The following is a 71,315-nucleotide window of genomic DNA, read 5'->3' as shown; positions in this document are numbered from 1 at the left end:
AATTCCATCCTGAGTGACTAGGGTGTTGAGGCCAAAGCCTCCCAAGCTCCCTCAAACATAAAAGAAGAAAATGTCCCTGTGAGAAGTCCATGACTATAGTTACAGCCATGCACAGACATGTTATAGCACCCACACTTGTAAACAGCGCATCCTTTAAAGGAATAATAAGCTGCTCAAAGGGACAAAGATAGCTGTCCTAGGCCATGGCCAGGAAGCACTTCACTGGAAAATCTCCAAAACCCCATCACTCAGGCCCTGAAGATCACTATCCTGGCAGCTCCTACTTAGGCAGCCCCCAGCACATCCCGTACTTGGCTCTCTGACCCTTGTCATTACAAGTTGCAAGAAAAGAAAGACAGAAAGAAACCCTGGGGGAGTTCCCACTCTCAGAGATAAAAATATCCAATATATGGGGGAAGAAAAGACGTAAGAGAAGATTATAGGTTGCCATCATGACACCACGTGCCTTCTGCAGCCAAGGCACAGTGAGTGCTCCCTCGCATAGTAGGAGAATTCCTAGTATATCTAGTTCATGCTTCCAGGCCATCATGATAGAGAAGAAAAGGAGAAGAAAAAGAAAGAGAAGAAAACATGTTTATCAAGTTTTGGGGAAAAAAATTTGATTTCATTTAATCCCCCCAAACAATACTATCACCTCCATTTTATAGAGGAGAATGCTGGACTGCACCAAGTCTTAGATGTGGTAAGATAGAGCCCCAGTCCTGGAGGACTGGAAAGCCCATTTTCCTTCCACAGAAGTATAGATTTAGGTTTTAATCAGAGAAGGAAAATTTCCAAGTTTACTCATTTACACTGAAGTTTCTGAAGCCAAGTGAGTATTTTCAAAGAATGCTGTATGTCAATATTTTGTCCTCTCTCTCTCTTTAGTCAAGGTACATGTGGTAGGCAGAAGGATGGCCCCCCACTGTGTTCATGCCCTAATCCCTAGAAGCTGTGAATGGTTAGGGTTACATGGAAAAGGGGAGTTAAGGTGACATATGGAGTTAAGGTTACTGGTCAGCTAGCCTTGAGATGAGAAGAATAGCCCAACTTATCCAGGTGGACCCAATGTAATTACCATAGTCCTATGAGTGGCAGGTGGGCAGAGTCAGAGAAAGAGATGAGACAACAGCAGAAGCAGAAAGCAGCTATGCAACTGGGTTGAAGATGGAGGAGGGGACCATGAGACAAGGAATGTGGACAGCCCCTAGAAGCTGAAAAGAACAAAGGAAGTAGATTTCCCTTGGAACCACCAGAAGGTATGCAGCCCAACTGACCCCTTGATTTCAGCTCAGCAAGAGCAACATCCAACTTCCTACCTATAGAACTGTAGGCAAAAAAAAAAAAAAAAGTGTATTGTTTTATGCCACTAAGTTTGTGTTAATTTCTTTTCTAGCAGCAATAGAAAATCAATGTAGCACATGGAAACCAGATTATTATGCAATGAGATGCTAGCTTTCCTGGGAGAGCAGGGGCAAGCCGTGCATCTTAGAAGCAGAGCAGGGCTCAAATTCCTGCCTGGCCATGTCCGCCAAGTCTATTAACTAAAAGTTCCATCTTCATAAGGATGGTTTAGTTGCATGGACCTGTCTTTGCCCACTGAGGCTCACAGAACTAGAAAACTCTGGAGGGGCTCTTGGGTGGCTCAGTCACTTGAGCATCTGCCTTTCGCTCAGGTCACAATCTCAGGTCCTGGGATTGAACCCCACATGGGGAACCCTGCTCACAGGGGAGCCTGCTTATCCTCCTTCTGCCCTTCCCCCTGCTTGTATACTCTCTTGCTCTCAAATAAGTAAATAAAATCTTTAAAAAAAGAAAAATCAGTGGATCTCCTTCTGTCTCTGTCTGTATGCCTCACCTCTCTCCACTCTTCCAGGCATCATATTTATTCTCTTCTTGCAGACACTTCTTTGCTAAATCTCCTGTTTGCATGAGGTTTTAGCATGGCCATCCCAAGAGGGTGGCCTTTGTCCCAGTGACCTTCCAAACTTCCAGCTTGGTGCCCCCTACAGTAGCCAACTGAGCCAATCTCCTCATCCCTGTTCCATATGGTCAGAACAAAAAGTGATAAGCTCGGCTCTAATCTAGGCTTCACTTCTGACTCTATCAGGCATGGTCAGCATAGAGGCGCTGAGAGCAAGCACATTTGCTACAAAGGCTGCCACATCTGGGGCTGCCGATTTGGGCAGCATCTTTTAAGAAGGCATCGGGGAGCAGAGAGAAAATGATTGGCATCTTCAGGACATCTACCCACTCTAGGGATGGCCTTATCGTTGGAAACAGGAATGCGGCACTTCTGCTGGCTGAGTCCCCATTTGCCTGTGTGACAACTTTTTCTGCTCCTCCATTCTGTGATTGACATACTCTTTTTAAATATGTTAATATATTCAGGCAAGTTACTTTCAGATGTTGCTGGTCTGGGAACCGTTCTGTATATTTCTGGTGACTTTGCATACAGCACAGTTTAACTCTCAAAGGCAAAGAATGATTGCCTGAGTCTTGAGGGAAGGGGCCACTTCACTGTGGATCCCAAGATGTGATGATTCTAATAATTAACGATGATGAGGATGTTGATGGTGATGATGATGATAAGTTTTAGAGGTCTGGACATGCACTCCTGACAGTAATATAACATGGTAGAAAAGGTAAGTGGCAACACAGATCGTGAAAATGAGGTTCAAAGATTTGAAATGATTTATGCAAGATCCCATAGCATTATGGAATACTTTGATCTAAAAAAAATATTGTTTTCATTTACTAGAAAGTAATGCCAGCTACTGCATATTCACTATTTCTAGCCCTTCCAGATAGAGTCCCACAGTTATAGGAGCATCAGATTTGAAAGTCGAGATCATCTCCAAGGGTCCCATCCATGTCCTTAAATTCATTTTTTAAAGATTTTATTTTTTATTAGAGAGAGAGAGAGAGTAAGGAGAGGTGCAGAGGAAGAAGGAGAAGCAGGCTCCCCTCTGAGCAGGGAGCCCAACCTGGAGCTCGATCCAAGGACCCTGAGATCATGACCTGAGCCCAAGGCAGATGTTTCACCCATTGAGCCACCCAGGTGCCCCCAAGTCCCTAAATTCCTAAGAAGTGATCACCTTGGATGAGATCCTCCCATCCCATCTTCCAAAGCTCCCCTCAGACACCGGCTCCTGTGCAAAACCTTCCCCGGCCATCCATGCAGACTTCGCTGGTCCTTCTCCAGAGTCCTGCCAGCAATCGATTCATTCACAGACATTGACTGAGGGCCATCCACGTGCCAGACCCCACACTAATGGCAGAACTTATAGCTGGTTGACCATGTGAAGCAGACATGGCTCCTACCCTCAGAGCTGAAGAGTGATAGGGGAGGGAGGTGTAGGGAGTGGAACAAAGAAATTCAGATTGGGCAGAAGCCCAGCCTGGAAGGCCAGGCAGCTGGCTTCTAAGGAGCCAGTATTTATGGTGAGGCCTGAAGGAGGGGCATAGCACTAGTAGGTGGGGAGGGGACCTGGGGCATTCCAGGCAGGAGCATGACAGAGTAGGGACAGAAGAGAAGATGGCATGCCGGGGAACTAGAAGTTTTCTAGGGTGACCGCAGCACAGGGAGCAAAGGGGTATGAAGCCAGAGAAGGCTAGAATGATAGTCCAAACCTTTGGGCTGGTTTAGGAATTAGGGCTGCATCTTAATGTCAAGGGGAGCCTAGGGGGTGGGAGGCATTGACATGACAATGCCACAGTGTTCCATTTCTGATGAGCTAGGGGGGTGGGCAGGTATAGGAAACACAGGATCTCATTATAGAAACATGGCTTCCAGAATATGGGACGGGAGTCTCTGAGAAGGAGAGCCCCAGACCTCAACTGGCAGCTATCATAGACCTACTCAGACCCAAAACTGGTACAGATCCCCTCACCTGTCCTGCAGAGGTGTGACAGTGGTGCTATAGACACCCCAAAGTTATCCCCTCCAGGTAAGAGAAGGTGAGAACTGACTTCAAGGTGGTGGCTGTGGGGCTGGGGAAATGCTCAAGAGACACTGAGGAGGCACCGGCGACTAGTAGGGACCTCAGGTATGAGGGAGAGGATTGCCAGGTGATTGTCAGATTCACGGTTTGACCAACTGGGTGGACAGTAGGAATGTCATTTTCTAAAACACGGGGGACATTGGAACAGAAGCAGGTTGGGGTAGGTGTGGTTCAGAGAACAATGAACTCTGTTTGAGACATGTTGAGTTTGAGACATCCAAGTGGGGATGGCCATGAACTTTTGTATATGCAGGTCCAGAAGAAAGGGCCACCCTTTAGAGACTGGCAGAGAGGCGGTAATTAGAACGTCAGAAGTGAAAGAAATGGTCTGGGAAGAGCACAGAACATGAGGAGAGAAAGATGCTAAGGACAGATGCCAGGGGTCTTCAGCTTCTAGCTGTCTCGGTAGAGGAAAAGAAGCCCACAGAATAGACAAAGAGGGAGCGGACATGAGGGGGAAGCAGTGGGGTTGCACTGAGTGGATGCTTCGGGAAGAATGGAAATGCAAGAGGCCAGGTGAAATGAGCAGAAAGTGTCCATTAAAGCAGCTTGTCAGCTGCATCCTAATTTTGGTCACTGTGTCTCTTTCTCTGCTAGACTGGAAGCTCCTTTCATGAAGAGGCTTCTGTGGCTTTTACTCTAGTAGTTAGCCCAGACACCTGGCACAGGAGTAAATTCTCAATAGCTATTGAATGAATGAATAAGTACGTCCGAGACATTCAAAGATACTTTTTAAAAAGCGCTTCTGGGTGAGAGAGAAAACATATCGTGAGTCTTCAGTAATTCACCCTTAATGAACAGGGTTGCCAACAGGATCTTTGAAAGGAAGGGCAGCCCTTTATGTAGATAAAGAACGGCTTGCGGGGACTCTGGCTATATAATCATAACTGCTTCGATAGTCACCATCTATCTGAAGAGCAACTCGGATGCTCGAAAACAATTTTATTTATCTGCTTTTAGTATTCAAATTGTATTTGTATAATTAAATCTAATTATCTCCAAAGTCAAGGTCATCTTCGGTCTAATCCTTGCTTGAATTATCCAAACTCTGCCATTAATGGGATGTTCTCCTGTTTACGAAGCACAATACAACTGCACGTATCAATCGACACAGCCGGAAATCAGTGCTCGACCCCAGCTGGCTCAAACCACAGAGACAGATGGGCAACTCTGAAAATCGCTTTCCTTTCTGTTTGTTGGAAATGTCACAGCCACTAATTCGTAACATGGGTAACACTCTTCCCTGGGTAGGTGGCTATCGTCAGAAAGCCACAGAGGGCTCTGGGAAAGACCCTGACATGTGCAGTGTCATGTCAGGAGGCCCCTGCAGGACCAGATATTAAACCTTACTGATGCATGATGGGGAGATCCAGGTGAGGGAACCTGCAGCCAGAGCAATCGAGAGGCCATGGGCAAGGGGTGAGGGCAGGAGGGCTTTCGGGGTGGGTTGTAACCATCAGCTGTGCAGAAGCATTCCTGCATTTAATTTTTTTAAAAGATTTTCTTTCTTTCTTTCTTTCTTTCTTTCTTTCTTTCTTTCTTTCTTTCTTTCTTTCTTTCTTAGATGGAGGGTGTTGTGGGGAGGCAGAGGGAGAGGGACACGCAGATCCCGCACTGAGCGGAGAGCCCTGGCGGGGCTCAATCCTACCATCCAGATATGACGATCCGAGCTGAAACCAAGAGTTGGACACTCAATCAATTGAGTCACACATAAGCCCTGCATTCCTGCATTTTATTGAAAGACCGTGATGTCCTCCTTGTCCTTGCTGACTACCAGCTCTGGGCAGCAGCCCAAGGCATACCAGCTCAGCCTTTCAAAGTCCCACCTGTTTCACGGATAAAGAAACTAAGGCTTAATGAGGAAAAGTTTGAATAAATGTTCATAAACCAGTGGTAGGGGGGCCTGGGTTGCTCAGGCCTTCAGCTCAGGGTGTGATCCTGGGGTCCTGGAATCGAGTCCTGCATTGGGCTCCCCACAGGGAGCCTGCTTCTCCTTTTGCCTGTGTCTCTCATAAATAAATAAATAAATAAATAAATAAATAAATAAATAAATAATAAATAATAAATAAACTCTTTTTAAAAAAAGCTGTGGCAGAAGAATAAGAATTAGACTCAAGCCTCCTTATTCTTAAACCCAGCATTTGATTCTTTGTCATCACCCCTAAATTTTCCTCACCACTGTTATGGGTCACAGACACTTGTCACCAATGGGTATACTAAGCCGGACCCGGCAATTGTACCATTATGGCAGCAGCCATATGGCTAGAAAGACATGTTTTCCTCCATGGAAAACTCACATGGACTCTTTTTTTATTATAGAATTATGCATCCTCACGAAGTCCATTCCAGGGATCTCCCGACAGACAAATTCTGACCTATCCTCACAGGGTGAACCCCGCTGTGGGTGATCTGTATGTTTCACTACAAGGAGGACCCACCTCGGTGACTTTTCCACGCACCTAATATTCTAGCTATGAGACATGATAATTAACTGCCTGTTCTTATAAACTGGGTGACAATTAAAGCCAAGGTTGCTAAGCAGTTCTGAGAACACTCACCCTAGAAGATATGGTTTTCATATCTTGTGGCAACCGTCTGAAAAAGAAGCACGTTATGATTCCTTGTGTGGATGGGGCCCCTGTTAGTTGTGTTTTAATTAATAACCCAATTATAAGAGAGGAACAATAGGTGGTAATTTAGTTCCTTCCCTACCAGTTAATTCTTGCTCACTCACCACCACGCCGGGGAGCTCTTCAGGAGCAACGTAAGGAATTTGTTCCAGAATATACCAGCTACAACACAGTCCCACCTCCCTGTGTCCCTAACCTCACGTCTCTGAAATTTTGTAGCAGGAATGGGTTGGAAGGTGGTCAGGAATGCAAGTCCTGGGAAACTGTCATGGTTTGGGTGCCATAGGACGGGCCAGAATTGGTCCGGAGGGTGGGGGACCGGGTGTGACAGTAAGGCTGAGTGTGCCAAGCACAGTGTTCACACAATGACGTTAGCTCATCATTCTCAGTTCCAGAAATGTCGGGGGGATGATGGAAAGGCTGAATAATCTGCTTGGATCAGAGGGGATTTTTCTCGACTGCCCACTTAAGAGATGGGAATGTGGATGGTTTCTGTGGTTCATTTTCTTCCCCTTATTGCCTTTCTAGAGTTTTACATGGTCTTACTCTATTTTGCTCAGAACGATGGTGGAGCTCCTTAACTGATTCTTCTCTGACTTATGAATGCTACACCTAGGGTGGGGAAAACTTCACATGATGATGGAAGGAAAAAAGGGGGATCACAGAGGAGCTGCGACCCAAAGGAAACAGACCATGGGGCTTTTCCCTGGAGCCACGGGGTTGGGAATGTGCTCTGCCTCAAGGGTGTTTTCTGGAGCCACGTGGAAACCCAGCCTGCAAGACTGGACACAGAAGCCAAGATTGGGAGGTAAGATGGAGACACTGTGGCTACTGATGTTATATTTACTACCTTGGTTAAAGTTGGTTTAAAAAAAAAATGGGACGGGCTTGGACATTTGCATTTGTGACTTTTGTAAATATAAATATACACATATGTGTGTTTAGAAAATGCCGATCATTCCTATACCTTTTACTGTTTCATAGTTGTGTTTTCTTCCATTTAGCAGTGTATCACGAACTTCTCTGTACCGATGTTCATTTTGCTGTTTTGCCAATCTGAGCACGCAAGGTCTTGAAATGTGTTCCGTTAATCTTCTATGATGGGACATTTGTGTGGAATTTTTGCTATGGGCTGAACATCTGTCTCCTGTCACTGATCTGATATGCAGTTGCTACCACCTACTACATTTCCATTGATACGTGGGTTTGTTCTAGACTCTGTTCTGTTCCGTTCATCTCTCCAGCTATTTATACATTGATCCCTTATTGTTTTACTTGTCATAACTTTGTTATATTATCTCTACCCCCTCTGAAACCCCTGATTCTTATTTTAAAATTTCTGGGCTGTTCTTGTGCATTTTCCATTCCAGGTGCATCTTTTTCCCCCTCAGTTTGAAAAATTCTGTGAAAAATCCTGGGAGTTCTTATTGAAATGACTCTGTGTTTAAGGATTAATTTTCGTGGAATCAACATATTAACAGGATGGGATTTCCCACCAGAAACATAACATACCCCTCCCTGTTTAGTCATGTCTTCCTTTTTTTTTTTTAAGATTTTATTTATTCATTAGAGACACACAGAGAGAGAGGCAGAGACACAGGCAGAGGGAGAAGCAAGCTCCCTGCAGGGACCCAGATCCAGGGCTTGATCCCAGGACCCCAGGATCACACCCTGAGCCGAAGGCAGACACTCAACCACTGAACCACCCAGGCCCCCCAGTCATGTCTTCCTTTTTGTCCTTCTAGACAATTATATAGCTTTTCTTCATATGGAAAGCCTGACATTTTCTAATTGGTCACTCCTAGTATATAGGAGCACTTTCGAATTTTCAAATGTTGCTTTATTTTTTGTCCTGTCCCCTGCCTCATTGGAGTATTTGTCTTTTTCTTATTGGTTCATATATTAATTAAGCTTTCTCAAGTTTTGAAGAAGTAATCACCTTTGGTGATGGGGTAAGTAGGTAGGAAACACAGAAACAGCCAAAGAGTTAGGTCTTATGGAGGAAAGGAAATTGAAACAGAGAATTCAAACTTCAAGGTAACTCAAATGACTTGAGTCATTTGAACACTCAAAGTGTCCTATCCTCTGCCATAGATTTTGGTCCTTGTGGTCCACGAACACCACAATTATGGTCCAGGCACTCTCTGATACCACCAGCTTTTCTCTGCCTCAAGCATTTGCTAACACAGAGGTAGCAAACCCTCATGGTTTTTCTTCTGTCCTCACTATCATCCGTGAAGCTTCTCTATGTGTTTTGGATCTATGGTCTCAAAGAGAGAGGGCTAAGTGCTTTGTTTAATCAGGAATGTCCATGTCAAGGACATTAGATCCAACACCAAACTGTTATTCAGCCTACAGATCAGCTGCCCCAAAGCAACCAGCTATGACTAGTATAGGGTTCACAGCTTAGAAGAGAATGAAAATGATAGAGCATGCACACATCATCAGGGTATCGTCCTAAAATGCAGATTCTGCTTCAGTCGGTCTGGGATGAGGCCTGAGGTTCTATCATTCTTGTAAGTTCCCAGGCAATGCCTGCAATGCTGGTCCTCAGCCCACACTTTGAATAGCAAGGGCTTAGAGCAGGGCTTCCTGATTTCAGCAATGTTGATTTTGGGGGCCAGCTAATTCTTTGTTCTAGGGGAGCTGTCCTGTGCATTGTAGGATGGCTAGCAGTATCCCTGGCCTCTACCCTCTAGCTGGCAGTAGTGCTTCTACTCCAAGTCATAACAACTAAAATCTCTCCTGAAGTTGCCCAATGCCCTCTGGGGAGCAAACCAGAGGACAATTGGCTGAGAGCATAATGAAGTAGAAGTAAGACACACCATTGAGAAGGGCTTTGAGTGTGACAGATATTCTGAAATGAGAATGAAGTGTCCGGTATGAAACTTACTTGGCCTGTCTGGGGTAATTTATTTATTTATTTATTTATTTATTTATTTATTTATTTATTTTTATAAATTTATTTTTTATTGGTGTTCAATTTGCCAACATATAGAATAACACCCAGTGCTCATCCCATCAAGTGCCCCTCTCAGTGCCTGTCTCCCAGTCACCCCACCACCTGCCCACCTCCCCTTCCACCACCCCTAGTTCGGTTCCCAGAGTTAGGAGTCTCTCATGTTGTGTCTCCCTCCCTGATATTTCCCACTCATTCTTTCTCCTTTCCCCTTTATTCCCTTTCACTATTTTTTATATTCCTGTTTGGGGTAATTTAAGAGAATTCTTTACACATGGAATATTTTAACTCTTGCTTATCATACATATTTCAAATATGCCCCCCTTTTTGATGAGCTACCTTCTGCTTGAACAGTGCATTCATCCAAAGGTTATTTTCCTTCCAAAGGCAAGAATAAAATCTCTATTAATAAGGTTACTTTTTACCTATGGAACAATCAGTGGTTTGGGAATGTCAAGTAGACCAGTGACCTCTAACAAGAAATAACAAGTCTTTGCCATTGTCTTTATTCAAATTACTGAAAACTGTATCCTCTGCAGTAGCCTGATTATAGAACTATTTTGAGGAAATGTGGGGAGGGCCCTGTACGATTTATATTTTACTTTATTTTTTTAAAGATTTTAAAATTTGTTTTAGAGTGGGGAGAGGGGCAGAGGAAGAGAGAGAAACCTAAGCAGACTCTGCGTTGTGTACAAAGCCCAGTGCAAGGCTCGATCCCATGACCCTGAGATCATGACCTGAGCTGAAACCAAGAGTTGGATGCTTAACCAACTGCACCACCCAGGAGTCCCATACAATTCATATTTTAATTCACACAGTGTGATGACCACCTGCTTCACCTACATAGGTGAGCATCTGATATGCTATTTCACTGTCCATAAGATGATACATTTTTCTATTCCTCTCTTAGGAAGAGACAAACAAGCAAGTACCGCCTTAAACTGCATTTTCCAGTGAGGTAGCCACTTGCTTTATATGGCTATTTAAATTTAAATTAAAGTGAAAGAGAATTAAGACTTTAGTTCTTCACCCATTAGCCACCTTTCAAGGACTCCTAACCTCATGTGGCTGGTGGTTGTGTATTGGACAGCTCACATAGAAGACATTTCTGTTCTCATCTAGGAAAACTCTACCAACAGCCCTGTTTTCAAGGATAAAACCTGGTTGTATTATGATTAATAAAAACAAGTTGTATTATGATTGTTGTTACTGGAAGTTGGACTTCTCATACACACAAGGAGAGGCACTCATTTCCCCAGCCACATGCCAACAAGCATCCAAGTATGGGGCTGCATCTACGGCTGTCACGAAAGCAATGAAAACATAATTAAACCCTTGAAAAAATAGAAGCAAGGGTCAAATAATCATGGGCGCACTGCTTTCGGCAAACATCATTGTCTGGACCACAATAGACAGCTTCGTGAACCTTGTAATTACAGTGGCGCAAAAAAAGGGGGAGGGGGGCAAGTCTTATTTTCCTATAGAATGACTAGTTCAGATTAGCCATTTATAAAAAGGCATGTTATCTTCTGGATTCTAATAACCTTTACTTGTGTTCTGCAAGTTTAGGACTCATTATCGTGAGCGGCGGAGAGTGGGGGGTAGCCATAGGATCATGGCAGTAGCTGGTCCCCTGCTCAGAGGTGCCTGGCAGGCTCTGGGGTGATACAATGGAAGGACGGTCATGAATAACACATAGCCACCAAGGACTTAAAACAGCAACTGACAATAACAACAATAGGAACAACATGTGTTATGTGTCAAGGCTCATGCTAAATGCTTTATGTAAGTTCCTGCATTTCCTCTTGCCAAAATACCGACGAAATCTGTGTTTGGCATTATTCCAATTTTACAGATGCAGAGACTAGGCCCAGAGAGCTTAAATTATTTGCCTAAAGTCCCTCGTAGGCAAGTATCAGAGTCAAAGATTGAACATAAGTATGCCTGATTCCAGAGCCCACAGTCCTATTTGCTCATGCCCCTTGTTCCTGGATCAGGATGGTCCCATATGGAGGAAAGAATTCCACTTGTTCCTTTGTAGAAAGAATGTTCGGGCCGTGGTGAGACCCTCTCCTCAGTTTTTCCCAGACTTGGCTCCATCCTAAATTGCAAGAGTTTCACATAGTGTGTGGACACCCCAAACTGTATCTCCAGCTGCCTCTTCTACTCCCCGTGAAAGACCCCATGCAGGCTCTGGAAACCAGCTCAAGGCTGCTTGGATAGGGAATTCTGGGATCCTGAGTACTGACAGTATGGTCAGCATTGTCTAGGAGCAGGGAGCATAGACCCTTGACCCCATAGACTTCTTCCTCATTGGGGAGGGGCACAGCTAGCAGAGGGTCAAGGAAGGGTCCTCCAAAGACTTATTACTCAAAGTGAGGTCCCAGGACCAAAAACACCAACAGCCCCGAGAAGCTGTTAGAAAAGCAAATTCTCAGGCCCCATCCCAGACCAGCTGAATCACAAACTCTGGACAAGGTCACTAGCAACCCGTGTCTTAGCAAGCCCTCCAGTGATCCCGACACTCACTATGGCTTGAGAACCACTGACCTGGGACAGATCTTACCACACAAGTGTGGTCCACAGGCCAACTGCATCAGCAGCACCTAGGAGCTTGTTAGAAATGCAAATTCTGGGCCCTGTTAAAGGCCCGCATCAGACTTGATGAGGGCAGAACCCAGCAATGTGCTTGGACATCCTCTCCACGTGATTCTTACCTGCACAAAAGTTTGAAAAGAACTGCTCTAATGTAGGGCCTCCTTCACCTTTCTCCCCGGCTGTTTTTATCCCAAATGACAGAAACCCAAACATATTGGTTGAAAGGGGGAAAGGGACTGAATTATTAGTTTGTGCAATTGAAAAATTCATCAGTAGATCTGCCACCACTGGTTAGGGTAGCAAATTGGATTTCAGGGACCAAACTCACTACTCACCACCACCCCCACTCTCCCCTCCCCATTTTCAACTTTAATTGGAAACAGCCACACCCATCCATTTCCATGCTGTGTTGCCTACAGCTGCCTGTGCATCACAACAGCAGACCTGAGTGGTTGTGACACCAACATTAAGGCCCCCAAAGCCTAAAATATTTACAGAAAAAGTTTGCTGAGCCCTGCTTTCCAGCATGGAGCACAGGACAGGGACCCCTCTTGCTTAGATTACTGGGAGGATACTGGCGTGCAGGACACCAGCCTGTGGGCTCAGCAGACTCTTAGGCCTTGTTCATTGGAGGGCAATCAAGCCAAGAGTTTTAATAGTTAACTTCATTTCTTGAGCTCCACGCATTTCACACAGACACACACATGCACATGTACATATTTTATATGCAAACATATATATATCTATATAGAAATATAAAATATCCCTTTATGCTCCATTAATAAATCTTTTGGTGCAGATTTATATAGCAGTGTATGAAGCACTTTAGCTATCACCCCTGGAGTGTAGTTTCCTAATTAGGGTGTGTGGCATAATAAGAAATATATTTGGTTTTTGATCACAGTTTCTGGCACACAGCTCCTCCTCAAATTCTTGAAAACTCTGGAGTGGTAATAGTGTCTTTTGCATGTCATTGAGATAGCTAATGGTTAAGGACCCCCAGATAGGGGCACCTGGGTGGTACAGCCAGTTGGGCATCTGCCTTTGTCTCAGGTCATGAACTTAGGGTCCTGGGATTGAGCCCTGCATTGGACTCTCTGCTCAGCAGGGAATCTGCTTCTCCCTCTCCCTCTGTGCTCAGTAGTACTCTCTCTCTCTCTTTTTCTCAAATAAATACATAAAATCTTAAAAGGAGGAGGAGGAGGAGAAGGAGAAAAGGAAGAAGAAGAACTCCCAGATAGCTTCAGGACAGAAGAGGGGCTGGAGGTTGTGTTCCATTACTAATGCCAGATGACTGAATCAATCATATCTATGTAATGGAGGCTCCTTAGGAACCCTGAAACAAAGGTTTGAGTGAGCTTCTGGGTTGGTGAACACACTGAGGTTTGGGGAGGGTAGTACACCCAGGGAGGCCATGGAAGCTCTGTCTGCCCCCAACCCACATGCCCACACCTTGCCCTGTGCATCTCTTCCATCCTGCTCTTCCTAAATTGCAACCTTTATAATGAATCAGTAAACAAAGTGAGCTCTGTGACCCATCTTTACAAATTTCAATCCAGAAGAGGGTGTTGTGGGAACCCACCATTTATAATTGGTTGATCAGGGGTGCCTGGGTGGCTCAGTGATTGAGCATCTGCCTTTGGCTCAGGGCATGATCCCGGGGTCCTGGGATCAAGTCCCACATCAGACTCCCCGCAGAGAACCTGCTTCTCCCTCTGCCTATGTCTTTGCCTCTCTCTGTGTATCTCTCATGAATAAATAAATAAAATCTTTCAAAAACTAACAAGTATGAGGTATGAGAGGCTCCAGACCTGTGACTGTTGTTTGAGGTGGGTACAGTCTAGCAGGATCGAGCTCTCAAATCCATGGAATCTGACCCTAACTCCAGGTACTCAGTGTCAGGATTGGATTGAATTGTTGGACACCCATTTGGGTGTCCAGAAACTTGGAGAACTGGCTATTGGTGTTGGAAAACACCTCAGATGGTGTCAAAAGTTAACTTTAATCTGCATGATTCCAGATGTAAATTATATACTTACCTATACCCCACAGTTAAATTCAGAAGCATTTTGAGCTAAGTTACAGGATGCTATAATAGTAACTAAGGGACCTGGGAGTATGCTCTCAGCATTGCTGTTATGTAATATCTTGCCTTGCTTCTGCAAAGTTATTCTTTAGGTAGAGGATCTGTGGAAACTGACGGGCAAGCTAAATTTGAGAGAATAAGAGAGACCACCTATGAGCAGATCACTAAGCTGCATTAATTCTACTAAAGCAATTCCTGGAGCTGGGGTGGGGTGGGATGGAGGGGAATTTGAGATCATAAACCATGCCCACAGCAGAAACACAGCTGATAGCAGCAATCATAGGGAGGGCTTTGAATTTCTATAGCATTCTAGAATAATCTTACCTGGATTTCAAGAAGTGAGGAGACCCAAGCACATTTTAGGACTTCCAAAGGCACTAGCTGTCTCCATGTTGGACACTCCTGATCTCCTATGATATTAAACTATGCCCGCACCGAACATAATTCATACATAATGATGTAAGTGTCGAGTTGAATTTTACTAGACTCGGTGATTTAATGTTACCTTGGCAAAGAATTAATTAATCTTTTCTTTCTGTGTTATAGAGACATTTAAAAAAATCCAATTATTTCTGTAAGCCCTGGTGAATCTTGCAGGGCCTTGACACTGGGGAAGATCCTGAGCATGCGTCTACAATGCTGAGTCCACCCATCCAGACTGGATGGAAAGAGACAGTGTGCAAAAGTCGCCAGCTTAGCAAATGCAGGGGTCAGGCTCCAAGGTTGTGTCCTCTGTCACATTAGGCGGGGAGAAGCAGCACATCATAGCTGCTTAATTTCATACTTATTCTTAGGACCAGGGTCCAGGATGCTGCAAACACTGACTGGAATTGTGTAATCCATTTTGAGAACCTCACCAGGGAGGACAGCTTGAGTCAAACAGGCCCACAGAGAAATTAGTGCAAAAGGACAAGTGAATGTCAATTAAAATCAGCAATTGACTTCGCAGGACAGGATGGAGGCTTTATGGGCTAAGCAGAAAATGTCCATCCTTTGGGGGTGTGATCCATTGCAAGAGTCCTCCTCAAAGACCTTGGCAAGAGTCTCAGCAAAACAAATGACCTCATTAATTAAATGGGTTAATACTCTCCCCATGCTTTCCTTAATTGCTATTCTGACTTTCAGGAGAGGCACTTTCAAGGCAAATTGAGCACCCGGAGCTTCCCATAATCAATGTTGCAATAAGTACCGTATGTTTTGAAAGCTATTGCAAAGGTAACTGTGTAGGAGGCAGGTGCTTGGCTTGCCTCCACTTCCTGAGGGTCCCTGTGTGAACCCAACTCCTGAATGCCCTGCCCAACTGGCTTTGTCGTCCAGCCCAGCCAGAGATCCAAGAAGTTCCTCCATCATCATCTTCTCCCTCCAGAAGACATTTCCTCTAATTTGCTCTGTTTCCATTTTATTCATTGAGTATGTATTATTTGAACACTTTTGATTCTGTTCTAAGCACAAGAGATAAAGCAGTAAACGTAACAAGTTCATGGCTCTGTGGGGCTTACATTCCATTTGGTGAGTTTCCTCTACAACCTCGTTTGAATGTTGTTGGTTTGTATGAGAAAGAGTCCCCTTTCTGTCATATGCTGGCCACCATTTGTCCCTGTTGAACCAGACGACAGAGACCTTTTTCTTATTCAAATTTATTTTTCCAATGCCCAGGTCAATAGCTAGCACATAGATGTTGCATCAATTAGGAATTGTATCTGGCTCTAGGTAACAGGGTCCACACACACTCCCCAATATTCTGTTTTAAATCAGATAATGCTTCCTTCTGCCTGCCCCATGAATTTAGTCCAGAAAAAGGAGGTGCAGGGGTGTCATAGTAAGTCCACAAATCATAAATGTCTGAGTTACTTTTGTGCCTGTTCTTATCTCTTTGCTGCTCACAACTTCCTTGTTGCCTCCAGATGGCCACCGGAGCACTGACAGTCACACTCATGATCCAGACAGTTAGAAAGATGAAGGTGAAGGTCAAACAAGATAAGTGTGCCCATCCTTGAAGAAGATCTCCTGGAGGCCCTGTGCCATGTCTTCGCCACATCTCATGGCATGAACTAGGTCTCATGGACTCCCCTTTCTTTAAGAGTGTGGTAACTTTAAAATATATCCATGATTTCTTGGATAAACCTCCTTTTGAGAAGTGGAGCCTGATTTTTCACTCTTTGTGTGTACACTATACTTAAGGATTTGTGTCTAATAAGTAGAATGTGGCAGAAATGATGACATGTAATTTTTGAGAGTAGGTCATGAATGACATCATGGCTTCTCTCTGGGATCACTCATTCTCAGAGGATGCAAGCTACCATGGTTTGAGGACATGCAGGGGGTTCCACGGAGGGGTTCACATGCAGGGAAAGTGAGGTCTCCTACCAACAACAGGCATTAACTACCCTTGTCCTTTGGTGCTGGGAATGGAGCCACTTTGGAAGCATATCCTCTAGCCCCAGGCCAGCCTTCAGGTGACTTACTGACACCTGGCCACAACTTAGTATTGCCTTGGCCAACATGCTGACCATGACTTCATGAGTAGCCCTGACCCAGCAACATCCAGCTAAACTGTTGCCAAATTCTTGACTCACAGAATCTTTGGGAGATAATAACTTTTTATCGTGCTATTCTGTTTGGGGATGTTTTGTTACACAGCAATAGATAACTAATACAGAGGAAGACTAAGAAATATAGATTTGGGTCAGCACTGTGGCAGAAATGGCTAGTTTTCCACCAAAATCTATTTACCACTTCTTTGAACACACGGCCAGATGACATACATGTCCCTTCCTCTCTTGTAGTTAGATGTGGCCATGTGACTAAGTGTTATCTGGTGGAATATGAAAAGAGGTTATATATATATATATATATATATATATATATATATATATATATACCACTTCTGGGCATGGCCAACAAACCTACATATGCTCCTTCAATCACTTTCTCCTTCCAAACTGACTAGTCTCCTTCTGCTGGCTCATTGCAGACAATAATGAAATGGGCCTGAGAGATAGCATGGCCTCAAGATGGAAGAAGCCCAGGTCCCCAAGTAACCAAGTAGAAAAAAGCTCCCTTGACAAACTAAGTGCCTGCCAAATATTATTTTGAGAATATGAAATAAGCTTCTATTACATCAAGCCACTGAACTTTGGAAACTTGTTCTCATCCCATACAAGACTATTCTACCAAATACAGAAATATTTCTGCCCAAATGCAACTGTAATTGTTACAAAGGAAGAGGAGTTAGTTGGTAGACCCTAGAAGTGTTTGGTGCAAGAATAGTCTGAAAACAACTCCCCAAATGGATGGATATGTTTGCCATATGTTTGCCAGCCTGTATGCAGACAGAGGCCTGCCTCTGGGGCTGTTTAAGCTACATAGAAGTAGGGAGGGACAGCACGATTGCCTGATGCCAGAGTCCCTAAACCCTCACCCCTGTAATTGGGAACTCTTTGTTGGACAACAACTCCTTGTTGTCCTTCAACAAGCTACCTGGAACCAAACATGTCAAAAATATTGTGGAGCAGTTCTTGACCTCACAGGACTTGGAGTCTTCTCTCACCAGCTCTGTTTGAGGGTTTCCACTGGGTTGGACTTTGAGATCAATATCTTGGGAAAGGAAAGAGGGGAACTGGAGGTTTAGGGGTTCACAATTATGTCATTATCGCTCCCAAAGACACCAAACACTGAAGTAGACTCAGTCTATCTCCACCCCAAGGTGACCCTGACCTGTCGAGAATCCTATAATCTACCCCTTGCCTGAACTTACCTTTTTCCCAGGCTTACCTAGGAATACTTCTCACCATCCCGTCACTAGAGCATTGCCACCACTGTCTTTTTATGCTGAAATCCACACGAGGTTACCTAAGGAAGGCCATCCTTCTGACATTTCCTTCATTCATACATGGAAGCTAGCATTTATTAAGATTCTGTTATGGCTTTATCACAGCCTGCAAGGTCCACAAAGGTCTAACCCTGCTTGCAATTCCAGCCTCATCATGAATCACTCTCCCCTAGTTCTCTGCTCTCCTGCTAACCAGCACTCAAATGAGTCAGGCTCCTCCAGGCTCTGGATCTTGACATATGTTGTCCCCTCAGCCTGCCGATCTCTATTACAATGTTCGACCTTCAAGGGAACTTCCTTGATCCTCTAAACTAGGTCAGGCTCCTCTGTGGCATAAGCTCATGGCTCCTGTACTTCTCCTTCCTAGTCTTTATTACAATGAAGTAATAACTGCCATAATAATCTGTTCAGTGGTTACCACTCTTCTGAATGCTTAGCAGGGGCTACATGTCTTTCTGGTCTACCATGCAGCAGAAACATCTTGGAGCCTGGAGTAGAACAGGTTGTGAGGAAACATCCTTTGAATGAATTCATGTGCTACAGATGGGGAAGTGGGTGCAGAATCACCACCACCTCCTTGAGAGGCTAAACTGACTAGGGGAGAAGGAACACACGTGGAAATTAGTGCAATAAAGTGTTACACTGGAGGAACTACACATTCCTAGATTGGACTTCAAAGGAAAATTGCTTTCTAACTAAGATAATTTAACAACCACATCTTCAGGAAGCCTTTCTTATATGCCACTCGATGGAAGGGAAATGCTCTTATTCATTACAATTATGCATTTTCCCCTTCCCCATCCCAGTACATACTCAGAGATACAGCAGGGGTCTAATGAAGGTGCTTTATTAATTTTTAGGGATAGAACCTGCTTGTACAATTTACCAGCCCTGTTTGTTTCTGGTGGAGAAATCCATAAGAAATCGTGGGGCAGATCCTTGTTTGGGAGAGAATCAGTAAAGAGAGACCTCCACATGGTATTTAGAAAGAAAATCATCGTCCTGAGGGAATGAGTTAATAGAATATTTTAGTAGTGTTGTTGTTTGGTGGCTCACTGAAGCCTGCCCCTGCCACTATACTACACGGCAGGGCTCCAGGACAGGCTGAGCACATTTCTTTCACTGAAAATTACAGAAATGCCCTTTTGAGTGGATTAAACAATAAGGATATGGATAATCTCCTGCAAGAAGTCCACAGGTAAGTTGGCTTGAGGCCAGTAAGATCTGCCACCCACTCCACTCCTCTGCAAGTCTCTGGGCTCTGCTGGATGCTGAGTGTCATTTCTTCCTTGGCCAAGCTTCTTCTGTGGTCCCTGACTGGCCCTCACACCCATGGCACTTTGGAGACTCACCAAGGTCTAATCTCTTTCCATGGCTAACATCCCAGCCCACAGCTTTTTCAAAAGAGCTTAATACTGTTCCCTTTGCAAATATACTGCTGTGTTTATCTCAGAGTAACAAGGATCAAGAGTCACTCTACTGATGTGGCCAATTCCATGTGGTGAGTTCACTGTTGTTTTTGGCTAGAAGCCATCTTGGCTGGTGTTCTTGGGCCCTGCCTACCAAAAAGCCAGGTTGGACTGGTCCACAGACAAGAATAAAAAAGCATGCCACATGAGTGACACAGTCAAGAAAAAAGCCTTGAGAAGAGAAAGGCTTCTCCACCACCCACCACCATGTGCATCACCCCACCATGCCACACTCAACAATGGAAAAGTATTCTGAGTTGAGAGGAAGGAAGAGAAGAAGAAGGTGCATTAGTCTGCTCAATCAGTACCATGACGGCGGGGGAGGGGGTGCTTAAACAACAGATATTTACTTTTCCACAATTCTGAAAGATGGAAGTCCAAGATCAAGGTGTTGGCAGGAATGGTTTCTTCTAGAAGCCTCTCTCCTGACTTGTAGATGGCTGCCTTCTCTTCATGTCCTCACATGGTCTTAACTCTGTGCAAATATGGTTCTGGTGTCTCTTCCTCTTCTTATAAGGACACCAGTCCTATTGGGTTGGGGCCCCACCCTTATGACACCATTTAACCCTACCTTACCCCTTTAAAGGCTCAGCAATCACATTGGAGATTAGGGCTTCAACATATGAACTTGGGGTCTCAGGGGTTGGGAGATGTGATTCAGTCCATAACAGGGGATAAGGGAAGAAAACATATGAAGATATGATTTCCAAAGACAGAGACCTGCACCCACTGTCCAGCCTGAGACCCATACTGGTGAAGACCTCAGCTATATTCAGGAGTAATATAGCAGGGGAAACTAAAATCCAAGCTCCACATGGAACTCCAGAAAAAAAACAGGAAGGTGACAAGATGCTTGAGAGATGACCATTCATTTATCCAGAGAACTATCACCTTGAATGCCTGCTGAGCAATTTTTTTGCCCTTGTCCCCAACCAATGTGGAAGCAAGAGGATTTCAGAGAACCCAAGATTGAAATAGAAGTAAAGGTAAGGTCATCAAATCCAACAAGGCCATGAAGGTAAAACCAGGGAAGGCTTAGCAGTGATCTGCTTAGGAGCAGCATCTGTGGATAACCTGAAGATCAGATGTCCCTTCTTCAGGCTCTGGCACCCCCCAAAATTCAGAACAACCCCCCAAAAATGTGAAATGGAAAACTGAATTGACCAATACTAAGTTTCTGTCACTCAAGCACAATAGTGGCTCAAGAGAGAAGCCAGATTGTCATTTGAAAAGAAATCAAAGGATGCTGATAGTTCTGGTTTCCATGAGTGGACTGAAATCCAAGCCCACACAAGTGGATTAGGTGCAGGACAAAGACAGCCCTCCTGCTGTGCCAAGGAAAGTGCAGATTGGCCGGTGGGTCAAGGGAAAGCATGAGGGGGCCATTATCCATCACCTAAGAACAAAGATTTCCTTGAGAGAAGAAGATTAGCTATACACTGGAAGAAAACATTTGCAAACACAAAAGACTTCTATCCAGAATGTATAAAGAAATCTTAAAACTCAACAATGAGAGGCCAAATTATTCAATTTAAAAATGGGCAAAAGGCAGGGCACCAGCATCTGCCTTTGGTTCAGGTCATGATCCTGTAGTCCCAGGATCGAGCCCTGCATTGGGCTTCTTACTTAGCAGGGAGTCTGCTTCTCCTTCTCCCTCCACTCCTCCCATGGCTCGTTCTCTCCTTCTCTCTCTCTCTCTCTCTCTCTCTCTCTCTCAAATAAATAACATCTTTAAAACTGGGCAAAAGGCATCAGCGGACACTTCCCCAGCAAGGGAATAAGGGTAACAAATAAGCACACAGAAAGATACTCAACATCATTAGTCACGAGGGGACGTGGAATAGAGATAAGATAACACTACACACCTGTTCCATTGGCTAAACGAAAAGGAAAAAAAAAAAAAAAAGAATCCCTAATAATACAGGGCTGATGAGCATGCAGAGCAATGGGAACTCCGCCATACATTGCTATATGGAACCCAAATGGTGTGACTACCCCAGAACACCCATTGGCATTTATAAAGTTAATTATACCCTTACCATATGGACCCCAAAGGCCCACTCCTAGAGCAAGGAAAACTTAAGTGAACCAAAGAAACCTAGAAACAAATGTTTCTAACAGCTCTGCTAGAAAGTGTCAGACATGCGGGAACAACTCAGTTGCCCTTCAGCAGGTGAATAGGTGAGCAAATGGGTGCATCTCTTCAAAGCAATACTCCTTGGTCCTAACAGGCACAAGCTGGTACACTCAATAACTTGGATGAATCCTGAAGTCATGATACAGAATGAAAGAAGCTTGTCTCAGACATTTACAAGGTGTACGATTCCATTTATGTGCCATTGTCGGACAGACAAAGCTCTCAAGACAAAAAAAAAAAAAAACAAAAACACATCAAGGATTACCAGAGGAAAGAGAAGGGCTAAAGGGATAGTTTGAGGGAACACCTTGGATTCTTTATCCTGATTATGGTAGTGGTTACACAAATCTTTACATGAGGTAAAAGTCAGAAACCCATTGTTCAGCAAAAAAAAAAACCACAATTGTATCATATAATCCGTAGATTTCCCTGGGGAGGGTTTAACCGTCTATGTGTCAGCTCAGCTGTGTTCAGTGCAACTGTTCTAAATGAGAAATAATAATAATAATAATTAAGTGGTTCCCTGCCTGGAAATCCTGCGCTCTCTCTCAAATTTAGGGTTAAGTGTCTGTAACACACATGCGCCCTGTAGTGGTGGGAGCTCTGGAGGTGGAGGCCTGAGATGGACCTGACAAAGATAGGCAGAGCCAGACAGCAGCCAAGGGGAAAGGTACACAGAGGACCAGCCAACTCAAGAGCCCCTTTCTCCCCAGTACCCTAGAGCAAGGTGCCTCCTGAAAGAGGAAGGCAAAGGACTAGATCCTCCTGCTGCCTGGGGACAGGCTGTCTCTTAACAGTTGTCTACACCTAGTTACCTGTCTGTTGCCCCCACTGGACTGCCAGGCCCTGGAGGTCAGGGCCGGGATCTCACGTACCTTTGAATCACAAATATGCCCACCCTGGCACATAGCAGCTAGTCACAGTGGTTTGTTGAATCTGAAAGGAAGGAAGGAAGGAAGGAAGGAAGGAAGGAAGGAAGGAAGGAAGGAAGGAAGGAAGGACCTATCCCAATCACCCAAGGCACAGGAAGGTACTGTTATCCTAGCAAGAGAAACTGGGAACACAGTGTAAATATTAACAGAAGAATTGCTTAAATGTATTGAGATATAATTTGGGATCCTTCCAGTTCCGAAGTTCCATCATACCATTATTATAAATCGAGTACGTGGTTCGATAACACTGCAAAATTTCCATTGGATTCCTTGGACCCGCAACCGAATGCTTGGGAATTCTTAAAAAAAAAGGAACTGGAAAGTTTATGCTTCCCATGGTCTGTTCCCTCTGTCTCCTGATCAATGCCAACATCAACCAACTTTGCCTCTTGAACCAAGATCCTCTCCACTTTCACCACCACTACTACCTTCTCCACCTACATCTGTGCACCTCCACCTTCACCTCCACTACCACCTCTACCTCAACCACGTCCACCTCTATCACCATCTCCACTTCCTCTTCCTGCATCTGCACCAGCTCCACCATCACACCTCCACCCTCACCTCCACCTCCACCACCACCTTCATCTCCATTTCCACCACTACCACTTCCATCACATCTCCACCTCCACCACATTCTCCACCACCACCTCCATCTACATCTCCACCACCACCACTTCCAACACACCTCCACCACCACCACTTCCATCACATCTCCACCTCCACCATCACCTCCACCTCTACTGCTATCACCACCTCTACCACACCTTCACCTCCACCTCTACTGCTATCACCACCTCTACCACACCTTTACCTCCACCACCACCTCCACCTCTACCGCTATCACCACCTCCACCACACCTTCACCTCCACCACCACCACCACCACCACCTCCATCTCCACCACCACTTCCACCGCACCTCCACCATCACCACTTCCATCACATCTCCACCTCCACCATCACCTCCACCTCTACTGCTATCACCACCTCTACCACACCTTCACCTCCACCACCACCTCCACCTCTACCGCTATCACCACCTCCACCACACCTTCACCTCCAGCTCCACCACTATCACCACATCCACTTTCACCCCCTCCACCTCCTCCACCAAAACCTACATCTCCCCCAACATTCTTTTTTCTGATTCCTCTATGTCCTTCAAGACTCATCTTAGCCATCACCTCCTTCAAGAAGCCTCTCCCCCCGCCCCCATCTCAGTTACCACTCTAGGCCAATCTGTTTTAAGATGATCTCCCTTTGCATTCTCAAAGCGCAGCACAGACTTTGCTGCATCGAAGAGTTTCTTTCTCCTTCTGGATTGGACTTGTTGGTTTAGTTGTCTTTCTTTTGCCACATCAATTGTACAGTTCATCAAGGTCCTCTCTTTATTTACAGTGCCTAGCCTGAAATGTGCCTGGCGTATAACAGACATACAATAAATATTTGATGAAGTGATGAATACATGAATCTTTTAAATTATTCAAAAACTAGCAAGCCTGAACCCTTTGACATTTTGCAACGATGGTGGCTATTTTTGTGAGATCGCCTCTATCAGCAAACATGAAGTCGACTTCTCCAGCTTGGGTCCTGGGTTAATTACACACCACAGACAGGATTGCTGCTGGCCCAAGGCGGGCCAAGGAGTAATGGAAGTCAACTTCAGACAACAACACTACCTCACATGCGCCACTAGATGGCAACCGCACCCAAGGAGCAGGTGGCTTCTGGCCTCTGACCGCTCCCCACACTCCAGGTCTGGTCCCAGGCTGGTGACCTCTGGTCCCCCAGCCCCGGTGTGGCTCCCCTTCCCGGGACTCAACCTCCAAAGGAGGACAGCAGGTCCTGGTGGTTTCCGATGCTCCTGACCCAACCCCCTGAAGATGTTCCTTCCTCCCTGACTCCACTCCCACTGGTTCCTGTAAACACTTCAGTTTACAGTCCCTTCACCCCTCAGGTCCCCACCCTCCAGCCCCCACCCTACATTATAAATTCCCATTGTGGGGGGCACTCCCAGTTCCCCGACACAGGACCTAGCCCACCTGCTGCATTAATATGTACGACAAAGAAAAGGGCAGTAGTATCTCCTTGGGTGCCCCCCCGCCCCAGGACATGAGGACATGTTAAGAACTGTCACAGACAGGAGAAAGATAGAAAGGTAGAGACAAGGAAAAAGAGTGTGAGAAGAGACAAGAAGAAAGAAAAGCCAAGATGAGGGTGGCTGGAAGGGAAGGCATTAGTCGCAGCCCTAGGCTCCATGTAGACACTAGACCAAGCCAGAGGGACCAGTGGGGAGATGCTTTTACTTAACTGAGTTTCTCAAGGGGCCCACAAGGGGGCGCAGAGAAGGAGAGACTTATAGGATCCTCAAGTTCCGTCTTCTTGGCCCTGGTGCCCCTGATGAGACAGGACAGGAGGTCAAGATTGGCCAGGTGGAAGGAGGTGGCTCTTCTGGGGCTGCCAGATTTGAGTAGTTGCTTTGCATGATTTTCCCCAACCCTGGAAAACGCAAAGGCCTCTGGACTGCCCTAGAAGGAACCATGGGTCCTGTGGAGCATGGGAGCCTCAGCCGATGTCTGTGCCTTCCCTTGGGCAAGGTCTGGGTCAGGAACATCACCAGGTGTAAGCAGGTGTTCCCTCTGAGCATATTCTCCAAATGTGGTGGTGTTTGGATTTTTTTTTCTTTTCTTTTCTTTTCTTTTTTTTTTTTTTTTTTTTTTTTGGTTGTTGGGTTTTCTCAACATAGGAAGCTGTCATAATGGTTATTAAAATCCAGTAAAAAGACACTGGGGCAAACAGTTTGAAAGACGCGGTATCAACACAGATATCCCTTCACTAGACTTGTAGCCCTGCAGCCTAGGGTGAGATCCCTATCTGCTCGCCTCTCTTACTGGCACCAGCCCCAGGATCCCTCCTCATGTTCAGACCTAGCTCCCCCTCTGAAGGGGCATTGGCAGGAGCTGCCCAGGCCCCTGATAATGCCTGCTCAGGGAGGCCTCCTCTGATGAGGACTCAGAGACCTGCAGTCCACCTGAGTGTCCCTATTTGTGAATCCCCATGACTTAATGTGAGAGGCAGGGAGGGGAGGATGGAAATGATCTTGGCACCTGGAGTCTCAGTGACCCATCCCAGCAGTACGACTGAGATACTATACAGAACGCAGACCTAAGGGGACCCTGGGTGGCTCAGTCGGTTAAGCATACAACTTTGGATTCAGTTCAGGTCCTGATTTCATGGCTCGTGAGATCGAACCCCGAGTCAGGTTCCCCACTCAGTGGGAGTCTGCTTGAACATTCTCTCCCTCTGCCCCTTCCCAGATCTCTCTTTCTCTCTCAAATAAATAAATGAATCTTAAAAAAAAAAAAAAATGTGCTTTGCCCATATCTTGGAACTACCATGAGAACCATGGAGGCAAAAGGCCTCTGAAAATTGTAAGGTACCTTGTGAATGTTCCCTTGGCCACTTATTTCCGCACCGACCAGATGCCTCTTCTGAGCCAAGGCAGGGCCCTAGGATCCCAGACCACAGTGAAGTCGAGATGCAGCCTTTGCAGAACAGAGGAAGATGTTAAATGGCACCACTAGGAGACTGCCAGCTGAGTCCAGAATGTGGGAGTTGGCTAAGTCAGACAGCCTGGCATCTTCAGGAACCAAGTGGTGTAAGCAGAGCAGGGAGTGGCTGCCATAGGCACAGTGAAGCTCTGGAGATGGAGCTCCGGTGAGTAAGGGCTGGGCTGGTGCGGGGCAGGATCTTGCTTATGGACACCTGACAGTAAAAAGATGGTTTGAGACACCCAGGGACATATAACTGTGAAATGAGTATTAACATTAAGTCATGTATAAGTTTCCTGTATGATTAGGATAGGATGGTGGTTGTTATTTGTAAAAAATAAATAAATAAATAAAAAGGAAGGAAGGAAGGAAGTCCTCATCTGTTAGAGATACACATCTCTACTTGCAGGGATCAACTAAAGAAGAAGAGTCTGGATTCACTTTAATCATACTAAAATAAAAAAATGTAGGAGGGAGTCAAATGAAACACAACGAGCATTGATAACTGCTGAGGCTGGACTGTGGATACCCAAGGGCTTGTTAGATCATTGTTTTTTTCCACTTGTGTATGTTAAACTTTCAATATATATATATGTTTTTATTTTTAAAAGTGTTCCAAGGGGGAGCACCTGGGTGGCTCAGTCAGTGAAACATCTGCCTTCAGCTCAGATCATGATCTCAGGGTCCTGGGATTGAGCCCCACATCAGGCTCCCTGCTCAGTAGAAAGCCTGCTTATCCCCCCTCTCTCTCCCCAGCTTGTGCTCTCTCTCTCTCTCTTTCAAATAAATAAATAAAATCTTTTTTTAAAAAGATGCATTCCAAGGAGTTTGTCAGGACAATCACTGAGCGCAGAGAGAACAACTGTAGAAGACCAGAGGAGGAGCTCTGAACCCAGCATGCACTTGAGAAGGTCAGGAGGGGGTGAGGCCAGATTGGGTGGAGTGGCTCCAGTCAAGATGCACAGAAAGAGCATTCCAGATGAGAAGAGCCCATGAGCAGAGGCACAGAGGCTCCAAATACCTTTATCAGGGTAACCAGTTCATCTCACTTGGCTTCAAACTGGCCTGGCTTAGCACTGGGAGTCCCATGCTGTGTCCTGGGGGCCCCTCAGTTTGGAGCAGACCTGGGTGATTAGTCACCTTATCAATCAAACCTTGGAACATGGTGCTAGCTGGTCAAGGGGGAGCGGACCTGAGCTGGAGCGGCTCGGAGCTCTGGAGGGAGGATCGGAGAACTAAGAGTCACCCCCCTAGGCAATGCCAGGCCTGCTTTCTCCCCCTTGGACATCCCAACTGCCACAGTAACCCTCCCGGGATGGCTGGAGTCAACTGCCCAGGGACCACTCTGGCTTCTCACACCTCTTCTTCTGTCCCACTAGGGATGAGCCTGCAGACAGCCAGCTTCAATCTGGACACTTTCTCCTGGACCCAAATCTCCCCTCATCTGCATATATGCTAATATCTGTACATTGCTTATATGTGTATTCTGTATATTAATGACACAGCTATATTCATTGAGCACTTGCTATGTGCATTTGCTTATTCAATCCACAGAAACTCCCTGACGTGGTTATGATAGCATCCACTCCCTAAGTGGAGAAGTCAGGGCTCGGAGAAGTAATTTGTCCAAAGCCACGTATCCGGATAGCAGCCTGCCTCACACAGCTACGTCAGAGGGATCCATGGGGCCATCAGTGAATTATTACACATGCAAAGTATGTGGCCTGGTGCCTGACATGGACAAAGGGCTCAGTGAGGGCTGGTCTCACCCCACGACCATGCCGATGCCACCTGCCAAACCCTGCAGCCCCCAGAGGAAGCGTCAGAGTCTGGACTTAAGGCGAAACATGTGATTTGATTACTTGCATCGCAGCATAATTCACCCCAGGGTTTCTTCTTGAGAAACGGATCGTACACAGGTTGGAGAGCATAGAGGCAGAGGCAGTGACAGCAGTGCAGAATGTCCTCGAAAGCCTTCTGATCGAGTTCCCAGGGACACTCATCCCCAGAGTGGACAGTGTGTGGCTTTCAGAGCCTCCCCTCTTGCCATTTCTCTAGGTCTGGAAATTTCCTGTTTGTGCAGCTGGTGCAGAAATCAAGCTGGCAAAGATGAACGATCCCCTCGCCTGCCTGGTCTTCTGAGTCTCTGGACCACTGCTGGGAGAGCCTCCCTGAGAAACTGGGAAGGAAGCCATCCAGTGGAGGGACCATTGGCAAGGACTGTCCCCCACCCGGTGGCTCACAGCCAGCAGAAGTCATGGCTTCTCCCATCCTCTAGCTAGTGTGGGGAAGGGCAGGGCCAGTCTGGCTTTCAACATCTCAGGCAGTTTTGTTGGCTTCTGGGTCCTGCTCAGTACCTTGGGGATGGACAACCCAATGCCTCACAAGCAGCTTTTGCAAACACAGTCCGACTGCAGAGGTAGAGACACTTGCCCTCCATTCGTGGCTGCCATCATTCGGTTCTCATCATGGTCACATGAAAAGCCACAGGGGCATAAACCGGGAGGGTGGGAGAGGCCATGGTGAACGTCTGCCCCCAGTTCAGAGATGCCTGGGCCTGGGCTGGGGCAGGACCCCACGTGCTCCTGCTCTTTTGTCACATGTGGTGCCCACCCACAGGCACTGGGAGGTTCCAAGAGGCACCCCTGCCCTCTTGGAAACGTGGATATTAAATAACCTCTCCACCTGCCCTCTCCAACACCCAGAACAAACACAAGCTCCCAGATCTCATTGTCACGACCTGCCCTGGACAGAGCCAGCAGAGCCTCTGAGAAATCCACCCAGTGGCAGCCCCATCACCACCACCATCACCATCGCTCACATCACCAACCCAGAAGTCCGGCTCTCCTGATTTCTGAGCCCAGGCCAAGAGAAGCAGCCCTGCCCAGACACCGACCTAATGCACATCTGCACTAAAACTTGAAGACAGACTGCAGAGAAGCTTCATTAATTTTTCACAAGATCCGTCCAATAGTGGCTGAGCAGAGCTGAGACAAAGCCACATCACGAGTGCCTGTGCCAGCAGCCCGCAAAGGGTTAACCCATTAGCCCATATCCTGGTGAGCTCATCCCCACTGGAGCCTGCTCAGTGGCAGGGATCCGCTGCACACCAGCTCCTAGATGGGGCCAGGGAGGCTTTCTCCGGCTGGGATGCAGAACTTGAACAGAAACTCGTTGCAAGCTTCCTGCCCCTGATCGAGCCGTGTGTGACTACCGGGTTCACCATCCTCTCCCATGGGACATTGAGGACAGTAAGTAAGGAGGGGGATCCATCCTCTCTGGCCTTCCATTTCCCTGGAGAAATGAGCTGATTTTTAACTTTGCTTTGGAGTGTGTTGAGTCTCTGAACTAGAACTGGAACACAAATATGACGAACCGAGCCTTGGGACAGGGTGAACCAGCCACCAGCAGGCTGGAGGGAACTGCCCAGGGAGAATGGTGGCAGGGGAGGAGGGGGCTGCCGTGCTATGTGCCTGGCAGATGGAAAACCGGGTGCAGACGGCTGCTTCAGCCCTGGGTATCTAGCACCTAGTCTTCACCCGTGGCAGCTGGGAGGGGCTAGGAAGGCTGGGCAGGAACCAAAAAATCCAGACAGTGAAGCACCAGGCATGGCCTTCTGTTCCCAGAGTGCATGGGCGGGACCTCACACCCAGAATGTCCTCCCGGGAATCCCAGATGAGACCTCAGCGTCTGCCGCTGGTCCCTTCCTGCTGCATACAGGTGTGGCAGGAGCCCAGAGCAGGTGCCCAGGAGACATGGTATAGCAAGCTGGCTGGGGCACGCTTTATCTCAGAATGGGGAAACCAGGCAGGCACATAACAGGGATAGAACCACGTAGGATGAACATGTGCACAGGGACCAGCCAGCCTCCTACAAGCAGACATTGTCACCTGAGCTATTTTTTCCACCTTGCTACTGGGCAGGGCCTGGATGCTGGCTGGGTGACAGGAAGGGGGAGGCGAGTGGCACTGTCTGGGTTGAGTGTGACCTTTGAGGGACTTCCCTTCCTAGAAGCGCCGTGAGCAGGTGACAGATGGGTGGCCGAGCCATGGTGACAGGAGCGGCGTATTCAGAAACACTCTGGCCTCTACTTTATCAGCTCAGACACCGGGCCCCACTCATCTTATCAGAGGAATGGGGTCACCAACTGAATGTCTTGCTGGAGAGAGGGCAGTGCCTGGAACTGACAGCCGGGTGGGGCTGTGGTGAGGACTCCAGGCAATAGAGAGAGAGAGAGAGAGGGAGAGCTTCCATGTCTCTCGGGAATGTCGCAAACAAGTCCACGGCATGAGCCTTTCTCAGAAATAAGCCATCGTGTTATTGCTGCCAGTTGTATTTTGCGGCCGGGCCCTCCCCGGTTCTCCCTCCCACCTGGGCTCTCTGGGCCCAGCCTCCAGCAAGCAAGGCAGCCGGTGCATGCCCTCTCACTGAGCTCTGCTTCTGGTTCTTGCGATTCCCAGAATAGCCCAGCTCCTATCAGGGAGGAGAAGTTTGAAAAGAGACAGATAACTCGGAGCCCAAATGCAGTGGGGTCTCTTGTGAGAGTTGCCTCTTAGCGTAGAAGGATGCCCAGCTAAAACTGAATCTCTCATAAACAACATAGAAATGTTTGATGTACGTCCCATGTGGTATTTGGTGCATTATTGTACAAGAAGAAAGAAAGAAAGAAAAGAAAGAAAGAAAGAAAGAAAGAAAGAAAGAAAGAAAGAAAGAAAGAAAGAAAGAAAGAAAGAAGAAAGAAAGAAAGAAAGAAAGAAAGAAAGAAAGAAAGAAAGAAAGAAAGAAAGAAAGAAAGAAAAAGAAAAAGAAATGGAAAGAAAGAGAAGAAGGAAAGGGAAGGGAAGGGAAGGGAAGGGAAGGGAAGGGAAGGGAAGGGAAGGAAGGGAAGGGAAGGGAAGGGAAGAAAAAAGGAAAGCAAAGGAAAGGACTTGTTCAGATTTACCCGGGCACCTGTCATTCTATCGGCTAAATCTAGAGACTCTGTTAATACTGCCCAGCTTTGACACATTCAGGCAAGGCGCAGCCAGCAAAGGGTGGTAGGGTAGCGGGTGCCAAGATGAAGATGTGCAGGAAGAGGGTGGCAGGATGCCAGGACGGAGGGCAGGGAAGACAGGAGAAGGGAGAGGTGAGCTCCATCCCTGCGACAGCACGGTGCTGGAGCCAGACAGCCTGGACCTCTGTGTCCTTATCTGTAAAATGGGAGTGACAGTAACAGGCCCCCCTACCTAGGGGTCCCTGAGCTGAGGCCAGCAGAGCAGCTGGAAGCCTGTGACAGAGACTAGGGACCCCAGTCCCCGCCCCCATCCTTGGCACCTCCACCCCACGGAGCAAGGCCTCACCTGTTGGCCAAGGCAGCCACCGCTGCGGTTCTGTTCACTGCCCGGGCCCCATTCCAAGTGTCCTCCCTGCTCACTGTCCCATTGGTTTGACAAGAACATGAAAACTGTCCCCTGAGGGGGAGCAGGATCGACCCAAACTCGGGCCCTGGAGGCACACCGTCTCCGAGACCCCCCCACCCTTTTTTTTTTTTTAATTTTTATTTATTTATGATAGTCACACACAGAGAGAGAGAGAGGCAGAGACACAGGCAGAGGGAGAAGCAGGCTCCATGAACCAGGATCCCGGGTCTCCAGGATCGCACCCTGGGCCAAAGGCAGGCGCCAAACCACTGTGCCACCCAGGGATCCCACCTCCCATCCTTTCTGACCCTGGCTGGCTCCTCGGCACTGAGGTAACCTCAGGCAAACCACTTAACTTCTCTGATCCTCACCTGCAACGTGGGGTGATGGTCCGCCGTCCATCTCGGGCGCTGGGGGGGGGGGGTCCTGTGGCATGGTGCAGACAGAGTGCCCCGCGTGGGTCCCACCCCACAGCAAGTGTCTGATAAACGGCAGTCAGCGCGGTATGGAGAGTCTGGCCCCCTGTCTGAGTACACCATTTGCACCGTCTCAGCTTTGGAGAAGCAGCTCAGGGCACCTGGAACCTTCTAGAACAACTGCTGGGCGAGATGTCAGGCCATTTGAGGCCAGGGACGGGGGCTGCCTTGGATCCCCTCCTCCTGCAGTCCCACCCTACCAGCCTCGCTAAGGTCACGAGGTGTCATCGAGAACAGTTGGGTGGAAGGAACATGAATGCACGCTTGACCCTGGCCAGGGTCTCACCCACCATGGCCCAACCAGAAACTGGCTGTGTTTTTTATCACTCCAAGGTAGCAGTTCTTCATATGTCCCAGATTGAAATCCTTTGACAAATATGTATTTCACAAAAACTTTTCTCCCAACCTAGAGTTTGCACCTTTATTTCTTCTTAGTAGCTTTTAACGAACAGTTTTCAATGATGACGAAATCTTACTTTAGAGCTTTTCTTCCCGCTCTTGCTTCGTGGCCTTGCCCAGTCTGAGAAAGTTTGCCTGCCTCTGGGTCACAACGGTATTCCCCACCATTTCCTCTTAAAATCTTTCTGGTTTTCGCTTTTACGTTTAGGTGATGCCCCTGATCCGTCTCAAATCCTTTTTTTTTTTTTTTTTGGAGGCTGTGAGGTGGGGTCAGGTTTCTTTCTTTTTTTTTTTTCCTATTTGACATCTGTCAAAAGGACTTCTCTTTCCCCACTGGATTGCTTTGGTGTTATTTGTCAAAAGGCAGTTTGTCCTCAGTTACTGTTTGGCTTGCAGGGCTGGTTGCTGGAGACGCTGGCCTGACTTCCTAAAAGTCAAGACTTACACAGGTAGTAGGTTGGCTTCCTGGGCTGCTTCCTGCAGACTTGGGGTCAGAGTTCTGTTTTTTTTTTTTTTTTAAGTAATCTCCAGACCCCACATAGGGCTCAAACCTACAACCCAGAGATCAAGAGTTGCATGCTCCACTGAGCTTGCCAGGCGCCCCTAGGAGTTCTGGCTTTATTTATTATTATTTATTTATTTATTTATTTATTTAAGATTTTATTTTGTTTATCTGTGAGACACACAAAGAGAGAGGCGGAGACACAGGCAGAGGGAGAAGCAGGCTCCCTGCGGGGAGCCCGATGCAGGACTGGATCCCAGGACCCCAGGATCATGCCCTGAGCCGAAGGCAGATGCTCAATCCCTGAGCCACCCAGGCGCCCCAGAGTTCTGGCTTTAGATGTGGTCCAGCCATTGTCTGTCTGTATATTCAGTTTCCCATTATTATAAGCACTTGCAAACATTCATAAAAATAGAGTTAGTGATCATAACGAACTTCCAAGAGATCCACCATCTGGATTTAATACTATTGAGCTTTTTGTCATATGTATCTGGAATCTGATTTTTTTAAAAAGATTTTATTTATTCATGAGAAACAGAGAGAGAGAGAGGGGCAGAGACACAGGCAGAGGGAGAAGCAGGCTCCGTGCAGGGAGCCCGACGCGGGACTCGAGCATGGGTCTTCCGGATCAGGCCCTGGGCTGAAGCCGGCACTAAACCACTGAGCCACCTGGGCTGCCCTGGAATCTGATGTTTTCATGTGAATCACAGCATCATGGCACTTCTTTCCTGGATGTTATTTCAAGATGTAGCTCCATTACCTTTAAGACGTTTTCTTCTGTGTCCGTAATATCATTATTGTACCAAATACAAATGTTAAATTCTTAGCATCATCTGACATCTGACACCCAATCCAAATTCAGCCTTCCTTAAAATGATCCCAGAATGTTTTTGTGCAATCGGTCTGTTCTAGTCAGAATCAAAAAAAAAAAAAAAAAAAAATAGAACATGTTGCATTTAGTTATACCTTTTAATTATCTTTGTTTAAACATTTTATTGTTGTTTAACCTACACGCAGAAAAGTAGTCTTATCACGACCATACAGCATGGATAGGACACACCCATGTAACCAGCTGTAGCCAGCTCAAGAATCAGAACATTAGAGCACTCCCAGAAGTTTCCAGTGCGTTCCCCATCCACCACCCCCACCAAAGGTAACCACTATCCTCCCTGCAAATAGCACAGATTTTGAATTTTATGTAAATAGAATCTCATTTTATGTAAATGGAAGTGTGCCTGGCTTCTCTTGGTCATGTTTGGAGGTCGGCTCACATTCAGGCTTAGGGTCGTTCCTGCTCCTTCTCATGGCCAAATGGCCCCAGACCAGTGTGCCATCTTGGCAACCAGCCCATGGCCTACCCAACCTCAGGTGTGGGCTACCTTCTCCCCCCTCTAAGTGTGCCTCCTGACCCTCCAAAAGTGTGGCTTCTGTGGAGAGCAATTCATCCTCTCTTCTCAAATGGCTGCCCTGGGGGCCAAGCCCATATTCAAATCTGTGGTGAGTCCAGGAGGCCTTGCCCTCCAGCCTTCCTTCCTGTCTCTCCCCTATAAGCCCAGCCTCTGGGGCCTCAGTACTTGTCCACCTCTAAGGTGTCAAAGACTTCAAAGAAAGTCGGGTGTGTTCATTTTTTAGGGCTGTTGTAACAAATTACCACAAATGCAGTCACTTAAAACAATGGAAGTTTATTCTCACAAGTTTATTTGGGAGGTCAGAGTCCAAAATCAAGGTGCTGTTAGAGCTAGTTCCTTCTGGAGGGTCTGGTGGAGAACCTAGGCCATGTCTCTTTGCTAGTTTCTTGCCGTTGCTGGCAGCCCTTGGCTTTCCTTGGCTTGCAGAGGCATTGCTTTGACCCCTGGGTCTATCTTCACCATGGCTTACCTCTGTATGGAGCCCATAGTCATTGGACTGGTATTTGGGGATGACCTTGTCTGGAGACCCCTGCCTTAATTATATTTGTAAAGACCTTTAATCCAAATAAGGTCACATTCTGAGGTTCTGGGTGGACAAGTCAGCCCACTGCAGGGAGTGAGGGATCCTCTGAGACATATAAACCAAACCCCAAAGAACTTAATTCAAACCTGAACATGTGGTTGCCCTCACCTGGCTGGCTCCCCATCTGCTCTCTGGGTCCTCAGAGAGCTGCAGCAGTGAGGCCAAGTCCTTGGAGCACCTGCTAAGGGCCAGGCTAGGGGGCCCCCTCCTCATGGCGGATGAGTAAGCTCAGCCTTGGCCCTCAGGCAGTTTGCAAGCTAGGAGAAAGGGAAAGGCTGGTATGAGGTGGCAGTCTACACACCAGATTAGTTCCCCACCCTCACCACACACAGGGGACATCTGGCAATTGCCAGAGATATTTTTGATCATCATGACCAGATGTGGTGGTGCTACTGGCATCTGGTGGGTAAAGGTCAGGGCCATTAACTAAATACCCTACAATGCATAGGATTGCCTCCCTATAACAAAATCATGCCCACCCCCAAATGTGCTACCGTTGAGAAACCCTGATATCAAAAAAAGAGAGAGAGAATCTTTTAGGACTTTAATAAAGTGTGATGAACCTCCTATCATCCCTGAGTCGGTGATTTTTCAGGAAACTTGAATTCTCAGAATTCAAGTCTGAGTCACTGGAGGACTGATCTAAGATAGTTTTAGAAGCCCCTTAGCCCAGAAGCACCTGGGTGGCTAAGTAGTTGAGCGTCTGCCTTCGGCTCAGGGACTGATCCCAGGGTAGTGGGATCAAGTCCCTCACTGGGTTCCCCACAGGGGAGCCTGCTTCTCCCTCTGCCTGTGTCTCTGCCTCTCTCTATGTGAATTATAACAGCCGGGTCTGGAACACCCATCATATGTCACACAGGGCAGCAGTGTTTGTGGGGTGTGACCATTCCCATAGCCCAATGGGGCAGATATTCCATTGTCCTGGTTTAGGTGTGGGGCTAGTAAGTCTCAGGGAGTTAAGTAAGCAGCCCAGGTTCCCACGGCTTTAGTAAAGTGGTGTCAAGTGGTGGTCCCTCTGATGTCAGGGACCTGAACCTCCCTATCATCACACAGACACCTAGAATAAGCTCGGTGACTTGCTGGAATTGTGAAGGAGTGATTTTGCCCAGTGCGGGGTTCATTTCATGCCTGACCTCCTGCCCCTCTGTCTACAGCCACTGCCTGGCCAGCAGGGGATGGGAGGAGGAAGAAAAGTCACAGAGCTCACCCTTGCTTCTCCTTTGGTTCCTGCCTAGAAAATGAAGCCCTTCTTGCCCTGTCATTGGGCCAAGACCCAGCCCTCTTAAGTCAACTAAATGAAAGGTTCCCATTCTTTGAGATTTCATGGGCCATTACAGTTTAGATAGATAGATAGATGGATAGATGATAGATAGATGATAGATAGATAGATAGATAGATAGATAGATAGATAGATAGATGATAGATAGATAGATGATAGAAGATGATAGATGATAGATAGATACATAGATATCCACATAAAATGACCAACTTCTATATTGCCGAGTACAGATACTAACAAAGCCAATAATCCTCTTTCCATCATGGTCATTTCATAAAATGAGGAATATTCCACTGCCAAAAGAAAAAGAAAGAAGAATATATCTCAGAATGGAATTGTCCTTTAAATTGAGTAAAGCTAAAACTATGAAAAAACTTACAACCGTGCTCCTGTTTCTCTGTCGTAGAGTGTCACTCACTCACTGAAAGGGATGAAAAGGGATGCAGCATCTCTAGAGTACGAACCACTGCCCCAGACCCTCTGGAGACAGGTCAAGGGCGATGAATTAGGGCGGTGACTCGGCAAGGACCTCCAGGATGCATACCTGGGCTCTCTCAGCCTCCCCTTCCTCCCACACACAAAAAAGGACCCAACACCAGCAAAGTTTCTAAATTCGGTCTTTCATATCTTATTGCCTTATTGCAAATATATAGGTGTTGGCCCTCAAACCCCAATATTTGATTATGTAATGAAAGGTTTTAACCCCAAGGTAAAGGAATCTGAGCTAGCATGGTTTGGGAGGAGGAGGATTTGGCAGGTAAGTGGTGCCACTCAGAAGCTCTGGAGGTGTTCTGCACAGGTGACCAGCTGCCTCCCCTGTGTGGGGACTGGGGGAGGAGTGGGCTCTGGTGACCTCGGGGTACACACAAGGGCTCTGGATGAGAAAATGGAACAGGTGGTTGGCTAGACTTCACACCTTTATAGGCCTGAGAATGGGAAGGAAGGAATCTGACTTGATGTCATTCACAAAAAGGATGGGGAAAGGGGGCATTCAGATGTGAAAAGGTCACACTCAGAACCTGGAACATAGCTTCCTGTCTTGGAAAAATGTATACAAGCCCGGGCTGCACAGAAAGATGTTCTCTAGCCCACATGTAGTCTGGTGTTTTAAGAGCAAGAGCAGAACAGGTTCAAATCAAACCTCTGGCTGCTCCTCACTCTGTGATTGGCAAATGATACCATTTACGAAGCATTTGCAAAATGCTATGGATTCATCATTCCAGCACATTACACGTCTTAACTCAATTAACCCCTTGAGAATCCTATGAGATGAATAGTATTGTTATCTCTATTTTATTGATGGGAAGACTGAGGCACAGAAACATTAAGTCGCTCACTGAAGGTCACACAGTGAGAAAGTGGTTGAGTCCGGAAATAAGATGCCATTCGATAAACCACGGCTTTGGCTTTTTTTTTTTTAAGGGGTACCACTGTTCCCTGTTTTTTTTTTAATTTATTTATTCATGAGAGACACAGAGACACAGGCAGAGGGAGAAGCAGGCTCAGCTCCCTGCGAGGAGCCTGATGTGGGACTCGATCCCAGGACTCCGGGATCATGCTCAACCACTGAGCCACCCAGGCTTCCCACTGTTCCCTGTTTTAAATCCTAAAAGCAATTGATTAGAATCCTATAGTATTTATCTCTCACAAGGAAAAAAAAAATGCCAGGGAGTGGTTTCTTATTTATGTGGATCTCATCTTTCTGTTTGGCTTTAGCACAGAACCCAGTATCGCCCTCCTGTGAGCCAGGCTGGAGACGGATGCTGGGAACAGGAAGGGTGTGTGAGGACTCCCCCGGCTTCACCCTTGCTTCTAGCTGTTGTGGGTACTGGGTGCCCAGTCTCGAGGAGCCATGACGATGGAGGCTCTCCCCAAGGCCCTGGAGGTCGACGAGAAGTCTCCAGAATCCAAGGACCTGCTGCCCAGCCAGACTGCCAGCTCCCTGTGCATCAGCTCCAGAAGTGAGTCTGTCTGGACCACCACCTCGCCCCGGAGTAACTGGGAAATCTACCGCAAACCCATCGTCATCATGTCGGTGGGTGGCGCCATCCTCCTCTTTGGTGTGGTCATCACCTGCTTGGCCTATACCCTAAAGCTGGGTGACAACAGCCTTAAGGTCCTTAAGATGATAGGGCCTGCCTTCCTGTCCCTGGGACTCATGATGCTGGTGTGCGGGCTGGTGTGGGTGCCCATCATCAAGAAGAAACAGAAGCAGAGACAGAAGTCCGTTTTCTTCCAGACCCTCAAGTCCTTCTTCCTGAATCGCTGATGGTGGCCTCGCCCTGTTCTCCCCATCACCCTGTGGCCTTGACCAGGAGGAGCTCTGATAGCATCCAACATCCCCATCTTCTTGGTGGTGGTGGTTGATGGGGGGATGGTTAGCCACAAGACAGCCAGGCAAAGCCTCTTCCTGGGACAGGCTTTCCTCTTCCTCCCCGTGGGACAGAGCTCAGGGCTCCTCATGTCGCTGGGGGATGCTGCTGGCTGCATCTCATTTAGTCTTGCGACTATTGCTACGCCTTCTGTGATGCTGGCCACAGCCACCCCCTTTCGTGGCTCATTCCCTGCACCTGCATCCAGCTATCGCTCATCTAACTCTCTCTGCCAAGTGCTATGCATGCTGGGAAATTCCTTGGGCTAGGCTGTGCCCCAAAACGAGAACCTCACGTTTGCACGTCAGAGTGCCCAAGCTGCATTCCCCATTTGCATCTTTCTCGAACTCAAACCAACCCATGGAGTTCCCTCATAGAAGACAGGGAAGGCCGGCTTCTGGCTCGATGGGTTCCCCAGCCCCAGCCGACTTTGCAGATGAGATACTGACTTGCATTTCAAGGGACAAGACAAGTCGCAAGTAAGAAACATCCCAAAGAGCGAACAGTGGAGGGCAATACCCCTGGGAAAGGCTCTGCAAGTCAGCCGGCTGAGGAAGTTACATCCCAGTTAAGACAGTATTTACGCCAGAGACCTTTGGGGTTGGGGGTGGGGTGGGAGGGGAAGGCCGGGGGTGCCACAGTTTGACCTTCTAACACCTTCTTCTTGACGGTTCTTCCCTCTGAACTTGACGATTAGCCATGAACAAGTAAGTGCATGTTGCCCTAACTTCCTCTTTCCCTCAACTCACGCCTCTACCCCCAATTCTAGCACAGCAAGACAGAGACCTACAGAGGCATTATGTAGGATTGTTCTCTCCTTCGCCTCCATTGAGAACCAAAACCAAGAGGGCATGCCACCTCTGAATGGTCTGTGGGTTTCCAGAGATAGGATTTGCTTTAGAAAATCCTATCTGGAAAAAAAAAAAAAAAAAAAAAGAAAGAAAATCCTATCTGCTCTCCCTGTCCCCACCGGCCAAACGAGCAAACGTTAATTGGGTGCCCTGTTCTGGGCCAGGCCCTGGGATGGGAACAGGCCAGACAAGGTTCCTGCTCTCACCTTCTTTCCAAAGTGAGAGAGTACAACCAGGTCAAGGGGTGATTCCCTTCCATTTCTGTGGGAGAAATGTGGCAGGTGTGGGAACACAGAAGGGACAGCTCACTAGAGGGATTGCCAGACACTGTGTCATCTGAACTAAGAACAGAAGGAAAGATAAGAGCTAGTAAAGGGGGCAGCAGGGAGGCAGGGAGGCATTTTGAGCAGCAGAAATGGCCATATAGAAGCTCGTGTGGCATGAGTGGGGAGCGTAACACAATTAGGAAGCTGCACAGCAATGTCCCCTCTCTTGGCCTGCTTCCCACCTGCCAGAGTACAGCCTCTCCAGGGACCACACTGAGGTCCTAGACTGGAAGGGAGTTTCAAGGGGACCCCCCAAGCAGAGAGCACCCATGAGGTGAGTGTTCCCAGAATCTGGGGCTGCCGGTAGCAACCGGTTCTGAGGTGACACACCAGGAGGCTGCCCTAGGTCAGGCCAGAGGCCCAGGGGAGAGCACTTGATAGTAAGGTGTGAAGGGAGGGCATCCCACATTGGAATCACTACTGGCTTGAGCTGTGTCCCCTCACGGGGGCTTCTGGGCCCACCTCCCTGGTCACCACGCAACCTCTCTCTCTCTCTCTCTCTCTCTGTAACAAGCTTCCATCCTTCGTGGTGGTTCCATATGCAAAGTCAGAATCTCACATGGGTCCATCTGTATCATGGGAAATTCCATGGACACCCTGTGCCCCACCCCACCCCAAGAACCCAGAGTTTGGGGAGCCTGTGGCCTTCAGGCTTCACCCCAAATGACCATGTCTCTCATTCAGACAGTGTAGCCGAGTCTGCTAGCTAACCTGTCCCCTGAACAAAGGTGGGACAGACCAATCTGTGGGGCAGGGGGGCCGTCTCAAGTGCTTTGTCACCAATCGTAGTTCTGGTGCCTCAAGTGGCTGGGCTTACAGGTCATGTCCCTTCCTCTGACAGGAATGCAGATTCATTACTGGTCCTATGGAATCACTCTTCCATTCCTGTTGCTTTGCATATGGGGGCAAGTGAGGTAGACCCCCAGCTAGCTCACTGGGAACCCACACTTCCTGTGTCTCATTTCGTATCCACCCCCAAGCTTGTGGTCCAGGCACAGCTGTGTTAGAAGGGTCTGTGTGGGTGCTGCTAACACGTGTGTCTTGATAGAAGGAAGTTTGGGGGCAGCCATGACTCTAGAAGGTATCCAAGGTCTGGACTCATCTTGCGGTTTCCAGGAGCACTTGCCCACGCGCCCTACCCCCTTAAGCTAGTGTCTCAGGAAGAATAATGAGAAAAGCTCTCCAAGCATCATCCGTGATGAGCATGAGCCAAGGAACATGCCCGCATCACGATGAGGGGCTTTTGCCAAAGACCATCGCTGCACAGGAGACTGGGGTATGAATGCACCTGACCTGTAAATGCAGCCACCATCAGATGCCACATTTCTGGGGGAAAAAAGGCATCACCCCCACGACTCTTTTGGTGCCCGTGGATCAAGAGGACAGGGCCAGCACCCGCATGTTCGGCTACCTGGATGGTATCACTCCACCCATTGCTTCTCTGTTTGGGAGACTTTGATTTAATTCAGAGTCCCAAAAGAACTGATGTAATGTTGAATTGTATTCTATTGCACAGTGTCCGCTGTGTTTTCATTCCTTTCTATCCGGCTTGGAGTTCCGAGACCATGTCCACTAATTCCTTCCTCTAAAAGGTGCACCCGCCTCACCACCTGCCCCTGCCTGCAGCGTGCCATCTGGGAGAAAGGGGGTGGGGGGGGCGGGTTTCCTGCCTCAGATGCCTGGTGGGAGCTGAGAGCCCCACGCAGAGCAGAAGCTCTGTCTCTTCCTTTCCCCTACAAACTCAGTATTGAGACCAAAAAGAGATAGGGGAGAAGAACCTTCCAGAATGAGCCAGTGGGCCAGGGTGAGGCAGGCAGCTACCTGGAGGTCAGCCTGTCCCCATGAACTCTAGAAGGGTGGCAACCCTCTCCCTCCGAAGCCTTTCTTCCTCTCTCCTGGTCCAGCCTCTTTGGCTTCTCCAGGTTTTAAAGCTTGACCCTCTTCTACTAGGCCCCCTACCAGACTCACTGTGACCTCGACTTTCCACTTCCTCCGGTGTACTCTGTCCTTAAAGGGAAAAGAAAGGACGGCTTTGGATGAACAGGCAGTGTTTTATTCCTCCTTTGGTTCCAGCAGCATTGCCAGGCTCATGACGCCCCGTCCCCTCCCCTGCCCCCCACATCCAACACACGGTCACTGTCTCCAGCCCTCAGAGATCAAGGGTCTAGAAGAGGGCATCCCAGAAACCTGCCTGTGTCACTTAATCTTTCCCCAAAACCCTGTTCTCTGTTGCTACTGTTACCACCATCCCCACCTTACAGACAGGATAAATGAGGCCTGGGGACACCAAGCAAGGACAACACAAGCCAGGACTAAGACCCCGAAGGTCTGATTCCTGAGGCCACACCCATTCCCCTCTCACCCCATTCAGCTCTTCAGAGGCCCCAGGGTCACAGTGGTGGGCTCGGGGCAGCAAATGGGGAGAAGCAGGAGTACATTGGGGTCTGGAGACAGGCAGTGGAGGACGAACCAAGCAGGAGCCCAGAAGTCCTGCCAGGAAAGTAGCCAGGAGCAAGGCGGAGAGACAAGAGGAGCCTCCAGCCAGTAAAGAGCCCAGGGTTCTGAGCACCTCCTAAGAGCCAGGCACCAGGCAAAGGGGTAATATTCACAGAATAGGGTCAGAGGCAGGAATGGTGACACTACCAGAGCCTGGTAGCCATGGTACCTCCAAGCCTTTGCCCCATAGGCCAGGCTCTTCTGCTGACCAGTGGGAAGATTTTGAACAGGCTGGCACTTTGGCCTATTATGGCCTCACATCACATCACAGGACAACTTCATAACCCCCTGGAAAGTTCCAAACCACCTCCCACGGGGGTGCTTAGTGCTTAGAATCAAAAGGATCTAAGTCAAGATCCAGTGTCACTTTTCCAGGCAGCAAAGTGGCTGAGCTCTAAAGCTTTCTGCAGGGAGAGGGGCTCAGGGCTTGTTCCCCCAACCCCATTCTTAAAAGACCCTCCCTCCATCTTTTTAAGACTAGAAGGGAGTCCCTGATGAGCCTTGGGCCTGGTCTCTCCTTGCTGCAGCTCCACCGGTGGTCACCCATCCAGATCCTACCTCCTGGCGCACCTCGGACCCCTGAGCCTGTGCTCTCAGAACCCCCAGGGAGTGGCCAATTCCCATCCGAGCTTTCTGACTATGCAGGCTGCTGCCCAAAGCTCCAGGGGTGATACCAGCTGAGCCAGGCCTCAGCGCCACACTGCCCGCTCCCTTGGGTCTCCACCGGGGGCCTGCTCTACTTGAGGGGCTATGCGCACATCTCCTGGGAGCTGCAGGTGCAAGGAGGAGGGGCTCTCCAGGTCAGGTCTCCTACCTCGAGGAGAAGGAAGGCTCAGCAAGAGTCACCTCCACCTCCCCAACCACCCCCCCGTGGTGAAGGCCATCTCCCACTCCCCAGCAGGGCCCTCCAGCCAAAGCACCAAAGCGAGTGACTGCCAAGCACAGGAGGAGCGGTTGCCAACAGCCCATCTGATAATCATGCAGACCAGGATGGGCTCCTCTCCCAGCAATAAAGAAGCATAGGTGTAAGGAATGGCTGTTTTCCTGCAGGGCTGCAAGAGAAGGAGGCCCGAAAGGAGAAGGATGCCAGATGCTACCACAGCAGTGCTTGTCTAACTCCCCGCCCGGCTGGTGCCCAGGCTCTCTCTTTCTCTGATGCAGCCTCTGGATCTGTGTCTTGGGAGCAGCAGCGTTTCAATCCCCCTTCCCCCGAGCATGGACTACGTGTGAGACATGGGATCTGGGCCCGATGAAGGGATGGAGGCTCAGGCTCTGGCCTAGCAAGCAAGCAGGCGGCCCTGGGAGGAGGGCGCCGAGGGCCACTGATCATGGGCCAGAGGGAATAAGCTGGGGTGCTGTGGGAGGACCACCCGGCCCACAGTTGACCTTTTCAGGCTCTGGAATGGCACCGTGCCAGGTGCCCACATCAGGGGTGGGAAGGGGAAGACTGGCCCCAGGGGGTGGGGACAGCAGGGCAGCGGGAGCACCCCACTGGTTAGTGATGAGGAGGCTCCCACAGAGAGAGCCGCCCCCTCCCAATTATATTCACCACTTTATTTTCACAGTCTTGGTTTTCGCTGCTTCCTCCAAGACCTTTCTCCTCACAGCCTTCCAACAGCACCACTTTTGAAGAACATGCTCTGGTGTGTGTGGTGAGGGGGATGGGGGGATGGTGGTGGTGAATCACTTCCTCCACGTGGCTACACTTCTGTCCTGAGACCCTCCCTCCCGTCAAAGGCACGCGGTGGGAGTTGCCCTCTCCTGGGATGTTGGTCTCTCTGTGGGTGCTGCCCTCGACCTCAGCCCGGCCTCATTCGAACGTGTCTGCAAAGGGCTTCTTTATTAACAGTTCAATTGTTTTGTGAGGTCCCAAATCTATCTCCATGTATCCAAAAATCACATGTTGAGTAGCTTAAGACAACCACATTTATGATCTTACCACTCTGGAAGTCGCAAGTCTAAAAGGGATCTCACGGAGCTAAAATCAAAGTGTTGGTGGGGCGGCGTTCCCTCTGGGGGCTCTAGGGGAGGACTTGTTCCTCACTTTAGCCAGCGTCTAGGGGATGCCATGTCCCTTGGCTCGTGGCCCCTTCTTCCATCCTCAGAGCTGGCAATCATAGCAATTCTGATCTCTACTTCTCCACTGATGGCCACCTCACCTCCTTCTTGGGCCCTTGTGTTTCCTTCTTTCACTTAGAAGGATCCTTGAGATTACATTGGGCCCCTCCACCCCTGAAAATCCAAGATAATCTCTCCAAATGGGCAGATCCTTGCATGAGTTTGCTAGGGCTGCCAGAACAAAGTACCGCAGGCTGGGTGGGGGTGGGCGGCTGAAACAACAGACATTTATTTTCTCATGGTTCTGGAAGCTGGGAGCCTAAGATCCAAGTGTTGGCAGGGCTGGCTCCTCCTGAGGGCTCTCTCCTGGGCTTGCAGATGGCCGCCTTCTCCCCCACCCACCCCACCGGGCCTTCACAAGGTCTTCCCTCTGTGTGTGTGTCTGTGTTCTGATCCCCTCTCATAAAGACACTAGGCTTGGGGCTCCTGGGTGGCTCAGCTGTTGAGCGTCTCCCTTTCGGTTAGGTCCTGGGATTGAATCCCACCCTGCTTCTCCCTCTGCTTGTGTCTCTGCCTCTTTCTCTGTGTCTCTCATGAATAAACAAGATCTTAAAAAGAAAAAAAAGAAAGAAAGAAAAAAAAGAAAGAAAGGAAGGAAGGAAGGAAGGAAGGAAGGAAGGAAGGAAGGAAGGAAGAAAGGAAGAAAGGAAGAAAGGAAGAAAGGAAGAAAGGAAGAAAGGAAGAAAGAAAGAAAGAAAAGAAAAGCAGCATTTTTGCAACCACATGCTAGGCTGTCCCAGTGGCATCACTGTTTATAGTTAGAGCCTGGTCCCAGACCAGTTCACAACGTGCTCATTGTCACTCAGCATCCAGGTAAGGACCTCAGGTGACTAATTCTGAGCATAGTCGCCAAACACTCCCCCAGTGCGCATTCACTGGCAGAGGGAAGAAAAGCTCCACGTAATGAGCCAGCAAGAATTGCCAATCCTGGGGTGAGGGTGTGTTTGCTTTCGGGGGGAAGAGCAGCGTAACCCAGACTAATGAGAGGTGCCTGGTGAGCGAGCTGCAGTCAAGGCCAGGGAGAGGGGTGACTCCCTAGTAGGCGGGTGTTGGGGAGCAGGAAGGCTGGGACGGGTGTGGCCGCAGCCAGGCCAGACAGGTCCCTGCCTCATCCGGAGGACAGAGGATGCCCTGCCTGGGAGGGGTCTGGGATGATCTACAGAGGCCTTTCGCATGTGGTCCCTGAAAGACAACCTTGTTCCATCCATCCACTCGACACGGACACGTCGCTAGGAGCCGGGGAGAAGGAGGTGAAGGAAACAGAGCCCCGAAGCTGGCCTCAGCAGAGGCACACAGGCCAGGAGCAAGGGCAAGGACACCGTCCATGAACAAACCAGTGTCAGAGAGCGATGCAGGCCATAGAGTCAGGGGGCAGCGATGGGGTGGGGGGCAGGGAAGCAGGTGGTGTTGAGGCCTGAAGAAGGAGAAGGAGGCCTCCAGGGGAAGGTTTGGAGCAGAACATTCCAGCAGAAAGAGCCTCCCCGAGAAGGGAAGCCATACCACCTCCTTCCCAAAGGGGACCTTGTGGGGACAAGGTGCGCTGCTGTCGGCCTGTGTCTTTGCTGGAAGGCGCCTCTCCTGCTGCTCATCCTTCTGCTGCTCTGGTTGCTCCTTCACCTCCACTCTCCTCCTCCTCACGTCCATTCAGCCCCCCATCCCTCTGTGCCGTCACCCTTTGCTGTCAACCCCAGCTGCCCCGCTGCCTGTAAGCTGAGCTCCGGCTTCAGTTAATGGCCCTCAAGTTGGCTTCTGTTGTTGTCACCTGTGCTGAGCCCCAGGCAGCACCTCCCACCCTGGATGGCCCTGGACGCTTGCTGAGCGGTGTCAGAAGAATTCACTGTGTGTCCCCTCACTGCCTCCTCGGATCCACTTGTGCGCCAGCAGAGGGTGATACCACCAATCAATCCTCCCTCGCCCACACCCTTACACCCAATCCCCCAATCCTAAACCCCTCCAAGGCCTCCCTCTATCCAGCCCCAGGGCCCCCAGGTTAGGTCACCAGCATCCTCATAGGCCTCCCTGCCCTCGGGCTCATGCTGCTCCAATCCATTCTCCATATTCCAACCAGAGCATCTTTCTAAAAGACACCCCTTGCATCTTTCCACTTGCTCCCTCCTTGGCCTATGCTTATTCTGATCCCCTTTTCCATCTAACTGACTCCTAGCTCAAGCATCACCTCTTCCAGGAAGCCTTCCTTGAAGTACCCTATTGGGCAGTTTGTCCTTCCAGCGACTCTGCACAGGAGTCACGAGGGTAGATAGTACTGCTCCCGTTTTACAGGTGAAGAAATTGAAATCCAGACTTGCCCACAGTTATAGGCCATCCTGTAGAGAGGGACAATGGGTCCGGGGAGAAGTCGGCTTCAACCTCTACCCCGTCCTATTCCCGCTCCTCTGCCTCCTTCCTTCTCCAGAGAGTACAAGAAGTACTTGTACAAGTTTGGCTTGGTGAGGACAAAGCTCTTAGGGCCTGGGAAGAGAGAGTCCCCAATTTTTTGTGGGTTCAGGAGCGCAGGTCTCAAAGAACCCAGTGCAAAGCCAAGTAGGCCCAGGGGAGGCAAGGATCCACCCCTGGATGTGCTCGGTTAGATGCCACTACAGATGGGTCTGAGCAAAGACATTAGTCCCTCTGTGCCCTACTCTTCCCTCCTTCTGCTTCCCCAGCTTCTTCCTCAAGGAGCCATCTGTTTGCCCTTAGACGTCATCACTGCGGGAGAACCCTGAACCTTCTCAGAGCTCATGGGCACCAGTGCAGTGTCTAAGCTGCCAGGCTGGACACTGGGCCCTTGGCTCACAGAGGGCAGAATCAGGCTTCGAGCTGGATCTCTTGATCCTAAGGCCAAAGCACCCTGTCTGGAGGCCCAGGTTGCTCAGGAGGGCCAGTTGGGACCCGGCCAAATGGGAAAGGTCCAAGCCTTTCAAGAGATGGATGGTGTTACCCAAATATGGTAGCCACATCTGGCTGTTTACATTTGAATTTAGGTTGACTACAATTTAGTACAACTAAACTTGCAGTTCCTCGGTCACACTGGCCACATGTCAGATGCTCAAGAACCACATGGACAACAAAGATGATAGAGCATTTCCTTCATGGCAGAGGGCCCTACTGGATAGCGTTGGTCTATACCAACACAGCTGAGAACCCACTTGGGAATGGGGCTCTTCAGACCGTCTACAGTCCCATGTTACACGTATACTGTGCTAAGTACTCTATGCTAGGTACCACATACTATATACTATGTATTATATACTATGCTTTTCATATCCGTAATTAGGTCCTAGGCTGTGTCTTCTTGTTGCCTTCCTGATTTTAGAAAAATAACATTCTTTCCCTTGTTTTTCTATTTATATATATATTTTTAAGTTCAGCATCTATCTTCAGTTTTTACTGCTTCCTGTGTTCTTTGGTTCCCATTGCTTTTTTGGTAACTTATTATGATATGTAATAGCTTTTTAAAAAATATATTTATTTAAATAATCTCAGTTTACTTTGGACCACTGATCTCTGTTGTACTTATGTGTTAATTGACATGACTGATGGGCACCTACTTCTCTCTCCCCTATACCCTCTTGCCACCATAAGCTCCCTAAAGGCAGACACTGTCTTTCTCTTGCTCACTTAGAGCTGACTCTGCACCTATAGATGCTTCAGCAGGTCAAAAGAGCTGAGCCTGGCTCCCCGCAGAGCCCACGAGTGGAGGGGCAGGCTTGAAGCTCTGGCCTGGGGGCCTGGGTGAGGACTCACCAAAGCATAACCCTGGAGCTTGGTCCAGGGCTTGGCTGGGAGAGGAAGTGTGTCACGGGCAGCTAAGCCTTGTGCTGCTAACCCTGGCACCCTGAAAACAGGCTCCACAGCGGATTGCTCCTGAGGCAGGCAAGCCATGGCAAGCAGAATTGTGACAGAAAGATAGATTCTAGCACCAAACCCAGCAGATAACCGGTGGTGATGTCTTAGGACTCACAGCTCGGACATCTCTGACTATATGCCCAGCAATGCCTTCAGAGTTGAGTGCCAGTAGAAACGACAGTAAAACTAAATGGGTGTGATGGGAAAAAACCAAACAGAAGTGCAAGAGACCGTTTCTCCTGAGTGATAAGACTTCAAGGTATTACCGTGGAGGCATTTTGCTTTGGAAAGGGAGCTGTAGGAGCACTCGATGGGGTGCCTGGGTGGCTCAGTAGTTGAGCATCTGCCTTTGCCTCAGGGCATGATCCCGGGGTCCTGGGATCGAGTCCCACATTGGGCTCCCCACCGGGAGCCTGCTTCTCCCTCTGCCTGTGTCTCTGCCTCTCTCTCTCTCTGTCTCATAAATAAATGAATACAGTCAGAAAGAAAGAAAGAAAGAAAGAAAGAAAGAAAGAAAGAAAGAAAGAAAGAAACCAAGAAGAGGAGGAGGAGGAGGAAAGATACACAGAGACTTGGAACGGATCTGGGCAGAAATGGAGCAACTCTGGTAAGACACTCAGCTTTCCTGAGAGCCGGGAGTCGGCTGTTATGAAATGAGTCTAGGCAATGAACACTGGGTGTTAGTTATAAGAAGGCGGAGCTGCTTCCGGGCTGGAAGGAATGCCTGGTTGCATGAGGACGAAGGAGAACTTGACAAATGCCCTCTGCAAATGTACCAGGGACTATTATAAAAACAACGATCAAGTCAAATAGGAATCCACTTCTTACTTATTAGGATGGCTATTATCAAAAAAAAAAAAAAAAAAAAAAACAAAAGCAAAACCCAGGGATGCCTGGGTGGCGCAGCAGTTGAGCATCTGCCTTTGGCTCAGGTCATGATGCCAGGGTCCTGGGATCGAGTCCTGCATCAGGCTCCCTACAGGGAGCCTGCTTCTCCCTCTGCCTGTGTCTCTGCCTCTCTCTCTGTGTCTCTCATGAATAAATAAATAAAATCTTAAAAAAGAAGAAAAAAGGGAAATAACAAGTGCTGGAGAGAATGTGGGCATCAGAGCCTTTGCACACCACTGATGGGAATGAAAGATGGTGCAGCCACCATGGAGTGCAGTTTGGAGGCTTCTCAAAAGGTTCAACACAGAGTCACCATATTATCCAGCAACTTCACTTTTAGGTATATACCCAACAGAACTGAAAGCAGGGATTCGCCGTACAGGTATTAGTAGCCTCGTGTTCACGGCAGCATTATTCACAATAGCCAAAAAGTGGAAGCAACACTAGCATCCAGTGACAGGTGGCTGGATAAACAAAATGTGGTTAAAAATGGTTAAAATGTGGGGCGCCTAGGTGATTCAGTTGGTTGAGCATCCAACCCTTGGTTTGGGCTCAGGTCGTGAGTTCAAGGTCATGAGATCAAGGCTTGTTATTGGGCTCGCGCTCAGCATGGAGTCTGCTTGAGATTCTATCTCCCTCTCCCTCTGTCCCCCAGCTCTCTCTCTCAAATAAATAAATAAATAATCTTTTAAAAAAGTTAAGATGCTAAATGAGTGTTGTATATATTTTGCTATAGTTCAGTTTTTAAAAATGTAACAATTGAACATGAGTAGGAAAGAAATGAACTTGATTCTCACAGGTCCTGGGGAGAAAGCTGGCACAGGGACTCAGAGCAGAAAAAAGAGGGATTCAGTGCATCCCAGCCAACAGGACCAGGGCGTAGCTGTAGTCATTCCTTACTTGCCAAGTGAATGTAGGTGAATCTCCTAACTGCTCTCAACGCTGGGGCAGGTATAGGGCTGCCGTGGGGATAAGCAGATGCCGAAGGTGGAGAGATGCCCCATGGACATTTAAGTGCAACACAAGGGCACAGAAATACGATTCTCTGCTAAATAGTGGGTGACGTCTTCAACCTGTGAGAGTGAAGGTGACGAGCAAGGGGAAGGTGGCTTGTGGGGTTGGGGAGATACTCTTGAGGTCTGGATGGGAATGATGATGGTTTAGAGCAGCCCGGTGCAGAATAAGATGGAAAGACCAGGGGAGAGAGCTGAAATGTTTGCTGAGCCTGTGGGTAGCAGGTAGCTGGATTCTAGAAGCCCAGTCAATACACACTCCAGGAAAGTCTCTCAAGCGCCCCCCACCCCTTGTAGCCCAACAGCCCCTTGTAGCCCAACGAAGAGCTATGAATATTGTCAGACACTCCTGAGGCAAGCAGGAATATATTTCTGGAAATATAGACCCTAGGCTTCCACCTGGAAAAACACTGTGAAACAATCCCCTCCAAAACATGCGAATCTCAGGCCTCTATTTGACAAAGTAAGTATAGGTTTCAGGTTCAGCAACTTCAGTTTGTAGGAGTTGATAAGCCTGGCACACTGCCTGGTTTTGTAAATAAAGTTTTATTGGAACACAACCACCTCATTCATTTTATATATTGTTTACAGCCCTTCTCCCATGGGAGAGCTGAGTGGTTATAACAGAAACCTCATGGCCCACAATGTCGAAAATGTTTAATATCTGGCCTATTACAGACAAAGTTTGAGGACCCCTGGTCTAGTTTAATTACATTGTTTTGTTTTCAGTGTATGTATTCTAAAATACCTGCTGTCTATAGTGAGTGATAGCTTTCCACTGATGGTGACAATAATTAATTTAAGTTAAAAAAAAAAAAAAAGGATACAAAGAGGGCACCTGGGTCATTCAGTTGGTTAAGCATCTGCCTTCAATTCAGGTGATGATCTTGGGGTCCTGGGATTGAGTCTCACATCAGACTCCCTGCTCAGAAGTCTGCTTCTCCCTCTGCCCCTCCCCTGCTCATTTTCTGCCCCCCTTTCTTTCTAATAAATAAATAAATAAAAGCTTAAAAAAGAATCCAAAAAATTAACAAAATAATGAAATTAACAAGCTACCATAAGAACATATTAACAAATTAATAAATTATTATATAACAAATAACAGAAGCAGACCATAGCTGTGGCCAAACCATGGAGTTAGCACATACGGGGCCAAATCCCAGACAAGGCTCAATAAACACCAGACTACAGGACAGGGGTAAGGCAACAGATGTGAGAATGGTGCAGATAAAGATGAGTCTGGGGACCAGGAGAGCATTTCATGAGAATAAGAGATCCATCTCCAGAGGTCCTGTGCCCAACGAGGCTGGAAGAAGGGCCCAGCATGACTTAACTGGTCTCAGTGGGTGTCAAAGGACTCGGAGGGCAGGAAGCCGCAACCAGGAGAAGTCAAGATCAATAAAGGGGAGAGATGCTCGCTTAGGAGAGTTGATGGTGGATCCCTTCCAACCTGGGGTGTTCCTTGTGGACGCACTGGGGCAGGCATGATGTAAAGACATCCATGACTAAACACTTGTCTGTGTTACAGCATGCAGGTGCCAAGCAATTTACACCTATGAACTCACGTAATCTTTCCAGGAACCCCAGGAAATAAGGGGTTATTTTATAATAAAGAGATTGAGGCACAGAGAGTGCAAGGGACTTGCTCAAGGTCACTCAGTGAGTGGCACAGGCTGATGTGGTTACGCCTGCCCAGCATCTGAGCTCTGACACTCAGCTGATGACCGGGCCTTGGTCATCCATATAGTCAAGCCCGGGAACTGTGACTCTGTGTCAGCTGAGCACCCGGCTGGCTTGTCTCTGGTCCCTTGGTCTTGGCCTGACCTTTAGAATCCAGGTCATGGAGACACTGTCATCCTGGTGACATCACAGGGAGATGACAAATCTCAGCTTTCCTCAGGAGTGACAAGGTGCCGATTGCCAAGAGGAGGCAGGTCTGTGAGGCAGCAAGGAGGACAAATGTCTCTGAGCCATAGAGGCAGGGACAGCCTCAGCAGCCCAAGAAGTCCATGAGTGGAGTGGAGGGGCCAAAGGGTGGCATCCAGTGGTGCCCCACACCCCACGTTTGTAGTCGGGAAGGGATCCCTGATACCCATTGTCCTACATCTCCTTGTTTTTGTAATTCTTTTTTTTTTTTTTTTTAGATTTTATTTATCTTATTTGAGAAGGTGGGGGAAGGGGCAGAAGGAGAAAGAAAGAGAGAATCTCTCTTCAGCTCCTCTCTCAATGACATAGGAACAAGCAGGGCCACCTCATTTTCTCCAGTGCCTGGTGGCATGGTGGGCCACCTCTAACGGGGTGCTGGCTTCATAATTACGTTTGTATCAGAAAGCTCGGTTTGCAAGTCTAAACCTTGAATCTGTGCTGTAGCTGAAGTCAAAGAAGGTTCAAAAACCAAATGAACAACCTTCTTAGCCATTGTTACCAGTTGAATTGCGTCCCCCCAAATCCATATATTGACATCCTAACCCCTAAGACCCCGGGATCGGAACCTGGTTTGGAAACGGGGTCGTTACAGATGCAATTAGTTAAGAGGGGGTCAAACGGCAGTGGAGTGCACCCCTCATCTGATATAAAAAGGGGACATTTGGACACAGAGACAGGCACACAGGGGAATGATGCTTGAATGGGAAGGTGAGGCACCTACAAGCCAAGGGACACCCAAGATTGCCAGTAAGGCCCCGGAAGCAAGGAAGGGGCAGAGAACGGAGTCTCCCTCACGGCCCTCCAAAGGAACCCACCCTGAGGACACCCCGATCTCAGACCTCCAGCCTCCAGAACCAGGAGGCATCCATTCCTGTGGTTGGAGGCCCCAGTCTGAGGTTCACTGTCACAGCAGCCCCGGGAACACCAGATGGCTGTTTCCCACAGTGGCTATTACAGCCCACAAGGCGACAGGTCAGGAAAGCTCTGTGTGGGAGCCAGAGGGGCTGGTGTCCTTGTTCCAACTGAGCACCCCAGACTGTGCTGTGTCCAGTCAAGCGAGGGCTCTGGCTAGTGACCTGCCCCTGGCCTGGGCTCCCCTAGTGCTCCCTGTGTCCACCCCCCCTCCCCGCCCCGGCCAGCCACACCCTGCTGGCTCCTCCTGTCCCCACCCCTCTTCCAGTGGTCCCACCCCCGGGCTCCAGGCTCACCTGGCTTTCCACCAACCGCCCCGTCTGTCCCAGCTGTGTAAACATCCAGAGTGCTCCGTGTGCAGGAAACAGGATCAGGAAGGACAATCAGAGGCTCCCTCAGCCTGGGTGGTCTCCCTCCTGGGGTCCACCACTCACCCCATGGAAGAACGGCCACGTGGGGTGACAAGGGAAGGCAGGCTGCAGAACTGGGTGCATAACGCAGACTATTTCTATAAGAAAAGGGGTATTTATGGTTCTGGAGGTTGAATACCAAGTGGGGGATGCCGATTAGCTGTGGATATGAAATTGTGAGTGGTTTGGATCTTTGTTCCTTTTGCTAGTGAGTGGGCCAGAGTTTCTTCAGCTGGAAACGTGTGTGCGTGTGCATGTGCTTGTGTGTGTGTGTGTGTGTGTGTGTGTGTGTGAAAATAGTAGCAATAAAAAGGATCCCTAGTGCCCGAAGAACCCATGTTTCCCTGGGATACTAAGTGGGGGTCTGAGCCCAGTAAGGCTGAGCTGGCTTCTCTCTGATCTGTCCTCTGAAGTCAGATGGGAGTACAGGGATCAACCATTTTGATTTTCACTGTAAAATTGTTCACAGGGAGACACCTGGGTGGCTGAGTGGGTGAGCATCTGCCTTCAGCTCAGGGCATGACCCCGGGGTCCTGGGATGGAGTCCTACATCGGGCTCCCCGCAGGGAGCCTACTTCTCCCTCTGCCTGTGTCTCTGCTTCTCTCTGTGTCTCTCATGAATAAATAAATAAAATCTTTAAAAAGTAATAATAAAATTGTTCGCAGGCACATGGGACTCTGCAAAGGCACCTGGGAACCTGCAGACAGCCAGGCCTGGACACACCCGCCCGGCCTTGCACGGCCACTGCAAGGACACTAAACCTGCCCCAGCAGATGGGCATTGCTGTCCGCCAGCTGTTCTTCCCTAGACCCCTCCTGGTCACAGCTGTCGGCGGAAGGTGGGGGGACAGTGGGAAGGACACCAGCTTCTCCAGCAACGGGAGGTGCTCCTGTATCGATACCTAACTGCTTCGGAGGATGTACTCAGAAAGGGAAGCAAACACTGGCTGGGAGATTGGTCTCGGCTACTTCTCACTTGGAGATGCTCCAGATGGGCTACCTGGCTTGAGTCAAGCCTCTTGGTATTTCAGATCCTAAAATCTCTAACACAGGGGGCCCCCGGGTGGCTCAGTCAGTGGCGCATCCAACTCTTGGTTTCTGGCTCAGGTCATGATCTCAGGGTCATGGGATAGAGCCCCGCCCCTCGGGCTCTGCGCTAAGTGTAGTGTCCGCTTGAGGATTTTCCCTCTCCCTCTGCCCCTCCCCCCTGCTTGTGAATTAATTGATTAATTAAAGAAATCTATGACACTAATTGTCCAACCCCCCACCCCAGGGCTTTCTTGCTGAAAGTCTCTCAGTCCAGGTCAGCCTGGAGCCCGGGGGTGGGACCACTGGAAGAGGGATGGGGACAGGAGGAGCCAGCAGGGCGTGGCTGGCTGGGGGGAAACAGGGAGCACTAGGGGAGCCCAGGCCAGAGGCAGGTCACTAGCAGGAGCCCTCGCTTGACTGGACACAGCACAGTCTAGGGTGCTCGGTTGTTTCACACTCTGAAACAAAGCTGAGGTCACCTGTTCATTCTCACCCACCCGGGAAGGCATGGAAAGAGTGGAAATGATTTCCTTCACTTGTGTGGGGAAACTGAGTCCCGGAGAGGTTCAGTGTGCAGGTCAGGATCCCACAGTGAATCGGGGACAGAGGGGCGCTGTGAGAGGCCACCGTGACAAGGCCATCGTGTCCTACATAACCCCTGGGGGGTGCGAGCAGTGCCACCGAGACAGGAGGCCAAGGTCAAGTCAGTAGGTCCGGGAGACGCAGAGAACCAGGTAGGCCTTTCTTGACTTGCGCCTGGCGCCGCCTGTTGGTCCACAGCTGGAGGCCAGAGGGCACCCCCTTCCCCCCCACACACACACACCCCGTCTATCTTCTGTCACTTTAGGCTCTGGCCTGAGCCTCCGTGTAGGAAGCCAAGCCCCCAGGTCTTCACAGTGGAGGGATCCACAGGACACAGCACCTTCTCTGGGTCTCTATTTGGTCTCTAGCACTGACCGACTCTCCCGACACAATTTCAAAATCTATCTGTGCCAACAAGGTCTCTTCCACATCTTTTACTTAAAACCTCCCTTCGGCACCAGGAAAAGTAGGGCAGAGGGGGTGAGGGGGACGAAAGTCCCGCGCCTACCACGGGAGGTGAAGCAACCTGCCAGCACCCGCCCAGGATGCGAGGGTCCCAGGACCGGCCACCCGAGGGCCCTGGCTGACACCGAAGATCCCTCCCAGGGCCCCTGACTCCTCCTCCGCCTCGTAACTCGGTTGGCCCAGCGATGACCAGTCCCACTGCCGGTGATGTCAGGCTATTTTGGTCGGGACCATTCCTGAGTCATGAAGCAGTTAAGAAATATCCTGCCCCACTGGCTACCATGCTCATAAAGGTAGATCCACGTGTACTTCCTTGTGGCTCCAGACAGCCTGACGGCTCCCTCGGCTCCCTCGGCTGCTCACACCCAGCAGGGAGCGAGGGCAGAGGCAAGACGCAGAACCACCACCCTCCCATGCAAATCACCCCCGGGAGTGCAGCTCGGCTCCTCCCGCTTCTCCCCGGGCAATGCTCCTGGGGAGGCGGTGGGGAAGATGCAACCCGGGCCGCTGCGCCTTCCTCCTTGTCCTGGCCCTCTTGCTCGACGCCGTGGGCCTGGTGCTTCTGCTGCTGGGCATCCTCGCCTCCCTCGATTACTGGGACTTCTTGGTCTACACGGGGGCCCTGATCCTGGCTTTCAGCCTGCTGTTCTGGATCAGCTGGTATTCCCTCAACATCGAGGAACCTCTGGAGAAACTGGACTTTTAGTTTGGCTGCAGGCAGGGAAGGAGGGATGCGGACTGCACAGGCACCTGGCTCTGAACCTGGGGCTGTCGGAGGAGCGGGGACACGTTGCCACTCCCACCCAGGATGCTCCTCCAAGGATGAGGTGAGTGCACGCCAGGTCTGCTCGGAGGAGTGGCCAGGGAGGCTGGGCCGAGCAAGGGCAGGCTTGAGTGGGCAAGCAGCTGGGAGCCTGCACCTTGCCTGGGGGGTCTGTTGACCTGGGCCCCAGCTCATCTGTGGTGGGCCACAGGTGTCCCCTCCCCTGGGGCCCTTATGGAATCTAGATGGAGGGTCTCCACAGCCCCTTCCACTCCTCATATGCCACGCAGAGCATGAAATTGCTCCTTCAGCTCAGAACTTGGGAGAAAAGAGCCCATCCTGATTCTCTGTTGGGAAGGCTCTAGGTGGCAAGGAAAGCCTTTAGCTCTGGGAGAGGATGGAAGATTCCCCAATGGTTGCTTGTGCCCTTGTGTGGATGGAGGTGGTGCAGACTGGCCTGCAGCAGGGAATGGCCCAGAAGGGCCTTTCTACTTTGCTTCCTCCCTCCACCTGCAGATGGGATATGCACCAACAGGCGGAGGACCTGCCTTCTCTCTCAGCCAGTGCTCTCACCCCACCCTCCTCGCACACACTCCATGCAGCCACGACCGCCTCCCCACCCCACCTTCCAATCCCCACCCGGCCCCGGCTGGTCTGGGAGACTCAGAAGTCAAGAGACCATGGCGGGCCATTCCATCGACCGAGCGGCCCTTCCCAGCCAGGCCGGCTGCACGGTTGATTGCATGTAACCCAGGAGGCAGATAATTGTAAGATTTTTCACAGGGGCACTAAGCGCCAAGGATTGAGCTGGTCTGGCCCCCCACAGCCTTGCATTATGGGCAGCCCTCCCCAGGAGAGTGAAACAGGAGCCCTCGTTGGGCTGAAGATCACCATTCCCCCCACCAACCCCAACCCCACCCCAGTGGCCGGGAACCTGGCATAGCCGGGCACTCCCTTTCCAGCCCTGGCTGCGAGGATAAAGGTCACGGCTGTGTTGGAAGCAGAAGGTAATAATTCCTGTGTCTCTTCTGGGGGTTTCTGTTTGACCCTTGGAATGGAGAGACCAGAGCAGCAGTTTGAAGAGGTTTCTGGAAGGGAGGGTAAAACCTGATCCCGGCAGGTGAAAGGAAAAGAGATGGGAAGTCTGAGGGCCTGGGTCCCACTCCGAGTGGCACCACTTGTTGCCTGGGTGACACGGGGGCAGGCTGCACCATGCCCCAAGGCTCAGTCTCCTCATCTGTAATACGAGGCTGACATGGCCCAGCCTTGTCATCACTGGGGCCAAAAAGAGGTATGGCTCTCTGCAGACCCTGTGGTTTTTACAAATGTCACATATCCTTACTAAACATATAATAGAGGGGGGGGATCCCTGGGTGGCGCAGCGGTTTAGTGCCTGCCTTTGGCCCAGGGCGCGATCCTGGAGACCCGGGATCGAATCCCACGTCGGGCTCCCGGTGCATGGAGCCTGCTTCTCCCTCTGCCTGTGTCTCTGCCTCTCTCTCTCTCTCTGTGACTATCATAAATAAATAAAAATTTAAAAAAAACATATAATAGAGGGTGAGTAAACTGACCTGGAGTCCCCACTGAGAGTACTTGGTGCACCTCAAACTGGTAGTGAAGGAGTCAGCTTGCACCCCAAAGCAAAAAGAACCCCTAATTTATTGCTCATTCCCAAAGGCATGTCAGGCACTGTGCAAGGCACTAGGGATACCATGAAGGATAAGGTACATAGGTCTCTACCCTCAAGGGGTTTCCCGTCGAGGAGACTCTTAGTGAGATGGAGGCCCAATAACAGAGTCAGGGGAAGACTTCCTAGTCTTCCTTTTGTCCTAGGAAAGGGACATCACTTCATAGGAACGGCCAACAGAGAAGCTAACCCAGAAAGTGGAGTCTTTCAGGGAGAGGCAATTGGTGAGCAAAGCAGGAATTTGATCATTATCTTCAGAACAATAAGAAGTGATTAAAGAGAATGTAAGCAAGGGTGGGAGCTTGACATAACTGGATCTATGTTTCAAAAGACAACCTGGCCATGGCACAGATGATGGTGGTGGTGGTGGTGGTGGTGGTGGCGGTGGTAAGGGTGATGATCACCAGTTCAAGTTCCTTTGGGGAAGCCAAGTCACTTGCTCGAAGAACTAGGGGTTCCTAGTGTGAGGCTCCTTGCCCTTTATGTCCTTCCCCAGAAAGGAGTTCAGTAGCCCAGTGGTGAGGAGCATGGGCCAAGACCCAGACTGCCTGGTTTGAATCCAGCTTTGTCCCTTACGAGCTGTGTAAGTAACTCCTGGAGTGAGCTACTTCACGTCCCCATGCCCTATTTTCCAAACCTATAAAATGGAAATGGTGCTAATGACAGCCCCGACTTCATAGATTATGATCAGACCAGCCCGGGCGGCCTCATAAGGATGTTGCAGAGACCAAGTGGGCTCGTGTGTGTGGCACCCATGAGCGATAATTAACTGACACAAGGGTACTCCAGGGAACCTCTCTGTCACGATGCAGGTGGTTGGTGCGTTACAGAAAAGTAAGGCCTTCCTCTGAGATAGACACCCCTAAAGTGTTACATGATCACCCCTTTTTTAAACATTTTTTTTTAAAGACTTTATTTGGGGCAGCCCTGGTGGCTCGGCGGTTTAGCACCGCCTTCAGCCCAGAGCCTGATTCTGGAGACCCGGGATCGAGTCCCACGTCGGGCTCCCTGCATGGAGCCTGCTTCTCTCTCTGCCTGTGTCTCTATCTCTCTCTCTGTGTGTCTCTCATGAATAATAAAATAAATCTTTTAAAATCTTTAAAAAATAAAGATTTTATTTGTTTATTCATGAGAGACACACACACACAATGAGGCAGAGACACAGGCAGGAGGAGAAGCAGAGCCCAATGCGGGACTTTATCCCAGGACCCTGGGCCGGGATCACACCCTGAGCCGAAGGCAGATGCTCAACCACTGAGCCACCCAGGTGCCCCCCATGGAAAGTTCTAACCAGGTTCTGAGAAGACCCCTCAGGGGCTGGGGTAGAGGACAGCAGCCCTACCCACCCGACAATATACAGCTCCAGAAAAGTGGGGTGTTCCACAGTTTTATCTACTGAACTGTCACAGAAGGCTTCCTGGGGACACAAGTCCTAATGCTAAAACGTATTTCTGAAAACGACTCATCCCAATCCCCTTACATGTAGTCTGTGACCTTTGGCCTGGGCATAATTTCTAACCACACTCAGGATTTATGGGCAGTTTACAACTGGCGCCGTCAGTTCTCCAATTCTCAGAGTGGAGTAAAAGGAAAGAGCATGGACTCCCCTTAATACAGAGCCCGAGGCCGCCCTTCCGAGCTCATCCTTCAGTTTTGGGACGATGAGTTTGCTAGAACACCCCCACCCCCCTCCCCAAGATAAGCGGGTTGCACCCCCGGCACAAGGTCTGGTATGGAATTGGGGTCAGGACAGGGCAGGGCCTGGCAGTCTCTCGATCCCTCAGCCTGTGGCCTGCATGGTTCTCCAGTGACTAGAGGGCAGCCTGGCCACTAAACCTCAAAGCACCGCCCCCCCACCCGCCCCCAGGAATTTCGAATGAGTGCCTTGTGTACCAAGTGAGGCAACTTGCCATCTGATTTTATCACTTGGTCACTATATTCTCGAAAGATCTGTTTGTTCCATGGTTTCACTTGCTGGGCATTTCTTGTAGCTAGAGATAAACCCCCAGGCAGAGTCAGGTGAGGACTCTCGGCTTTCTACATGAGGGTGTACATCTACACCCAACCCCAAACATACACACACATACACCCTCACACCTGCCACACACGTACCAGAAATACACATTCACAGAAACACACACACACACACACACACACACACACACACACACACTCCAGCAACCGAAGCCCAAGGGCATGGGTGGCTCGCAGCCCTGAGCCCGGGGAAGTGAAACCTCTTCCTCACCATCGACATTTTTCCTACACGCAGACACCCCGTCTGCCCATAGGGGCTGCCAGGTCAGCTCAGGGTACAGCCCGGTGGAAAGGCCTGCACGCCAGCTCCGCACACCCAGGCCACGGGCACACGCGGTCCTCGGGCTGCGTGAAGGGCCAGATGTTTCTCTAATCCCTGGAGGAATGTTTAATCTAGGGGGAGAGATAAAGCAAGTACACAATACTCCGCAAAAGCACACAGAAAATGTGTGCCAGGAGAAAAGCTTGGTCTTGCACGGAGCTCTGAGCACCCCGTTGAGGAAGAGATCCTACAGGGGTGGGGTGGGGTAGGGGTGAAGAAGGGGTGTGTGTGTGTGTGTGTGTGTGTGTGTGTGTGTGGCTTCGGACATCTGGCCTGGGTCCCCGGGAGCAGGAAAGAACGTGACAGGCAGAGACGGCACTTGGGAAGAGCTGGAGGGAAGGAGTGCAGAAAGAACAAAATGAAAGAATATTCTGGAAGGAGCGAGCAAGCAGGTGGGACTAGGTCGGGAGTGTTCACTGGAGGCCACTGGATGCAAGATGAGGACTGAGATGCTTGGAAAGCAAGGAGGAGAGTTCAGAGGCTGTGAAGGGAAATGGCCAGGCTCTGCTTATGGTAGCAGGTGCAGGGACAGGTGCAAGGATAGGTGAGAGGGGGCAGGGGGGCGGGCAGGGGAACACTCAGGAAGCTCAGTGGGCAAGTAAGAGACGGACAGGAACAGAGGGCCATGGAGAGCAGAGGAGACGGAGACAGCGTGAGTGGGGACAGACAGGCCCAGAGGACGGTCCGTCCTGGTCCCAGGTAGCCAGGCGGCAGTGTCAAAGGCTGCAGAGAGCCCAGCTGCCCTGAGGATGAGGGAAGTCGAGGGACGGCTCAGGTTTGCTTCCGATGATGCTCTTTCCTGCACACGTGCATCGTTTGAGAGGCAAATGGTGCCTTTGAGCAGAATGGCCCAGCTGGCGTGGGATGCACAGGTTTTAAACTTAGAAGGGAGATGGGGCATGGAGGTGGGACCGTGGATGAGCTTGTACAGGCTGCACAGGTAGAGACAGAGGAGGAAAGCAGGGTGTGTGTGGGGGGGGGGGGGGACCAGTTGGAAGGGGGGGATGCCTAGGATTCTCTAAAGGAGGCCCTGCACATGATCCCACTCACCCTATCAAACTGCCCTGCAGAACCCATCATCATTATCACCGATCATTAATCACCTGTACAGATGAGGGTCAAGGAGCACCGAGTCTAAGTCCCTTCCCATTCTGTGAGTCTGCAACCCAGCCAGGCTCACTCACTCACTCACTGTCCAGAGCGCTTTTTACAGAGTTAGACAGAGCCAAGAAATTGCAGCGAAGACCATATAGCATGCAACGCCTACCTTATTTACTCTCTGGTCTCCTACAGAATAGTTTGCTGACCTCTGGCCCAGCCCTGGTTACTTCCCACGGGAGCCGAAGACAGAACCTTGAGCCATGCCTGCTTTGGGGGGAGTGGGAGAAGGAAGGCAGGCTGGGAAGCCTACAGGGACGTTCCCGGTAGTAATAAGGGAGCAACATCCTACAGGTGACAAAGAGGATATGATGTCAAGAGTAGGGGGCCGACCATCGAATGCCTGTAGCCTGAGCAGAGTGGGCTGGATGTGGCCATGAACCTTTGTCACTACCAACTGGGGATAAAATAGGACCAGCGCTGCATGTGGAGTGGCTGCCAAGATGTCCAAAGGGACAGGGGCCAGCACAGATCCATCTTCAAGAAGATTGAGCAGGATGGTAAGGGGAGGGGAGGGGGGGAGCCAGGGGACAGGCAAAGAAGACACCAGAGTTAGAAAGGAAGACAGCTGGATGTCTGGCCATGTCCAAGGTGGACCTGGGGGTGGAATCCAGAGCTCCAGGAGAGCCATTAGCTTTGCCCACAGTGAAGGCTGGGGAGGGGGAACTCAGACTTGACGAGTGACTGGGGATTTACTGGCCAATCACTTGTTTTCAGGACCTCATCTGATGCTCACAGCTCAGGGATTCAAATACCCTTTTACAGGTGGAGGAAACTGTCTCAGAGCAGTTCCCAACTAGCCCAGGGACACTGCGCTATGGAGAGGCAGTGCTAGAATTCACACCTAAGTCCTCTTGACTCCAAGAACACACAGGTTTGAAATGATGTGTTCAAATCTCGAGCCGACCCATTTTATCTTCATTCATTCAACACAGGTCCCGTCTGTCGACAGAGTAACATCAAAGCGGGAAGATGCTCCACTTTGCCCCGCATCCTTTACTCATACCCAGGAGGATCCAGAGGCTGCGAGGCAGAGGCTTTCAAAGCACCCACCGGGATGCCCCCGCATTGCATGAATGCCAGGCTTCTGGAAGGTTCCAATCTCCATCAAGAGTCCAGTGCCCCTGCACCACGCCACTATCTATGCTGCTGGTACCCCGCCTGTTCCAGGAGAACCTGAGAAGCCTCAAACTTCTTGCACTGGGACTCTGATGGAATAAACTTCATGGTGGGCTTAGATGCCACGACAAGTCCCATCCCCGCTGCTCCTCTTGTCAATGTCCTGTTAAAGACTAACAGAACCAAGCGCAAAAGTCTAAATGGGGTCTCCTGCAAGCACACATCGTGCTGTGTTATTGCTACTTCTCCTCTCTGGTTCCACGGACAAACCATGGGAGCCTCGGAAGGAAGCTCTTGGTATGGCCCAGGTGGACCCCATCTCTTGGTATGGCCCAGCTGGAACACTAGACCTATAGCAACATGTTGGTTGCGGAAGCAAAGCAGGGCCTGCCACGTGCAAGAGGCTGCCTCCTCAGTGCTGGACGCTGTTAATGATGAACGCAGCCCTGCCCATGTGCACAGCCAGGCTGCCCGGGTGGCTCACATTGAGCTTTTACTAGGCTAGAATCCTTGTCCTCTAGGCGATTCTCTGCCTCTGCTGTGCTGTCCTCTTGTTTTGCATTTCTTGATCCTAAGAGCAGGACTCTTTTTATCTTAACTCAGTTGCATCTAGTCAAATGCAGCCCGACTGTCAAAGCCACCTACGACAGTCACCCTTCAGAGGCTAATCAGACGTGCATGTGCTCGTCTCCAGTGCTTGACCTGCCTCAATAACTTATATTTTCCTTGGTGTAATTTTGTACTTTTTATTTATATTTCACCTCAAAAAAGTATAAGTGTTCCCTATAAGCTATTTCAGATGCCCTGTGGTACGAGGTAGTTCTCTAAATATAGAAGTATGTTTGGCCTTTGGCTTTACCATGATGCAACTTGTTTCTAAGTCTGCTTTGTCTCTAAGAATTCTCAAACTCCCAGCTTGACAGCAGCCTCGTTTCAAAAGTTGAATCTGCTTCTGTGCAAGTTCTGGAATTTGACATTGGGCAAAGCACCTCCTGAAAAGGGCACACAGAGCCCAGTGGACAGAGACAATACATCATGGGTTCTCCTGACACCATGAATCTTCTGGAAGTTCCATGCTCAGCCACCAGCCTGGCCTCTCAGCATTGAGGCTGGACTCAGAAACCTGACAAGCTCTCACAAAAGAACATTCCAGATAAGCCATTAAGAAGAAAGTTTCCAGGGATCCCTGGGTGGCGCAGCAGTTTAGCGCCTGCCTTTGGCCCAGGGCGCGATCCTGGAGACCCGGGTCGGGCTCACAGTGCATGGAGCCTGCTTCTCCCTCTGCCTATGTCTCTGCCTCTCTCTCTCTCTCTCTCTCTGTGACTCTCATAAATAAATAAAAATTAAAAAAAAAAAAAAAGAAGAAGAAGAAAGGTTCCAGGGTAGCCTGGGTGGCTCAGTGGTTGAGCGTCTGTCTTCAGCTCAGGGCATGATCCTAGAGTCCTGGGATCGAGTCCTGCATCGGGCTCCCCTCAGGGAGCCTGCTTCTCCCTCTGCCTGTGTCTCTGCCTCTCTCTGTGTCTTTCATGAATAAATAAAATCTTAAAAAAAAAAAAGAATAATAAGAAGAAAGATTCCCCCTCCTACTCCAGAAGATTCCTTGACCATCTGTGTAATCCTACTGATTTTCCCACCTGGACATTTCTTTGTGTTTCTCACCTGACTCCACGCAGTGAGGAAGCACTTCCTCTCACTTGAGGTGCTAATAAATGTTAGCACAGAACGGAGGGTGGTGTGTCATCAACACCACCCTGAGCAGCTAGTTCCTGAGGAAGACGCTGTGTTGGAAGCCAACTAACTTCCTTCTTGTTTTTTTTTTTTTTAATTCTAGAAGTGGAACAGGTTTTCCTTTCTTTGGCTGGGACCCAAATGCAATTGTTGGCTCTCATTTCATAGCAGCCACGCTGTTCAAGATATGCCAATCTCAAAAGAGTGGGCTTGTGCTGAGCCCAGAGCTTATGGTCTCAGAGAGGCCTCAGAGATAGGCTGAGCAGGCTGTGGGGTCTGGTCTCCCCTGTCATACCCACTGCGAGGACCTGCCCACTTGACCTGCAGCTTTCCCATGCTCACTTTTGTGTGGCTGCTAAGTGGGCACTTTAAATGCGCATACGATGGTCTTCTCCTTTGTGCACGTGTTCATCCCTGACCCCTCTCCCAAGTTAGAGGGCATAGCTTCTGCTTCCAGCTGCTCTGGAGAACCAATGGGGAGAGAATCTGTGATAGTAGCAGTAGGGGGTGCATTGCATGCAAACTCAGCTGGTCACTTTGCTTGCCCTGCCATTAGCCCCCCAGAAGAAGGGGGTCCACGTAAGAAGGCATCAACCATCGGGGAGCCCTGGCTGAGAGCTAGAATGGAGAAGCCACGTCTAGACAGTGCGTGTGGAAATTGGGGCCACATTCCCCCTCTGGGTCAGGGTTTGGTCCACAACGGAGTGCATGCCAGGACAATGCTCAGGGACCCCATAAGGGACAGAATTGGAGGACAGAAGTCATTCTCAGGGGTCAGCACTACCACTGAGCACAGATCTCCCTGGGAGCTTGTTAAATGCAGATTCTGATTCAGGTGGGTCTGAGGAGAGGCCTGAGGCTTTGCATATCTAACAAGCTCCCAGGTGGCGCCACTGCAGGCAGGCCACATGACACACTGAAGAGCCCGGATCTTGAGCAGCCCTGTTATTTTAGAGACGCAGAACTGGAGCCCTGGTGTCCAGGTGTCACAGGCTGCCAGGCGAGCCCTCCTTCCCCTCCCTACACTGCTGACTGGCTTCTCCAGAGCCCTGCTGAGCCTGGGGCAGAGCAAGCAAGCAAGCAGGCAGGACAGCGCCCAGAGGAGGTGAGGCACACTCGTGCTGCCGGTGAGTCAGGAGCCAGTGCGCCTCGGGCCTCAACGTGACTGTACTGCGTGCCCGGGAATGTGGTCCTGAGCGCCCGGGCCTCCACGCTGCTCCTTGTCTCTTCAGATGCCAGAGCCATGAGCGCATGAGGGCCCATCCCGCCAGGCAAGGCAGGGCAGAGAGGGAGAAGGACACAGTGGCCAAGTTTCTATGGGCAGGGCCCCTGGAGCTGGGCTCATCCTCCCGAAAGTTCTCCCAAGGAACCATCTCTGTGGCCTCTCCCTGTGTCTGTTCCCTGGGAAGACAGCTGGGCTCTTTCAATGACCTAACTCAGTTGGTTCTGCCATTGACGGGCTAAGTGACCTTCTAGGTAATCCTCACCTATTGAGGGTCATGACAATGACCTCATGGTTACAAGGATAGAAGGGGACTCGGTTTTGGCCCCCAGAGATCCGCACAACCTCCGGAATGGGCAGATGCCTGAGAAAGCAACACTGCTCCTTTGCAGAAATTAAAACACAGAGCTATAAACTTTGGATGCCTGGCGACTCTAAGACTTCAGCACCTGCCATTTATAAAGCTATTTAGTCAAATCTGCCACTAATCGGCAACTCCACACTTTACACACCCCTAGCCTTATAGTTTACTGCAGAGATGGCCAGCAGGGACCCACAGGTGCAGGGGGTGAGGGCATTCTGGGCAGAGGGTGGCTCTACCCAGGCTCTGCAGCCACCCTCAGCCAGAAGCCTTGAAGCTGCCAGGCTTCCACTCCTTTCTCGGTGACATTGCAGTGTGATGGGAGAAGGGGGGTGAATCCTGAGTCCAGCCTTATTGAGGCCAACCTGGAAACATATTTGCATGAGGGACCAAAGAGCCTTCTGGGTAAAAACCAACCCTAAGGGAAGAGAGAGGCAGAGAGACAAGCTCAGCCATAGATATGCTCGCCCTCGTTCATTTTCCCACCACCTCTATTTGTTCTTGAGGAAGAAGGGTTGTGAGACAGCTGGGGCAGTGTTGGGGAGGGCGGGGGGTGGGCGGAGGCTGTGTGGGATATTGGGGTCTGCATCTCATCACTTAGAAGCATCCGATGTAGACTTCGGTTGTGTTAGTTCCTGGCAGACACATGAGACAGTAGGTGCTAAGAGTTAGCTGAGCTTGTTTGAGCTGAATTGGCTCATCTAAGGCTTCAAGAAGTTTCTCGGCAGGGTACGAACACAGGGGAAGAGCGACAGCCAGGAGAACGCAGGTAACAGGTTATGGGTCCTTGTCGGGGACCCTTGGATGGTGGCATCAGAATGCTGGACGCTGAGCAACGCCTGGGAATGCCGAGGTTTCCGTGTGGACAAAGTGCTCTGTCTGTGTCTAAGGACCAAGCATGGAAGGCCCAGCGAGGGCTGTCTCTGAACTCAAGGCACCCACAGATTCTCCTTCCTTTCTTTATCCAACAAATATCCACCCCTGGCCCTGGCCCCTCCAGGATCCCACAGACTGCTCTTCTCAGGAGATCCTGTCACATCTGAAGTTGGTGTCTTTCAGGGAAGGGAGAGGGACATGAGGTACTGAGTCCCACGGCCTCCCGACACCTCTGCTATGCCCTCACTCCACTGGGCTGTGCACCCCCAAACCCCCCGAGTTGGCCTGGGAAGAAATAAAGTAGATACAGATTATGTTTCTAAGCTAACAACCTGGATGTGCATTGGCCCCGACTCTGCTTCCCAAATACAAGCACCCAGTTGACAAATGTCTCCGTGTCTTTGTTTCCTTGCTTCTCCTCTTCCTCCAAGTGGACTGCTCCCAAGTGAGCCCCAGCCTCTAGATGGTCATTTCATTTTCACTGGCTTCCCTTCCAGCCCAGACCACAGGCCCGTCCCCGGGTGTGAGGAGGGCAGAGGTCCTCTGGAGGATGTCCCCAGTGGCACGTCCCCAGCACACACAGCCACAGTCCCATGTCCCCTGGTCCTGATTCCACCTTTCTGAGTGGCCCTCCTGGCCCTCATCAATCTCAGTCTTGTGGCCCAAGGTCCCAGGTACACATCTGAGTTCTGGCTCTGCTCAGAGCCTCTCAGGGTATAGGACACCGACCCCACCTCTCTGCAGCCACCTGGGAACAATGACACAGCCATTCTCAACATGTGGCCCTGGGACAGGCCGTTTCAGCCTCTCCTGGGAACTTCTTAGAAGGGCAAAGTGTCCGGCCCTGGTTGGGTGAGCAACTCAATCCAGGTTTACCCACCTCGACCCAGGGAGTTCTTATTCCAGATCTACAAAGAGAGAGGCTGTGGGGTGGGCTCTGTAACCATGTGGACCAAGCCCCCCACCCCAGGGGTGGCTCTGATGCTCAAGCCTCAGCACCGCCACAGGGATGGATCTCCAAAGCTGACCTGCGAGCCCGTAGGCTGCCCTCCAGGAGTCCCCATCTCCTCCGTCTCCCCGGTCACGAGAGAACAGACCTTGCCCACCATCACACAGCACCCTGGCCAGGCAGTGCCACCCCAGGCGGCTCCATCAGATGTGGGGAACTTTGAGTCCTGGCCAGCCCATGCAGTCCCCAGTCGCCTGTGACTAGTGTCCTGTGCTGGCCAGGGGCATGGACTGGTTGTTCTTCTGGCCTTGTCTGCATTTTGGTTTTCAAGAAACTCAAGTTCCTTGTTGCTTAGGAAGAAGGTTGGGTGTGGGAGCTCCGGGGAGGTGGGGGTAGGGGGTGGCTGGTATAAGATAAAAAGAGGGAAGAGGCAGGAAAAGAGTCTGCAGGGGAGATGCTCAACCCATTGGGCCACCCAGGCACCCCAGGCCTGTTGCCTCTTGATCCTGAATTTTTTCCAGTGTTTCTGAAGGTCTGCCTTGGGCACAGCAGACCTGGGTGAGGAGACCAAGGTCTCCCTCATGTGACTCTCACACACACATACCACCTCTCGCTCTTGACCTACCAATCCCCTGAATCTGCAGGGGCCGTCCCCCCACCCTTGTGTTCAATCTTCAATCACTCCCACTGTATCGTTGGTACCACCAGCCTCTGGCAGGTCGTGCTGCCTTCTCCTGGAAGGCCTGTGGGCCTGGAAAGAACCCCAAGGAGCCTCTGATCTGTTCCTCCTCAACCTATTCCAACATCGAGACCCTTCTTTGTTGTTCTCTTCCCCCTGTATCTCCCTTGTCTTGAAATACACTGTCTGCCAAGGAGACTGATCATCAAGGAATAATTAATTTATTTCCCCATGATTTATTAATCAAACTACATCCATAACAGGGTATGCAAAAAGCAGAAAACAGATGTATTATGATTTCCATTAGAGTTTTGAAACCTTTAGAACAATCCATTACAACTGCCACAAACCCCCCTGGGGATTTGGGGAGGAACAAATGAAACCAAAATTTGCAGACCTCAAGGGCCTGTGTGGACAGAGGTAGTATGAGAAGAATACAATGGCTTAGAGGCTTTTGCCGCCCCACCCACCATGCTCAGCCCATTTTGTCCCTTCCACAAACGGCACCTTCCCCCCTATTTCTGGGGGTCCTAGAAGAGCATCTCCTGGACTCACAAACAAGGCTGTACTAAACCAGGTGAGGCCTCTGAGCAGGGCACCTGCTCCCCTGCCCCTTCCTGCATCCCCTACTTTCCCAGCATGACTGGTCTCCTGTCCCCCACCCCGCCCCTCCACCCCACCTGCACCTTCTGCAAATGCTAGAGCTGGTCTTGACTCTACCATGAAACTCGACACCAGGCCAACGGTGGTGGGCGGTCGGTGGCAGGGTGGGTGTGGGTGGGTGGCTGTGCCCCTCTGTCACAGCAAGGTCAAAGCCAAGCTGCTTGGAGCACAGTGCAATGCAAGGTGCTAGAGAAGTGATTTCTCCTAGTTCTGTCTATGCAGCCCTGCTCAGACACAAACCCCTGGTAGAGGAGAGCTGGAGACAGATTGAACAACGGACCCCCTGTCCCCCTGAATCTCGAAGGCTTTGCTCCCGCTACACTGGGAAGGCATGGTGCCATTGCTGCCTGGGACACTTGTCAACCAAGGCATCATGAGGCAGAGGAGAGAAGGAGCAAAACCGGGGGTGGAGCTGGTGGAGGCCTGCCTCAAACAATAAATTTATTTTTTTTAAGATTTTATTTATTTATTAGAGAGAGAGCACAAAGGGAGAGGGAGAAGCAGACTCCTCACCGAGCAGAGAGCTCAGTGAGGCACTGGATCTCAGGATCTCAGAGATCATGACCTGAGCCACCCAGGCACCCCCAAAACAAAGAATTTCTTAAAAACTTCTTTTGCTCTTTAAAATTTGTACAAAGGTTGCCTTTTGCTCCACAACACATTTGTGCTTGTTCACTACTTATAAAATGTCCCAGAATCTTCAAACAAAATTGATTTCCTTTTACCTATGAGTTTACTTCCCCCAGCAAAATGGCGTAGACCCTGAGGGGGTCATGTAGCACAGGTGAGAAGCAATTCTCACGGTTGGTAGCCATCCCCTCCCAGGAGGCTCCTCAGCCCACTGCATGTGGATATGGGCCAGGTGCACTGGGCAGGTGGCCAGGCAGGTCCAGCCATGCCTGGCACCCATACCCACAATCAGGAAGCACCTCTCTTGCCCAAGCCCCATGTTTGCAGTGAGAAAGCTCAGTCCCCAGCACATGAAACAACTCACCCAAGACCACACAGCCTGGTCTGGAACCTATGTCTTCTGATTCCTGCCCCCCTACTCGTCCAGCCACCCCATCCCTCCTCTCTGGGTGAAGGCAGAGGGCTGGCAGTGAAGAAGGACTCTCTCAAGCACTCCTCAGGGAAACTTCCTGAGCCCTTTTTATAGGTTGGGAATATTAAGGCCAGAACCATCTACTCCAGGGGGCCGTTTGAGATGAAGGTTGGGTGATACACGTCAAAGGCTTTGGAAAGGTACATGGGTAGCTCTTGATCCCATTCTGGGAAGGCTTGGATGGAGCCTTACTCATTTGATCCTACCCTTTCTCTCACCCTGTGTGCAGTTCTGGGAGGCTGATTCTAACACTGATAGCAAACCCAGCCTATGAACTACCTGCCCTAATGGAAGGCATCAATCAAGGGTCATGTAACTGTGCCATTAGGCCTTCACCAGGGACTGCAGGGGTCATGGAACCTGGCTCCCGAGGAGAAATCCATTTATCATCATCCCCTATCATTTATACTTGATATCCACCAATTGTGAGTGGTTGGTTATCCAGCAACCACAATGGGCGGACACCTATAAATCACAGCCCCCTCCATGCCCTGTGCCACAAGTAATTTAAACCGGAAAGAATGATGATTAATTACAGACTTATTGATCAGTGTAGTCGTACTTTAAGTCTATAATACTTGTATTGCCACCATGCTTAGCATTAGGGACTCCTGGGTGGCTCAGTGGTTGAACATCTGCCTTTGGCTCAGGGTGTGATCCCAGGGTCCTGGGATCAAGTTCTGCATCAGGATCCCTGTAGGGAGCCTGCTTTTCCCTCTGCATGTCTCTCTCTCTCTCTCTCTCTCTGTCTTTCATGAATAAATAAATAAAATCTTTAAAAAAATAACATTAATCGTTTACCGGGTGCTAGCACTTTACACAATTTACCCTCTTAGCGAACAATACTATCAACCAACTTGACCTAAGTGGTATTTATCGAACATTTCACCCAATAGCAACAGAATATGCATTCTTCTCAAGTGAATACAGAACATTAACCAAGACAAACCATATTCCAGGCCATAAAACAAGTGTCAATAAATTTTAAGTCATTCAAATCATACAAAGCATATTCTCTCACCGCAGCAGAATTCAATTAGAAGCTAATCATGGAAAGCTATCTAGGAAAATCTCCCAAATATTTTGAAGGTGATCATTATGTTTTTAAGTAGTGCATCATTCAAAGAAGAAATTAGAAAGTATTTTGAACTGAATAAAAATGATAAGCAACA

General features: G+C 49.5%; 2 protein-coding genes across 2 annotated transcripts; both read left to right on the top strand.

Moving 5' to 3' along the window:
* The first annotated feature begins 28,991 nt into the window (after positions 1–28,991).
* PIRT (phosphoinositide interacting regulator of transient receptor potential channels) lies at positions 28,992–41,313 on the top strand. Its single transcript, XM_025428365.3, has 2 exons — positions 28,992–29,450; positions 37,963–41,313. Exon 2 carries the CDS (start codon positions 38,099–38,101, stop codon positions 38,513–38,515), a length of 417 nt encoding a protein of 138 aa, XP_025284150.1. The 5' UTR covers positions 28,992–29,450; positions 37,963–38,098; the 3' UTR covers positions 38,516–41,313.
* Positions 41,314–55,780: 14,467 nt separating this feature from the next.
* On the top strand, positions 55,781–63,882 carry TMEM238L (transmembrane protein 238 like). Its single transcript, XM_049110229.1, has 2 exons — positions 55,781–56,307; positions 62,380–63,882. The coding sequence occupies exon 1, from the start codon at positions 55,947–55,949 to the stop codon at positions 56,184–56,186; it is 240 nt and encodes a 79-aa protein (XP_048966186.1). The 5' UTR covers positions 55,781–55,946; the 3' UTR covers positions 56,187–56,307; positions 62,380–63,882.
* Positions 63,883–71,315: the final 7,433 nt, after the last annotated feature.

This window comes from Canis lupus, chromosome 5 (assembly GCF_003254725.2).
Source record: "Canis lupus dingo isolate Sandy chromosome 5, ASM325472v2, whole genome shotgun sequence".
Lineage (NCBI taxonomy): Eukaryota > Metazoa > Chordata > Mammalia > Carnivora > Canidae > Canis > Canis lupus.
This window is presented reverse-complemented; position numbering and strand designations above follow the sequence as displayed.

What these genes read in the sequence shown, in the direction of transcription:
- PIRT (XM_025428365.3), top strand. Translation starts at nt 38,099, where the DNA reads ATGACGATGGAGGCTCTCCCCAAGGCCCTGGAGGTCGACGAGAAGTCT.
- TMEM238L (XM_049110229.1), top strand. Translation starts at nt 55,947, where the DNA reads ATGCTCCTGGGGAGGCGGTGGGGAAGATGCAACCCGGGCCGCTGCGCC.